Consider the following 56923-nt stretch of genomic DNA (forward strand, 5'->3'; position numbering starts at 1 on the left):
ATGCCTGCCTAAATAAGTCACCCTCGCTTTGCTCTTACTTTTTACCGCTCATTTAATCATGGCTAGTGGCGGAAAAATTATAAAATGGAAGGAGGATGGCTTTACCAAAACAATTATTGATGGCGAATCGATTATTTATAAAGCTTGAATTGGTGATCTGTTTTTCTGTGTTAACCTCATATTTTTCATACTTCTTCTCAAACTAAGGTGGTGCGTGGGTAAAATGAATCGGGATGCGCTGATCAATGTAACCTGCTTGTAATGCAAAGTGTGATTAAATGCATTATTTTTTAACGTGTTATGGAGCACATGCATTGAAGCTTCTCAGCTGTGCTTGTGCTAAGAAAAGGAAAAATTTTAAAAATAACGTAACACGATTGTCAATGTGACCTTTTGTAAGTAGTGCCTGGAGGATTCAGTGTGTAGAAACTGTAGAGACAGCGTGTGTATTAACTTGTGGATTTTTCTGTGAGTATTTGGTGGCAGTCTGACAAAGTTGCTTCGGAAGACGGCGTTAGCCGCGGAGCTCAGCTCAGAGCGAAATTAGATGAATGGGAGGGGATATGATGACGTGACTCCCCCACCCGCCTTAACTGTCAATCCCCCACAAACACAGTCTCTCGGAATTTGCATAAGCACACTTTAGTTACAAAGTGATCAAAACTCGTTTATATCCTGCGTCCTCTCATTAAACTTGTATCCCGCATTACCTGTGGGCATGTGAAACGCCAGCGGTAGCCTGTCTATGAACTTAATTTAAAGTTTAGGTTTACACCTTGCTTTCTTTTCGAGGTAGCATCACTCATGAATATGGTAGTATATGTCACTCGCTCACTTCTTATTGTTTCGCTGCCTTCTCAATTATATAATGCGTGTTTTCTTAAGCGCTTTTTGGAGGTCTTCCTGGTTTTCTACGCACTGCGTTGACAGTCAGTTCACGTGATTACGTGGGAGGCGTGATGATGTCACACGAAACTCCGCCCCCCCACGTCATTACAGATAATGGAGAAAAATACCTTCCAGTTATGACCATTAGGCATAGAATATCTAAATGAAACCTGTCCAACTTTTGTAAGTAAGCTGTAAGGAATGAGCCTGCCAAATTTCAGCCTTCTACCTACATGGGAAGTTGGAGAATTAGTGATGAGTGAGTGAGTGAGGGCTTTGCCTTTCATTAGTATAGATTCAGTTTTGTTCTCTCAGTCACGTTCACACTCCCCCCAATCGGACACTGCTGTTTTCAAATAAAGATGTGCTCTTAACAGAGGTGAACTCCTGTACTTTGGAGGGCTTCTGTTCTCTTTCTCCGTTCTAGAACCCTCATTCTGATCTGAGTTCACCTCGTTTATAGCACCTTTACATGTACTATAAATTTACACCGGCTGTTACAGACTCAAATCAAATGTATGTTTTTATTCTATAATAGTAACAATAAAAGCGGCTCACTACTCAAACCGGTAATTCTAGGAAGTGCCCAGAATCAAACCGGCGACCACTTGATTGAGTCAGCAGTTCCTACCTCTGCAACTCCCAAGCTGTCATCTCAGTGTCGTACCATAGCCCAATTTCTTTTTCTTTGGTTATATTCTTGAATAAAAGCACACTTGTTTTGTTATGTGTGTACCTTTTATGAAAGTGTTTATTTGATATTTGAACTTCTGTTTTCACACATTATATATATACACTTCATGTCAAAATTTTGTCATTAGTACTATAACATGAAAAATGTTTCTGTTTTAGGAATGTGTTCAACATTTCTTGCCTTGCATTTCCTGTCATCCTACATTTTCACAGATCATTGTAGACACAGAACACACGAAGTGCATGTGTTCCAAATAACGATATATTACTTATCCTCTACAACTCCAGGCACCTCACACCCAGATAAACAGACTTGAGTGGGGAAAACTTTTAGCCCGAGTTAAGCTTCATCGTTGGAGCAGAGATGGAAGTGGGGGTGGGATATCAGGCTGCTTGTGCTGATCGACACGTTTACAAAACAAAAGACATTAATGGAGAGGTGCAAAGGAATTTAAGGTGGCCCGAGATTACAAGTTTTTATTTAGGCATCAGGGATTCTAGTGTTAAGCTGTCACATTCTGCCATTTGGATCAATTCATTTTTTGTGTAGTGTCGTTACCAGCATTTACCATTACAACATTACACACTATTAAAATTCAACATCGGGTTTTAAATTATGAAAAGATCCACAACCAGCAAGAGAATCAGTTATGGCCTCCCTCCGCTTGCATGCATGATCCATTATTCCAGAACCATCACAGTAACTCCTTCAAAGGGACTCCACTTAATAACATCCATGAATATGTCCGCCATTGACAGGGTATTATGAGGGATTACATCTTGGCCTACTTCATTCATGAGGCTGATAATCCTATGATTGGTACATGAAGATTATTTGAAAACCACTATCTTCTGAAAACAATTATATTGTAAATGGTATACCACCAGTAAAATGGGTGAGGTGATGTGAGGTGCCATTGCATAAAATAGCCAGCCACCTTTGATACTGTTTGAATTAAATGTTGTTATTTAGTAATAGTAATCCTGTGACCCATTGTATAATACAAACATTTCATGGGCAGACCTTCCAACAGGCATACATGAATTCAATGTCCTGGGTCTGTTCAGCCATCCTTCACTTACCACATTGCAAATGTCTGTCGTTCATGCAGATTCATTCTGTAGAAGATCCACGCGATCAGACCATATCTGATGGAGTGTACAGCACAATGTCTGGTTCAGGCAGCGGTCTTGTCACCTCAGGACTAATGCAAATCTCTGCTGGCAGAAATACCTGCTTGTGCTACCAAGCTGCTGCAGATGATAGAAAAGGCAGTGGCACGTCTTGTGGTCATCCAGCCAAGATGGGCACATGCCACTCCTTTCTGTTCGTGTAGCTCCCTGTGGCAGCACATATTAAGATCAAATCCTTGATGCGTGCCTGCAGAGTAGTCATTGGGTCAGCACCTCTATACACTATGTGGACCCCCCTAGATTACTGAGTTCAGACGTTTCATTGTTGATAAACACACAGCCATATGCAGTCTCCATTGGCAGTAGAATGGGTGAAGCTGAAGTGCTCAGTGACTTAAACATGGTGGCATTGTCATAGGATGCCATCTTTCCCACAAGTCAGTTTGTGAAATTTCTGCTCTGTCAGATCCACCCCAGTCAACTACAAATGCCATTATTGTAACGTGTTGAGGAGCGCGGAAGCAAAGTGGGGCCACTCGGTGCTCAGCTGAAAATCACGTAAAATTGCCTTCTATCTGTTGCGTCACTGCCAGCAAAGTTCCAACCTACATCCAGAATGCAACATCAGCCCAAAAACTGCGGTGGGAGCTTCTTGAATTGAGTTTCTGTGACCGAGCCGTTGCACGTAGGCCTAAAGAAACTAAGCACAATGCCAAGTGTCAGCTGGAATGGTGGAATGCAGGATGCCATTGGGCACTGGAGCTGTGGAAATGTATCCTCTGGAGTGGAGAACCATCTGGCAGTCTGATGGCCGAATCATCTGGCTTTGGAGGATGACAGGAGAATGCCACTGTCCAGATTGCATACCTGTTGTAAAGTTTGGTGGAGAAGAGATAATGGTCTGAGGCTATTTTACAAGGTTTGGGCTTAAAGGTACTGTTAATGCAGACAAAGACATTTTAGTCAATTGTGATCTTCTAGGTTTGGGGCAACAGATTGAAAAAGGTCCCTTTTCCATTCCAGCATGTCTGTGCCCCTGTACACAAAGCCAGGTCCTTAAAAAAAGATGGAGGAACTTGAGGGGCCTGCACATTGGTCTTACCTTAACTCTGTTGAACACCCTTGGGATTTATTTGAATCTCTTCCAAAATCCATACCTGACCACACAAATGCTCTTTTGGCTTCCCACAAACATTCTCCGAAATCTTGTGGAAAACCTTTTAGGCCCTCAATCAGTGAGAACAACTCCATAGTAATGTCTATAGTTTTGGAATTAGATATCCATTAGAATCACAGAGGTGTGATAGTCAGGTGTCCACAAACTATGGGATAGCAGTAAGACATGCAGAGACTCTAGCTGCTACTGTAGTGTCCTCCAGAGGGAATGGAGGCAAGTTTATCCATTTAAAATTAAATCTAGCAGGAACTGTGTACAGTCGTGGCCCAAAGTTTTGAGAATGACACAAATATTGGTTATCACAAAGTTTGCTGCTTCAGTGTTTATGGATCTTTTTGTCAGTTGCCCCTCCAAGAGCAACATCTCCCAGCCATCCAAGAACAGTTTGGTGACCAGCATGGTGGAGCACCGTGCTATAAGGCAAAAGCGATAACTAACTAAGAACAAAACGTCAAAAATTTGGGTCCATGGCCAGTAAACTCCCCAAGACCTTTATCCCATTAAAAACTTGCGGTTAATCCTCAAGAGGCAGGTGCACAAACTCCAAGCATTGATGATGCAAGAATGGACTGCCATCAGTCAGGATTGTTGATGGACAGCATGCCAGGGCGAATTGCAGAGGTCTTGAAAAAGAAAGAAGGGCCAACACTGCAAATGTTGACTTTGCACATAAACCTAATGTAATTGTCAATAAAAAGCCTTTAAAACTTAAATGTTTGTAATTCTACTTCAGTGTACCATAGAAACATCTGACAAAAAGATCTACAAACTCTGAAGCAGCAAACGTTGTGACTTGTGTCATTCTCAAAACTTTGGCCATGACTGTATTTTAGATCACAGCATATTAAATGCCAAATATTATTTAGGCATGGAAGACGTAAAGCTGTTGGCCTTTTACTTTCAAAGCGGCTAACGTGCCTTGTGATAATGTGCGCAGTGAATGGCGCTATATAAATTGTTCTAACATGAGCAAGGCATTTCACTCGCATGTGCTGCAATTGGAAAAACAAAAGAAATGTAACCAATTTTATCTCGAATAGTGTTAGTCGTTTTGGATAAAGGCGTTAGCCAAATCAGTAAATAATAAATAAAATAGTGTTTTTATCCTGTCGACCAAACCTGTTCCTGCTCGTGCAGTGCATCTGATATCCACAAGGAGGCGCAAGAGTCCACAGCGCCTTTAAAAGCGCTGGATTTCTTTTCTGCATTTAAATAGCTCTGCAAGAAAAACTGACTGCAAGGACAGCACGGGCTCACCAGTACCCTACGTGACCCCCTCGTCCCCGGGGGTCCTGCTGAGCCGCACAGTACGCTCCCGCTCCTCGGTGTATACTTAGCCTTTGTGCCGGCCGCTGCGGCTGGTGACCGTTTCTTTCGCAGCGCTGCAGAGGCACATAAATCAAAAGGCATCTGGCGGATGGTGGCCCTGATGCCACACAGCGAGAATCCCGTTCGCACACGCAGTGTCTCCGACGCAGTTTCTTCCCATCCGCACGAGCAATCGGTGGCTGTCTAAAGGTGGCAGAGCTTTTCATCACCGGCAAACATCTCCGGGGGGGATAAACGGCACGTGTGATGAACGAGCGGCTGTCTGTTCAGCTGAAGACCCCCTACTGATGAGATAAAGATACGCGCGACACAGAGTGGCAGCGCCGTTACTCTCTCATATGAATCGGCATCAGAGCCCCGACAGCCATTCCGGTGTACTCCGACTGAAATGTTTTTATCCCCAAAACCATACACGGTTCGCACCGTGGGGGTCTTTAAACCGAAATGCTCAATAGTGCAGTGCCAGGGCGCACAAGAGTGTCAATAAAGAACATGCGGTCGAACCCGTATTATTGCCCAACATGAGCAGGCTCACCAGTCCCTACAGGGTATTCCCCTTGGTATCCCACCCGCAGGGTGAATTACAGAAACACTCTCGCTGATATGATTTTGAGCCCAAATAAAAGTGATATTCGCAGCGCCGATAATGCCAAGGGGTAAACTACAGAAGGATTGTTTAGTTAATGTGATGATTTTATAAGCTCCCAGACCCCCCCAGTCACCTCCCCGCCAAAACGCCGTGTCACCCGCTTGGTGACCAGTTTATTCTATGGCTTTTTTCACATTCATCTCGCCAAACCCTGCGGCCCCCGCAGAGAGGTCATCAATCTGAGGCACCGATCGACCAGCCGTAGCAAAATTAATGACTACATGGCAGCCGAGGCGATGAAGGGGAGAGGGAGAGGGAGAGGGAGAGGGAGATCGGCTCCCTGCTTAAGTCATCTTTCCTGAGTTGTAGGTGAAGTGGCTTCTGGAATCTTCTTCCCAGAGCGGGTTCAGGGAGACACACGGGAGAAGAGAGGGACGGTGGCTGCCACCAGACTGCTCACCGTTTGGCGCTTTAATGTTAGCTGGCCTGCAGGTAAGAACGTGAGATTAACCTCTGCCTGAAGATGCGGTGGAGATGACTTCATCCTGAGCTGAATATCCAAGGTGGTAACGGTGGGCGAGTTATGGGGGCGATTGGTGTCATCAGTCATAGTCAGGACCGGCTAAACTGAGGAGGGGAGAGCTGAAAGCGCTGCTCAGAAGGCAATGGTTCAGTCACCAGAGAGCAACTGTGTGATTAGGGAGGCTCAGTTAGTTTAGTGCTGATAGCAGTCGATAGATGACACATCAGATATGATGCGATCCATAAAAACAGTGTGAGGACCTCATCAGCAAGTCAACAGTGCTGACCACCTTACCACTGCTATCAAGTCAATTCGATCAGTGGATTCTGTTGTAATGCCCACCTGTCAGCTGGAGATAATTCGGGCATTATAAAATCGTGTCTGACAAAGCAGAACATCCTACCCTGTTACGTTGGAGTGGGGCGCTATATAGTCAGACATTATGGCTTTGGACAGTTTTGGTCTTTTTTGGGTGGTTGGGGGGGATAAAATAAAAAATGAAAAAGTGCGATATAGTTGTCGCTGGTTGGGGTACTGCATAATCAGGCTGTGTGTTTCTGGGCTGTATCGTGAATTTAGTCAATGATTACTATATTACTATTTTTTTTTCTTTTGAGTCCCTCCGTGATTACCTTTCTAATTACTGACATCCCTGATGCTCGACTCTCCTGTAACTAAGTTAAGGTTACCTCTTGTCACCAATGTCACCATATGAAAAAGACAGATAACACATAGGCAATTAAATGCAAACAGGTAAGACGGATAGGAATGACACTATATTAGATAGATAGGGCACTATATAACAGATAGTTAATGAAAGACATAGGTAACAGTTAGTAATGGTATTATATAAAACAGACAGATAATGCACTATATAACTGATAGCCAAAGAAAAATTCCAAGTAATAAATATGAATTGCACTTTACAATACAGTATAGATAGATAACGCACACTATAACAGGGAATTAAAGCCACCAGATGACGGATAGGAATGACACTATTTAAGACAGATAGATGTGAAAGTCATTATAAAATAGATTGACAGATCACGTCGTCCGTTCGTCTGCCCCTTGTCTGTGCGGTCTGTGTCGAGGCGCTGTATAGTCATCGATCCATCCATGCCTGTTCACATCTCGCGTTCTCCGTATCTGACCAATCAGATCGTCTTGCCCGATTGCTCCACAATAAGCTTTGTTCACTTTGACAGTGAGCTGTGACGACAGTCGCGCTAAAAGTGGACAGGGCACGCTACCGTGCCACGCAGCCTGAATTGCAAGGCGCAACAGAGAGGGCGGTGCTCTACCGTGTTCTTTCATCTTTGATTTTGGGGCGGTACTTTAGTAGACCTTGACGCTGGTTGGCCGAGTCACAAGACGTTAGCCAATTATTTACAACAGCTGCGCAGATCTGCGGTGTGTTTTCGCGCTTTCATTGTACTACGTAAGTTGTAAACGACAAGAGTTTATAAAAACTGCGCAGACGGCGATACTAGCAGAGGAAATCGAGCGCAGCAGACTGCTCGCTCTCTCTCCAACTCACTCGCTCGCGTTTTACCAGTAATCTGTAATGGGGAGGAGCTTTTATTATATGGGTTACGGCTGCTGTACAGGAGAGCCGTGAGCGAAGAGGACAAAAGCTGGGCCGACTGCGAACGAGAAGCCGCGGGCAAGAAACACCGGGACAGGAGACGCGACGTCCGCCCCCTACAGCCAAACGCACGGATTCTCACGTTTGTAAGGAGCGCCGCTTGTGTCTGGAGGAGCCTACCGTAAAATACGTGCTTTGCTAAAAAAATCACCGCCCCCTCCTCTTCTTCTACTAGTCTCGAATCAACAGTGAAGAGGAAGAAGATCATTCGCAGGAGAGCCTCGCACCCCGTCCCACTGCGCCTCGGACTCAGGGGTAATGGGAGGCGGTGTAGGCACCAACCAGTCTTGAAGCGACTTCTCCACACCGATCTGTTTAAGGGACGGAGAGAGAGAGAGAGAGAGCCGGGAGGACACACGCATCTCCTCCGCCAGTCCTCGAAAACCAACTTGCGCCGCCGTCTGCGTTTTTGCTGAGAGTGCCGCTTGACAGGTCTGGCGAGCTAAGCGACGTGGAGATCCGTGCTCTCCCTGAACAGGCTGTTTTCAGGTGTGGTCTTCCTCCTCCTCCTCCTCCTCAGCACTTAACTTTGGTGCAAACTTGGCGAAGGTGGAGCTGCACTGATTGATCCCTGCGCCTCGTCGCTGTGCTTCCTGTTTCCCTGGAGGAGCCGCTTTCGCTTTTCACACGGCTTGGCTTTCCCTGCCCGCCTGAACTGCCCGCTCGGATCTGCAGCGGCTGGGGCCAACAATCTGCCGCACGGGGAAAATCCACGGGGACTCGTTTGAGGTATCTAACCTAATCATTTATTTATTTACTTGTTTATGAATTAAAGAGGTAGAGAGAATGGGAAATTGAGAGAAAGAGAGCGAGTGTGTTAGGGGCGGGGGTGCGCTGCCAAAGTGATCTTCGGTATTAGCAGACGAGTCTGTTGATACCTGACGGTGCGACCTCGCATTAAAGTACGAAATCAGGGGGGACCCTGCCTTTCAGAGCTGACACGGGGGGCGCGTGGTTTCTGAAAGTCCGTAATAAAGGGGGCTTCGGTGAGTTTCGCGATCAACAAAAAGGAGGACTGATCAGACTCCAGTGGGAGCTTCGGGAGAGTGGGGTTTGCAGTTTTAAAAATATGGTAGTAGAGGTGGTGCTGTCGGAAAAGCCTTTTAATAAAACCCGACATTGTTCGAAGCTGTCAGTTGGACGTGGCTTCCTAAAGGGTCAGGGCTGTCGGAATATAGCAAAAGAGGCCCGACCACCTTAGCTTGGACTTTGACGGAGGGCGCTTAGAAAGCCAGGCGTACATTATGTGATCAAAAGGTGACTCTCATTTGAATATAAACGGATCTAAACCTGAGCTGTTTGGGGGCGAGTCTGGTGGCAAAAATGTGGGGGGGAAAAAGGTTATCTAGTAGTGTAAAGTGGAATTTAATTTCAAAAGTACTACAAGAGATTGTCACCGCGAACATACCTGAGATTTGGTTTTATTTTAATTTTTTTTATTGGGGGGGGCGCTAGAATGATTAAAGGTGTGAAACCAAACTTTAATTGTCAGTCAGTCAATAACTAGCCTGCTTAGGCCTGAACAGGGTCTTTGGGTCTGGTCTGTTGGGGCCTATCCCAGCTAGCATAAGGGCGCAAGAAAGGAACAAACCCTGTACGGGGCGCCAGGCCATCGCAGGTGAACTTCATTTACAGTATAAAGCGATCAGGAAGTGAAGCTTACTTAATAGAATAGGTGGGCTTCAAGGGGACTCGCTGCCGTTTGCATGTATGCTGGTGTGGGTTTGCCTCCGGCACTCCAAAACCCCACAGCTTAGGTTTAACTGCCACTTTTTTTAACATGATGACTGCCAACTACGAGTTAACTCAAATTCTGGAGAAAATCCAATTTTATTGTGAGTTTTGCTCAACAACAAAACCCACTGAATTAGTGTGTTAAAATATCCCCCTGATTTTGACAATGGGGTTGGGGGCAAATGTACCTGTTGTTCACCATGGCAGGCAGCACGTTTTTAATGATGGCACTTTACTGGGTTGTTTGGGGTCCCCGTTGCTTGATAAAGTGCAGTTTCATTCTGCGGATGGTCCTTTGCATTTGAAGTGGGGGGGGGGTGCTTTGGTCTTTGCCATGACTCCCAATGCGAGGACAAAACAAACATTTTTAATGTCTAGCAGGATACATACGGATCAAGAAAACCTGAACTTAGCTGTGTTGTTGTATGCGGCAGCAGTCCTTTAAAAACGAGGCGCCCACAGGAGTCTCACCAACCTGGCATCAGCTGTATGGAGCTGAAGAAATGGAGAGGCGATCTCTGGAACCTTCACCTGGAAGGCTCTTTTGGGAGCCAAAAATGCTTCCCCTTATGGCATCCCACCTTGGCACCTTTATTTATGAGTATAAAAGCTGGGCTTAGAATAAGTGATCAAACGGTGACTCTTGTTTCAGTATAAAGGGATTTGAACCCAAGTGTGCGTGAGGAGTCAATGCCAGTCAACAAAACCAATTGAGAAAGAAAGAAAATTTTATCTCGTAATCTAAAGTGGAATTTAATCTCAAATGTGCTGCATGACTGGCAGAACGAGAGTGTGGGTACAAGTGGCCGAAATGATCCTCGCTGGGCAGGGTGGCAGGGCTATCCCTTAGAGATCGGGTGAGACGTGCGGACGTCGAGGAGGGGTCTGGAATTGGAGCCGCTGACCCTCCACATCGAGAGGTGGTCCGGGTGTCTGATTTGCATTTGTCACCCTGTGAAGGTTTTATGGGCACAACCAGCTGGGAGGAGACCCCAGGGCTCACTGGGAGAGTTATATCTCTCAGATGGCCTGGGAACACATTGGGGGCCCTTAGTATGAGTTGGCAAGTGTGACTGGGGGGTTAGGACACACGTGGGTCTTCCCACTAAGCATGTTGCCCTAACAGCACCCAGACCCCCACCATGTCCTGGAATTGGATAAACAGTGAAGAATGAACGGAGGAGTGAATGAGTCCATTTTGGATTAACAAAGGTCATCTAGCATTATTAAAATAAATGAAACTGGCAATAATGTTAGAAAGGTGGTCTTTATGGGAATCTCCGTCCCTGTGGGGTTTACACGTTCTCCTCGTGTCCACCCCACAGACATATGGCTTTGATCAGCTGTCCCATTCCTAACACTTCTGGCTCTTTTTTGGGTCGTGTGGTTCCTTGCAGACCCCTTGCTTGACAAAGCCAAAATATTTTTTTTTGAATATGAAACCGATTTTTGAAAAAGTTTCTCATTATGTGGATTAAGCAGAAATCTTTAATGTTGAGTGGGCTACCCAGCAGGATACGAACAGATCAGGAAAACCTGAACTGTGTTTGCATGAATGAATGAATAGAGAAAGAGTCCTAAAATCAGGAAGTCAGCGACATTTCACAGATCTGTCATCTACCAGTCAGGGCTGTTAATGAAGCCTGTCACAGATCTGAAGATATGGAGGTGAACTCTGGAAACGTCACCTGGGTGGTTCTTTTAGGAACCAAAAATGGTCCCCCTTATGGCGTCAACCTGAAGAAACTGTCTTGGCACCTTCAGTTTTAAGAATGTAGAAAGCCAGGCTTACAATACGTGATAAAAGGTGACTCTTATTTCAGTACAAAGGGATTTGAACCCTTGGTGATTGTAGCCTGCAAAACAATTGGGGGGAAGAAAAGGAATATCTTGTAATGTAAAATGGAATTTAATTTCAAATGTAAAGCAAAGGGCCATCACCGCATAAGAAGTCAGTCTTGGCTTGGCACAAAGGGATCCTTGCTTTATAAAAAAAAAAAATAACGAGGGAAGTGTTAATTGTAAAGGGTGGCAGCCCCACAAATGTGAACTTTAACTGCTAGATTATAAAGCAAGGGGGGGCTCAGTGTGAGTTGGAGAAAAGAATGTTTGGATATGCAGCTCTGCTATCTGAAGGGAAAGTCACTGTGTCAAAAAATGGGGGTCTTTAAAAGTAAATTATTATGTAATTACATGCATTGAGTTCTACATTAGGACCAGTGGGAGATCGGGAGGTTCCTGGTTTGACAGAAGGACGGGGGCGTAGGGTGCATCCAAAAGTGGGGGACAATTAGTGGGGATTCCAATCTAAAGGTGAATTCGGGTCCATAAGTGAGGTCTCATGAATTGGAATGCTGTGTTGTGTTACGTTATATTACATTGTTACATTGTGTTACGTTATATTACATTGTTACGCTGTGTTACGTTATATTACATTGTTACATTATATTACATTGTTACGCTGTGTTACGTTATATTACATTGTTACGTTATATTACATTGTTACATTGTGTTACGTTATATTACATTGTTACGTTATATTACATTGTTACGCTGTGTTACGTTATATTACATTGTTACGTTATATTACATTGTTACGTTATATTACGTGTTACGTTGTGTTGTGTTATCGTGTTCTGTTGTGTTACGTTATATTACATGTTGCGTTGTGTGTGTTCTGTTGTGTTATGTTATATTATGTGTTACGTTATATTACGTGTTATATCGTGTTCTGTTGTGTTAATTTATATTATGTTATGTTGTATTGTGTTATATTGCATTACGTTGCATTACATTGTTATATTTTGCTATGTTATGCTGCATTATGCTGTTATAGTATTGTGTTGCTTTGCGCTATGTTTTATTATGTTACGTTTTATTACGTCATGTTAGGTTGCATTGCAATGTATTGCATTACGTTACGTTATTACATATTGCATTACATTGTGTTATGTTTTATGTTGCGTTGCATTATGTTAAGTTGTTATATTACATGTTGCATAATATTGAGCTATATTATATTATGTTGTGTTATGTCATATTGTATGTTGCATCATGTTAAATTATGTTATGTTCTATTACATGTTACATTACATTGAGTTGCATTATGTTATGCTACATTCTATTATACCAGTAATGGTGCAATTCATGATAACGTGCAGTGAATTCACTTGATCTGAGCATTCCTAGTTTTCATCCTCTTTCTCTGTACGTTTATCATTAGTCTTCTCAGAGGTTGATGCGCTTGCTGCTTCCTGAGCAGCTCTTCTTTTCTCCACCCTAGCGGCCTGCTTCTTCTCTTCTTTCGCCGGCAACATTTCACGTTAAAACTGATTAAGTCGGTGTTTGTGTTGTGTTGTGTTGTGTTGTGTTTTCCTTCATTTTTCAGTTAAGCTGGCACTTAAGTGTTCAATCTGCCTCAAGAATGATTTAAGATATGAAGAGGTAGGGGAAGTGATGGCGAAGGTGGTAGGGATGAGAACGGCGCCCATACGCATGGTTTACATGGCTGCCCTGCTGGCCACTGCCACGAGTTGATTCTACAATAAAATAAAAATGAATAGAGGAATAACCTTGGAGGTCAATCATCACCCCGAAAGCGGACAGTAGACGTCACGTAGTGTGTGTGTGTGTGTGTGTATGAGTGTGTATGAGTACCAAATTTCACATCAATAGGTCAAATGGTTTTAGAGCTACAGGTGATTTAAAATCCTGGACAGACAAACGGACAGCCATGGTAGTGTATTATAGAAGAAGATCACCTGTTGCATTATGTTGTATTACGTTCTATTACATGTTGCATTATTTTACATTTAATTACGTTATGTTATACATGTTGAGTTACATTGAGTTGCATTATGTTGTGTTATATTAGGTTATGTTTTCTTCTCCGTGTGGCACATGTGTACGGGTGCCGTTCTCATTCCCTACCACCTTCGCCATCACTTCCCCTACCTCTTCATATCTTAAATCATTCTTGAGGCAGATTGAAGACTTAAGTGCCAGCTTAAGTGAAAAATTAAGAAAAAAGTACTAAGTAATGGCAACACAAACGCCAACTTAATCAGTTTTAACAAGGGGCGTAAGGCTTGGTAGAACAGGGGAAGTTATGGATGGTTAAATAAGAAGGTGACACGCGGACAGCAGGTTCAAATCCTGTTCGAGTGGACATACTTCTAAAGCGCCCAACGCTAAAGTCCCATTTAATTCAACTAAATGGGCATTTTTTTGTCTCCATTACGGGTTGTGCTTTGCCACCTGAGGGTTGCAAAGTGAGGACACCCATTGCTTTGGTCAGTGCCGCTTCACAGTCCTGGGATCAAATACCAGCCTGGTTGCCATCCATGTGGAGTTTGTGTGACTATACCCCCGTGTGCCCGCATGGGTAGTTGCATTCCAAAGTCTGGCAGGTCAGGTTGGCCCCCCTGTGAGTGGGCATGTGTGTGAGCAGATCGGTGTGCCATCTGTTTTTGTTCCTTGCACTGCAAAGCTTACAAAGAAGGCTTGGAGGGGTCCGGCTACCCTCGACCCTGACCCGGGCAAGCAGATTAGAAAATGGATGGGTGGAGGGCATTCAGCTTTAGACACTGAAAGGCAGTGTTAGAAAATGGCTGGACAGGTTCGGGTCCAGTTCTGATCTGAGGAGTTTGCTTGTGGGTCCTAAGGAGCAGTCGCCGATGTGCCCAGAAGTGAACTTTAATATATGTGAATTAAGTGAGAGGATGATGAAAGTGAAAATGAGATGGAGCTTCTTGCAGTCTGCATTTCACAAGTGCAAGACAAATTGGATGGCATCCAACAGTTGTACCCATTTAAAGAGTGGCGGCCCTTCATTTGCTCATGTCATCAGGAAATGTGGGGCTGGTGAGGACCCCAGTATCTCTGTGAAGTCTTCACGGTGTCTCGGTGGGTTTTTCTAATGGTGGTCTACCTTTCTACCCAGTATCACCAACTATATCCATTGCCAATTCTAAACTGGCACTAAATGGGTGTGTGCATCAGTGAGCCTAGCGCTCGACCCGAATTCTAATTCCCTAACCCTAATTCTGTGCCCATTGCTGCTGAATAAGCTCTGCAGGTGCCCGATTTCCAATAAGCTGGTTTGAGCCGATAACGTTTTACTAGAATATAATTGACAGGGACGGGCCAGCACCCCATCCAACGTTGGGTCCTGCTTTGTACCCAGTGCTGCCAGGATGGGCTCCCCACCCTCCCGGCTCCCCACCCTCCCCACCTCCCTGACTTGAGAGGGCACAGGGTGGCGGCATGAAACGACTGTAAATGCACTTCATTGCACTGCTGGGCTCTGAACAGACCACTAAACACAAAGACTATGCACCCCGCCCCAACCCGTCCATCCTCCTTCCATTATAACATAGTGGGGGTCTGCACAAGTCCTGGCAGTGGCAGCCCATCTGAGGGCACAAACTCCCATCATTACTCTTAACACTCCTGGAGATGGACATTAATCTCCACACAGAGTGTGGCACAGCTGGTACTTGAACATTGGTCGTGAGCAACAGCAACTGGTGTGCCACCATCCAAAAACTGGCAGTCGCAAAAAAAATAAAAGAAATGAAGAAAGAACCCACCAAGATACAAAGAGAACAAAGATGTCTAGCAGGGTTCAATTGTGTCACCTGACAGGGTCCAGCGGCAAGTCTGACGTACCCGATGGCTAGAAGACGCAGAATGTGACATCGGCTTGAGTTGTAACAGAAAAAGAGGAAAACGAGACGCATGAGATTTATAGCGCCTTTCAGCACTGGCTTGAGTGACTTCACATCCATCCGTCCAGCCAGCCATCTATCAGTTCATTTTTAAAACCCACTTATCCAGAGGAGGGTCACATATAACTGAAACCAATTCAAACGGCATTGGGCACAAAGCCAGAACCAGTTCTAGGCAGGATGCCAGTCTGCCACAGGGCACACACAACCATCAGGGCAAAAACCCAGTTTGACTGCAAACTCTTTTAGAGAGTTGCTGAAATGAGATGTGTGACCTTAGGTGGCTCAGCAGTCACACGTCTTGGGACAGGAGTATGTGTCGAATGGAACTTGGGTCCTGCACCACCGTGCCACCCTGTAAAAAACAACAAAAAAAAAAAAACCACCAACTGGTATATACAGTGTATATATTGTAAGAGCAAAGCAACAGGTTTCACGAATGATTGGGGCACAGAAGTATAACTGCAAGACCTTAAAGCAAATCAAAAAATAGAAAATAAACGTAAGTAGTCCGATTCAAATGCAAGTCAGAGTTGGACGGGAAGTGGAAGAGGCGGGTTCAGGTGGCCAGAAACCAGAAGCATCCTCATTGGTGATGGATCTGTCAATCATCCTATCTGCAGAGGGAGGTATTAAGTGACAGTGCCACCCCGTGGCTTGGAGTGCAATTGCAATCATCCAAGCCCTGAAGTTGTCCCCCCTAAACCTGCAGGTCTGGCACTATGCACACTTCTAGGAAGGAGAGATTTGAAATTTGCAGATCTTTGAACTTTTGGTGGGCTAAAATGGCAAATTTATCCATTTAAAATTGTCAAGTGTGCAGAAGGTGAAGTATCATAACTTGTACTGCTATGTTTGACACCAAGGGCTCCCTTGACTTTTATTATTCATCCATTCTTATCTGGCTCATCTGGTAAAGCACAGTAAAGATCTGCTGTTCATCCCAGGAGCATCGGGCACAAGACTGGCACCAACACTAGACAGGACCTCAGCCCATCACTCAGTGCAGACTCTCAGCAGGTGTCCATGCATGTCTTTCAGATGTGGTGGAAATCCAAACTGGACTGAAAACCCTATCATGTGTTAACCATACAGACGAATGTGCATATGCTTAGGGCCACCGAATGGGTCCAAGGCAGGATCCAACTGCAGACCAAGCGCCAGCTCATTACAGTGCACATGCTAGGGACAGTTTTTAGACGTGACAATCCACCTGCCACTTGCAGTGTTCGGAGCTACAGAAAAGAAAGCTGTAATATCAGAAGAAAATCCTGTAGAGGCACAGGGAGAACATGCAGAGTCCACATGTGTGAGTTCACTTTTAAGTCATTGTGCCGGAGTGTAGGAATGACAGGTCACTAACAAAAATGTGGGGCACCAACTGGATCATCCCACTTAATTCACAGAAAGTTCCAAAACAAAAGAAAACACCCCTGAGGCGTTAGAGCTCTCCTGCCTTTTGGGTTTTAAATGACAAAGTAAAGATTCTGGCTGTAGCCGTGGATTAGGGGCAGTCTGCTCAGGAGCTCCACCTGGTGGGTCACTCTTGCCAAAGTAACCCTCCTTCTGGAAGGCCAGGATTTCTAATGGCCGGGGAACCGGAAGGGGCGGGGTCAGGTGCAGTAACTGGGCGGTTTCTCGGTGCTGTGGAGAGAGGAGAAGAGGACAATGTTACCGATAGCGCCCCCTCTCGACCTGGTGGGTTATAGCATACCTTGACAGAGCACAAAAGGTGATCCTCTGACATATATGCGTGACAATATACAATCGATTCTGTTGCCTTTGTTTATCTAATTGGGTCACATGGTGTCAGTAGTGGGATTTGAAGTCCAAAGTCTTAACCACTATGTTACACTGCTATCTATCTATCATATAGCACCTTTCACATCTATCTGTCTATCTATCTCCATCTCTCTTTCTATCACATAGATAGATAGATAGTGCCTATCTATCTATCTATCATATAATGCCTTTAACTCTATCTATCTAGCTAGACAGTGATGGTCTAGTGAGGCATTTCCTTAGAGGGTTGCACAAACAGCTGTACCCTGACTGCAGTTGGGTACTGGAATGAAATCCTTGGATCCATTGTCAGACTTAACGCTGGTGCAGTTGGCCCTTGCCTCGTCCTGGTGCAGGACAATGCCCAGCCTCATGTGGTCCAGAGTGTGTAAGCACTTCCTGAATGACAAAGACATTGATGCCATTAACTGGCCCACACATCTCCTGGTATTTCCTCCATGCTCTTGAGACACTGCTGGGAGACACAGCAAACCTTCTTGTACTGGCATGTGTGGATGTGTCATCCTGGAGGAGCTGGACTACCAGTGCCATTTGAATCAGCTGCAGGTATGTTACCAGCAGTGACAAGGACACTAGCGAAACACAAAACTAGAGACGAAACAGTCAGAAAGGATAAGGAGAGAGCAACTATCTGTGCCCACCGTCTTCAAAACCATTCCCTGTTTGAGGGCTGTCTTGCTGTTGCCCCTCCAGGTCACCTGTTGTCACTTTTCATTTGCATCAAAGCAGGTAAAGTTGATTCACAATCACTTGAGCTTCCTAACTGGACAGACAATATCTATCTATCTATTAATTATATAGTACCTTTCTCCATCTATCTATCTATCTATCTATCTATCTATCTATCTATCTATCTATCTATCTATCTATCTATTAATTATATAGTACCTTTATCTATCTATCTATCTATTAATTATATAGTACCTTTCATTATCTATCTATCTCTATCTATCTATTAATTATATAGTACCTTTCATATCTATTAATTACAGTATATAGTGCCTTTCATTTCTATCGAGCGATCTATTAATTATATAGTGCCTTTCATTTCTATCGAGCTATCTGTCTAATCATTTTTATTATGCATCCAGTTCCCCTTTTCAAACAATCTGCCCATTTGGTCATATAGGGTCTGATTATTTATATAAATATAACTTGTACAATATCAGGCTCTATATGACAATATCCGGCCCTATATGACCAAATGGGCAGATTGTTTGAAAAGGGGAACTGGATGCATAATATAAGTGGTACTTTATCGTGTGTGTGAGGGGGTCTCCTAATGTCCTAATGTATAAAGGAGGCTGGCTGGATGGATGGAGGCTGCTGGAATGTGCCTTTTATTGTAGGAGAGCCGCACGCTGGAATAATGTATTAATCGCACTTACTAACGCCCTGGAAGGAGGGATTAGGCCTACATGAATGATTCGGGAGCTTTGGTGTCAGTTTGCATCACATCAGCGGCTCCAGCTTCTGCGGGTTCACATGTTGCCTTTGTGTGATTTCATTTTTTTTTTTTTTTGTCATTTTTTTTCCCTCCCCTCCCCCTTCTTCTTCTCCTCAAGCCCAGCTGGCGATTCCAGACCTGCACAGTCATCTGCACAGCACCCAGCGCCTGCCACCCCATCCTCAACTGGGATCAGCTTTCTTCTGGAGTTTAAATTTTCCACCGCTTTATCCCGCTCCTTCCCCGACCCCCCTCCCCCCCCTTTTCCTGGTGGGATTTCCAGAGCTGATCCAGGTGGCCCCACAACTCCGGAGTTTGACATTCCAGCTCTTCCTACTCCTATGCCGTAGCCCCACTGTAAATCATACAGTTTGTATCTAACGCTTGGGGGGCCATGGCCAAGTGGCTCAGAGACTACCTGAACTTCGGTAGCCGCCGGGTGCCCCCCCAACCCCCCAAGCCGGATTACACCGAGAGTGAAATCCTAAAGGCTTACCGAGCCCAGAAGAACCTGGACTTTGAAGATCCATATGAGGATGCTGAGAACAAGCCCCGGTTGGATGGCGGACAGTCAGATATCCCACCACTTGGCTCTCCGGTCAAGGCCGGCTCCCTGGACACAAAGTTCTTCTCCCCAAAGCATCGTCTCATCAAGGTGGACTCCCAGGAGCTGAACCGCTGCAAGAACTTGGCCACAGTGCCGCCAGCAGACCAGCCCAAAGTCGAACTGGTAAGTCCATGTTTGGGGTTGGGAGAACTCGAAACTTTTGGGCAAGGGGTGCCCCGCCTTGACTGGGGGATCTTGACAGCTCTGCTTGAATGGTCTGAGGGCATCACTTATTCAGTTAGATTTTGGGGCGTCCTCAGAGGTGAACAAGTCAAGTTTTCCTTTATGGCCTCTGGCCAAATGGCCTGCACTTTACATGAGTCCTGAACAGGTTGTGGTGCTGCCCTTGAGTTCCTATTTAGGATGGAGGGGTTATTCTGTCATGGGAATCTTCCTCTAGGGTGCCACCCTTGTGCCCAGTCTGCTGTCCTCTTGTTTCATCACCCCTCTTAGAATGTACATCCCATCCTAAAGATTATCCCAGAGGGCACAACTACATTCAGATGAAAGTTCTGAGGGCACCATTTTCAGTTTTGTCATGTCTAGAATTTTTTGTATTCTGTCAGCCTTTTTAAAGATTGTCTGGTCAGTTTTTTGCTTAGGTTGCTCTGTCCTGAAGGTGGTGCTAAAAGGGCATCTCTCCTGAGCTCAACTTAATATGAAGAGCTCTCTTGAACTTCCTCAGATCCCATCTAAGACAATTCCAGCCTTGGAGGGCACCTTTTTGGGGTAGAGTGGCTGTTCTTTTTTAAGGATGATGCCACTCTCATACCTCTTTTAGAAGCTCTCCCTTTGTTTTGCACCACAGTCTTTGTGCCGACAGTACTCTGTCCTGAAGATGGTGCTGGGAGGGCACCACTAATGTCTTCCGTCTCAGACAGGAGCCTGGAGGGCACCATTTTTCAGCTCTGACATGTGCTGAATTGGAATCTGATGTTTCCTACTTTCTGTCCTGAAGAAGGCCAACTTTTTATGTTTGGTGATGCTAAATGGTGTCCTAATGGTGGCATTCAAGAGCACCTTCATCTGAGGGATTCTCTGGTCTTGGATTGGAGGCACAGGTTCCACGTTGGAGGGACATTGGAGGAACGTTTGCTTTTGGCCCAGCCATATCTGGAATGGTTGGCTGGGAGCCCCTTGTCCTCATCCTGGACAAATTCAGCCTTCGATTATTATTATTATTATTATTATTATTATTATTATTATTATTATTATTTATATAGAACCTTCTCCATGCTCAAGGTGACACATTTTTTGCTCCTGGGTTGGAGCCCAAGACTCCAGGTTGAATGGACTTTGAAGGAACATTTTGTTATTTTGGTGCTGCCATATCTGGAATTGAATGATGGGAATTACTTGTCCCCACCCTGGAGATATCCAGCCTAAGATATAATAATAGTAATAATAATATTAATAATAGCAACAATTAGTAATAATAATAAATGTTATTTATATAGTGCCTTTTCCATGCAAGGACATTTTTTGGTTTTGGTTTGGGACCTCAGTCTCCAGATTGGATAGACATCATCTTTTTTTGGTTTTGTCTTATCTGGAATTGAAGGCTGAAGGTTCCTTGGACCATCCTGGACAAATCCAGCCTTAGATATAATAATACTAATACATTTTATTTATATAGCGCCTTTTCCATGCTCATGTCGTTAAAACGGTGCTAGACGAGCTGCTTGAGAAGGGCGGTCATTCAGTCTAGTAGATGGTGCTGGATGGCGTCACTCTTATGATTTTCTTGTAGGACGTCACCTTTTCTTCTTCTTCTTGGGGGGTGCAGTCCCTGATGGCTGAAGGGCACCACTCAATTCTCCTGTCTCAGATGTGATAAACTCCCCTTTTTTGTGGACCTCACCGGTCACAGGTTAGAGGACAGATCTCTTTAGGCTTCTTTGTCCCCATCCTGGTTAAATCTGGCCTTGCACTTGTTTGTGGAGGTGACCCCTCTGAGGGATAGGGGGGTTGCCATTTTTCTGAGGACAGTGCTTAGAGGGGTCCATTCCCATAGCCTTTCCTATTATTATTTGAACATTAGAACAGTTTTGATGAGAGCAGGCCATCCAGTGCAACACGCTTGCCAGTCCTATTCTCCAGGTTCTCCAAAGTAACATCAAGTCACGTTTTAAGCGTCTTTAAAGTCCTGCTGTATACGAGGTGACTTGGTAATTTATGGCACGTGTCTGGGATTCATTGGGTGTTGGTTCCATTTTTCTTTACGAGGACATTGTTTTTATTAGTTTGGAGCAGGGAGGTATAACAGGTGTCCTGAAGATGGCGCTAAAGCGTACACTCCGATATCCTGCCTCTGACTACATGGACATCAGAGGACTCCTGTTTTCTGGACCTGCCATATCACAGACTGGCGATTGTAGGTCAACTGCAACACCACAAAGTCACCCAGTGCCAGCTCTGTAGGGTTCAATGACAAAGAATACATCCAGCACCATGTCAAACGGGGGAAAAAGGAGCACAAAGGTGTCCATTATTAATTCCGTCAGGAGCGATGATCAGATAAGGGCTTGCCGTTGGAGGGCGTATCGCTCGACACCCTTTTTCGTCAAAATCAGTCCAGTTCCAGGAAGTCACTTATCCGGCTTAAGACCCCGACCCCCTAGCTGTTTGTTAATTGTTAGATTTTTGGGAACTTTATCACATATTTCAGATGCCACCTGTACAGTTTTGGTCTGAAGCTGGTGCAGGAGGTAAAGAAAACCATTTTGGAAGAAGACCTTGGAGAAAGTCGAGAGAAAGGCCTATTTGGAGAAAGCCTTGGTGAAGGGTTGTTCATCTCCCGAGGGCAGTCTGAGATTGGATAGACATTGGAGCGCACTATTTTTTTTTATTGTGCTATATCTGGGATCAGACACTCCTAGGATCATCTGCAGGGCAGAGAGTGGTGTCCATCTTGACCAACGAAAGAGAGGAACCCTCTGGCCTCCTGCATATCTCTGGACTCCTTCGGCCCTATGCTGGTCAAACTGTGCCTTGGTCTGTGTGGCAGTGGATGCCTATTTGGAGATGGGCACTGGGGCTGCTCCTTCCTCAGGATGGTACTAGAGGGTGCCACTCTTATTTTCTTTCTTCAGCTAATTCTTTGAAGAACCATCACAGAGCGGGCACTGAAGGACACATCTCTCGTGTCCCACCACAGTCTGGGAGTTCATTAAAGGACACTTCTCTGGTGTATTCTGTCCTAAGGGTGACTCTGGAGGGCCTCATTAATATGGTCTTTCTTTTTGTTGCAGTTTTGCCACTTCTTGGACTGAACCCTGAGGGTCCTTGTATCCTGTGCTGGTCAGGGCACCTGTTTTTTGGGGTAGTTAGTGGGGCAAATTGGTGCCAGTCACGTGTCCCACCTTGGATGACACTTTTTGATTTGATTATTTTTTTGTATTCTTTCTGTCTGTGGGGTTGGAGGCTGAAGGACCAAATTTGTTGAGTGTTCCTCTTAGATACCTGCTTGCCCCTAAAGATGAGGTAGCAGGCCAGCGCTCAGTGAGCTCTGTCTGATGAGATGGGTGGCTGGAGGACATTTCTTTGAAGGCCTGTCTTAGAGCTGGCACAGAGGGGACGTGTCTTTCATGGCCTCTTACTTTCACCCTGTCCTAGGAGGGCATCTCAAACACCTCCTGGATAATCTATCTTGGAGGTCTGCGCTGCCCTAAGGCTTGAGGGCACTGATCTTCTATCCTGCCTCGTATGCTTTTCTGGAGGGTTACCTTCTTTGGTCCTGCCATACTTTGGATTTGTGGTTGGAAGACTTGCTGGGCAAACCCCCTTCTTTGAAGAAGCTGTCCCATCCTGAACATAGTGATGCATGGCACCATGCTTATGTCCTGCCTCATATCTGTGGACTTCTTTTCCTGTCCATCCATGCTCGACGTAGGAGGCTGGAGCGTTTTGTCTCTTTAAGTCTCGGAAAGTCCCTGGGCAGTAGTGATGATCCTGGGAGTGCCTCACTGGCATCTCAAGGTTCTGTTCTGTTGGGCATCATACTGTAGCTGCTCCCTTTTTTTAGGTGATCTCTGACAGGAGCTTGAGAGCCTGAAAGACCACCAGTCACAAGTCCCATCTCTTTAAACATTGGTGTTCATTCACATGTCCTGAAACCCATATGCCAGCTCCCCCGCGTGGTGTTCTCTGCCATTCCCTGCGCGCTCCTCCGGCTGTGAATAATTCAGAGCCTCTCCATGTACGTCTTCTGTGAAATGATATCATCTTTTAGTCAGTGAGGCGTAAATGCACCACTCTGACCCCTGATTGCCCACCATCTGTCACCTGTCACCTCTCGGAAGCCTCCAGCCATGCTGCGGTCAGAAGCTGTCAGTCTGGAGTGAATGAACGCGGCGGTGATGGCGCTCGAGGCAGCAGATGCTTCTCGGCGGGTTCCTCCGCTCCCTCCCTGTAGTGCTGGCCATCCCCCAGTAGCAAACCGTGGCCCCCGTCACTCTGCCTGCCCGCTTTTCATCGCCAGCTATTGTTCTGTCTCTTGATTAAAATGTTCAGGAAAGCGCGGAGTTAATTGCAGATTGAATGGTTTGGAAGCTCCCTCCACTTTTTTTTGGGAGGTTTGCAGCCACCTGATGCCCTTAATTAGTGTCCCATCTTTCAGCATTGAGGCAGAAGGGCTGATCTCGCCTCTCTTTTGCTAGACTCCGCTGGCACAGGTGCCACTAGACTGCTTGGCTCCTGGCACAGCTGATGCTGGATGCGTTCGTGGTCACTGCCCCAGTCAGACCTAATGCCGGACGCCTTTGTGGCCATTGCTCACCTCACAGCAGACCTGGTGCTGAATGACATTTTGACTTAGTGCTGTATGACTTCCATGACAATCCTGGTGCTGGACACTTTCTTGGTCATCGTGCCCAACAGACCTGATGCTTCTTGATTTTTGTGGTCATCTCCCCCCAGACAGACCCGGCTTTGGATGTTTCTTTAAATGTTTGGCTGAATTCATTCTTTTGTGGTTGGTACTCAGTGGGGCCTGATACTGGACGCCTTTGTGGTCCTGGCCTTATCTTTGACCTGGTGCTGGATGACATTATCGTCTGACACGGGACCCCTTGAAGTAGTGATAACCACCGAGACTTTACCCTGGACACCTTTGTGGTCAATGTAGCCAGCATGTCCATCTCTCCTAACAGATTTATTTAACGGCAGATGACTTTGTGGTCCCCGAGCTAACCTGGTTCTTAACATGTTTGTGGTCTTCTCTCCCAGCAGACTTGGTGCTTGATGTCTTTGTGGTCATTGCTTTTGATAGAAATAATCCTGGATGCTCCTGACGGACTTAACGCTGGATGATTTTGTGGTCATCCATACCCCAGGCGTCGTGGTGCTGGATGGGCTCTTCCTCCAGACAGACCTGGCACTCTATGACTTTCTAGCCATCTTCCTCTGCAGATCAGGCACTGGGTGTGTTCTTGGTCATTGGCCTACCAGAAGATGGGGAATTCATTTCTGGTTTTGACTCGGTGGGGATACCTTTTGTGGTCATGGGCTTCTGCCAGCTTGGAAAAGCAAAAATCCTAAGCTGACAATAATGGAGTGCGTAGAGGGCAACGCTCTGGTAGACCGTGTCCCGTATGCTTTTGTGGTGATCTCCTCTGCCAGGTCTGGTGTTGATCCCTTTGTGGTCTTTGCTCCTGAGAGAATGAATACTTAGACACATTTGTGACCCTCTTTACAAGTCAACATGGTGTTAGACGCCTTCTTGGTTGTTGCTCTCTGACAGCTGGTGTACCATCTGGATCTGATCTGGTGCCTGATCTCTTTGTGGTCTTTGCTCCTGACAGAATTAACGATGGACACATTTGTGGTCCTCTTTCCAAGCCACCATGCTGTTGGATGCCTTTTTGATCGTTGCACTCTGAAAGTCCTGCTACTGGATGACTTTGTGGTCTTCTAGTCTGCCGTCTGGATCTGAGTTGGTGCTTGATGCCTTTGTGGTCATTGCTCCTGACAGAATTAATGATGGACACATTTGTGGTTCTGGTTGTCTTTTGACGTGGTACTGGACGCCTTCTTGGTCATTAACACTGACGGGCCTGGCACTGGGTGACTTTGAGGTCATCTACTCCACCATCTGGATCTGATCTGGCTCCTGACAGAATTAATACTAGGCACCGCTTTACAAGTCAGCATGGTGTTAGACGCATTCTTGGTCATTGCCCTCTGACAACCCTGGTATTGGATGACTTTGTGGTCTTCTGCTCTGTCATCGGGATCTGATTGGCTGCTTGTCACCTTTTTGGTCAATTCCCCTGACTAAGTTAATGCTGGCCTCTTTGTGGCCATTGCACCTGACAGAATTAATGACAGACTTGTTTGTGGTCCTCTTTCTCATTTGACATGCTGCTTGGTCGTCATCTGGGGGCAATGCCCCTGACAAACCTGGCACAGGATGACTTTTTGTTCATGGCCTCTGACAGATCTGGCACTGGGTGACTTTGAGGTCATCTACTCCACCGTCTGGATCTGATCTGGCGCTTGATGCCTCTTGTAGTCTTTGCCCCTGACAGAATTAAGGATGGATACATTTGTGGTCCTCTTTCCAAGTCAACATGGTGTTGGATGCCGTTTTAGTCATTAACACTGACAGGCCTGGCACTGGGTGACTTTCTGGTCATCCATTTCACCATCTGGATCTGATCTGGCACCTGATGCCTCTTGTGGTCACTGCTCTTGAAAGAATTAATACTAGACGCCTTTGCGGTCCTCTTTACAAGTCAACATGGTTTTGGATGCCCTCTTGGTCATTGCTCTCTGACCGCTGGGGCACTGGGTGACTTTGTGGTCTTCTGTTCCACCATCTGGATCTGATCTGGCACTCGATGCCTTTGAGGTCTTTGATTCTGACAGAATTAATGATGGACACGTTTGTGGTTTTTCCTTCTCTTTTGACGTGGTGCTGGACGCCTTCTCGGTCATTAACACTGACAGGCCAGGCACTGGGTGACTTTGTGTTCATCCACTTCGCCATCTGAAACTGATCTGGCACTTGATGCGTCTTGTGGTCATTGATCCTGACAGAACGAAACCTTAGACGCCTCTGTGGTTTTCTTTCCAGGTCAACATGGTGTTGGATGCCTTCTTGGTCATTGCCCCCTGACAGTCCTGGCACAGGATGCCTTTGTGCTCCTCTCCCCGCCAGATCTGGCGCTCAGTGTTTTCCCGGTCGTTGCCCTGTCCCTGGTCACTAACACTAATGCTCACTAGTGTGATGTGAAACAGGCCAGGTGGTTAAGTGACCTCATATTTTCAGGAGTGTTTATTTAATTTTCCGTTTTGTTTGCCTTTGTCTGACATTTTGTCTTTTTGTTTTTTCAAGTTGGTTGACGGGTGTCTGTTTCTATATAGCCCCTTTCTCTGCCAGTCATGGCCTAGCCATGTTTACACAGCTGCTGCTCGTTCCTAATCCCCACCCCAGACTCCTAGACCCCCCCACCCTCCTTCCATGTGATGAAGACCTGCAGGCCTGCAAATCAATGAGTGGCTATGACTCCCACAATGCACTGCTCCAGCCTGAAGTCTGCTTCTCTTTTTTCTGTCTTATTGATCTGTGAGTCTCATTTACAAAGAATTGACCAATCTGGACCAGGCAGGAGAGAGACAGAGAGCATACTGGGGGGGGGGTGTTGAGGGGTGTTGGTGGGCGCCATTCTCCATCGATGCACCATCACTCATTTAATGTGTTTACTTTTGACTTGTATCTTCTCCCTCTGTCCATCCCAGACAGCAGTGACGTCTGTGCCGCCAGCCTCAGGGGACTTGGACTACTCGGACCCCTTTGACGCCTGCCCTGAAGTGCGGCCCCGGCCCCCAGAGGAAGACCCTGAATCTCAAACTGAGAACAACGGATATATGGAGCCATATGAGGCCCAGAGGGTCATCACAGGTACAAATCCCTTGTGTCACGGGGAGAAGGGCAAAGAGATTATTGTCATTCTACCAGAATCCTTTGCTTTGTCACCATCACCTACCTGGGGAGAAGGGGGGAGTTGGGGGGGGGGTTTGGGGTTGCTTTCTGGTCATGCAGACTGAAGGTCAATCTGTGATTTCAGGAGTGATTGCCTCACAGCTCCATTATCCTGGTTTTTGATCCTCGGAGTGGCCACTATCTGTGGGGAGTCTGTATGCTCACCCCGTGCCTCCGAAATACCAGTGACAAAGGTGTGGTACATGCATGTGTGTGTGTGAGGGAGTGTGGATGCACAGCTAGTGCCTGAAGTGGTAACTAAAGAGCTGGTAGTCTGACATTGTCAGCTTCTTGGGTCTCTACCCGATGCCTTGCTAAATTTACCTGATTTCTCAACCAATCAGAGGGTTCCCTTTGGGTCCTCTGCTTCTCTTGGGTGGCTCATTGAGGGGATTGGGGGTCTCCTATCCCAGTAACCCTCGGGTGTTTCAAGTGGGATGCTGATATTCATGCATTTGATTGGAGAGTGGAGGGGTGGTCCCCCTTCAGAGTTGATGAGAACATGCATTTGACTGGCAAGCGAGGGGTTGGAGGCAGTACCCTCCATGGATTTTCAGCTGGTATGATATTCATACATTAGATCAGAGAGTTGATATTCGAACATAATATATGACTACGGGGGGCTACCATGAAGGTCAGGGTGGGTGGTGCCAGTATGCTGTGGGGAGAAATGGGCAAACTGCTGGTACACCCCGCTTGAGACCCTGTGCCCATTGATAGACTGCTCTCTGCATGGGCTTTGTCTGCACCACAACATTTTGTTTAAATTTGTTTGAAAAATTAATGCCCACTAAGAAGGTTTGGCCGTAGCTTTTCGTTAAGGGCTCATGCAGGTCAGTTGCTTGCCTCATCATGGCTTGCAAGATCCTTGTGGACGTTAAGGTCAGGTGGAGCATGATGGGGAGCTGGAGGGCACTTGAGGTGGGCAGGGTGGTGGAGATCATCTGATTAGTAAATTAGGCCCTGACCCCCCAAGGAAAGACATGGCTCTGAGGCTAGGGGGTCTGTGCTGCCAATCAGAAGGTTGCCCATTCATATCCCATAAACGCCAGAAGTGTTTCCACTCCGTTGAGCCCTCGAGCAAGACCCTCAACCTGCAACTGCTCCATCCTGGGTATGACCAATAACCAATTTGGTTGGTGGCAGGATTGGCACCCCCGGCACAGTAAGAAAGACCTCCTACTGTTCCACTAGTGTGGTGCTGAGGTGTCACCCGCTGCACGACTTCACTAATCTGGGGTCCTAAGGTGGTTCTTCGTTTGGTTGGTGCTGCCACATGATGTATCAGTGTAGGCGCCCAACCTCCTAGTCCCAAGAGGTGTGTATGCATTGGAGGCAGCGATGGTGGTTATCCCCGCCATATGACATATCAGATGTCATTTTTGGGCACTGCACCGGTCTGCAAGATGGCGATGTGGGCAGGCCAACAATTTGCACCATCAATGGAACAGAGTGCACTCGGGGAGGCAGAGGATGAGCTGTTGGCCCACCCTGGATTTGCTGCTGCTTTGCAACCAGTGCTTCTGGAATATTCTTTAGCTCACTACACTCCTCAATTGGACAAAGTGGTCTTGAGAATGGATGGAAGAATTTGCTGGAAGTGTGGCTTGTTTTTAAGACGTTGGCCTTCAGGTCACTTGCATAACACCCCACGATGGTGGCATGGGGGGCTGTGACTGGGATTGGTTGCTCTTGACTGGTGTTTGTGTTATGGTGGGACAAGTCTTGTACCCCCACACCATGACATGCTGGATGGGGACACACCATAATGATAGTCTGGGCATGGAGGCCGTGTCGGATTCCCTTGCCCAGTATGTGTCTGAGTGGGTATGCAAGTGTATTTTAGACCCCCGCGTTCATTTCCCAGCCCAGCAATGCTGTTGTCTTTGCAGTCGCAACACTTCATGGAGGACGGAGAGGTCCCAATGATCTCCTCTGCAGAGAGTGATGCAGCTGGTCAGAAGACCCTAAATGGTGCCCCTGTAGAATGTGGTGAGAATTTGGGGTGGCCTTCTTGAGCAATCGAAGGAAGTTGAGGTGCTGCTGTGCCATCCTGGCTATGGAGGTGGTGTTTGTTGGCCAACTCGGGTCCACTGTAGAGCCCTCGATGTGTGGGCAGCACTGGCCTTATCCACAATAAGAGAGAGAAATTGTTGCACTTGCACGAGACCACCAATCGTCATATCTGCATTCTGTTCGCTGACTCATCCCCACTGCTGATGTGACCCCCCACTGTGGTGTCATCCTCAAACGTAATGATGGTGTTAGAGCTGTACGCAGCCATCCAGTCAGCAGTGGGCTGAGTACACAGCCCTGACGGGGTGTGGGGTAGGGGGACACACCAGTGCTCAGCGTGGTGGTACTGAAGATGGCACTTCCAAGGCGTACTGTCTGTTAACTGGAGTAAGGCGCTATACTCTAGGTAGCCACCTGCTCTCTCAGGTGCTGGTCTTGTTGTCGTTTGTCAGATGCTTGCATGTGAGGGTGGTGGGTGGGATTTTGTAGTCTGTACTATGGTGTGATGGAATGCTGGGTGTATGGGGTCCTTCTGGTAACTTCAATGGAGTTGAGTGTTGGACTGAAAATCATTTGGACGTTACACTGTGACCAGCTAGATCAGGTGGGGGCCGGGTGGGCATTGGAGTTGGTTGTCTGCTGGACTGTGACGGGGGTGGGAAGCTCCTGCCCACCACATGCTGGACTGTTGGTACCAGGAAGGACTACGTGATAGGTGGACAAGTGTCAGACACTGAAGTCCAGGTCGTTTGCCCACTTCTATGCTGGGCAGAGTGTTGTGGAGTTCAAGCGTTGGTTGTCTGCTCAGCTGTGTGCGCGGTGGTAGGAGGCTTTTATCCATCCCATAGTGGCATGTTATGGAGGGATAGGGAGTTTCCTTCTAAGTTGACCGGAATTGAGGGCTACACTGCAGGTAACTGGCATAACAACACGCTGATTGTGGTGTTTGGAGTGTGGAATGTGGAATGTAGGAGTCGGTCATATGTGAGTCTATGAGGGTGGTAGGAGGATCTTGCCAACTATGCCATTTTATGCTGATCTTTGAGATATGTGGAGGCTTGCTGGTTGGGTACTGGACTGGACAGATATCATTCAGGCACCAGCTGATCAGCTGCTGGATTCAGATGGCTGGTAGGACCTCCTGTGGGACTTTTAAGGATTTCCTGGTAAGGAGAACAGAGTCAGGTGGTCAAGTCCAGGTCATTTGCCCACTGCCATGCCAGACAGGGTATTGTGGAGTGTGAAGCTGTCCCTGGCTGTCTGTTGGATTGTGATGTGATGGCAGGTCTTTTGTTCTTTAACACTGTGGTGTGTTTGGTGGTGGGTTTTTATGGTTGAAGAGTGTTTTTAACTAGGATCAGGTGCCAGGGTGTAGGTCCAACATGGTGGAGGAGTGCTGTTGGCGTTGGTCGTCCGCCAGACTGCGAGGGCGGTGAGAGGCTGTTGGCTCACTACGCTGTTTTAATTCTGGACTGTGAGACACGTGAGGACCTGCTCGTGAATGAAGCAGGATGGGGTTAGGACAGGTATGGTGCCCATTCCCAAGGGTCCGACAAGCTGGATGTATTGCTGGAGGTTGGTATGTTGGACTGCTGGAGGTGCAATTTTGGACTGTAAGTCAGTCACACATGAAATGATGACTTACAAGATGGAGGGTGGTCAACTCTGGAAGGGGTGGCGCATCAGCCGCTGAACGGCCGTGGTGCTGGACCCCTGCCATCCCTGTGCTCAGGTACTGACCTGCCTGTCAGTTCCCATTAGCTCACATACACACTCACAGAGCACCGCAACCCACTGCTGTCTCCTGGGGGCTCGGTTGCCTTGGAGATCCTGCTTTGTCCAATCCCGCCGAGTGTTATTTCAAGGTGAAGGTGATTCACTCAGCTGTCGCTCAGATTGATGCTGACAGGAGGAGAAACCCAGGCTGACTGCCAATGAGGGAGAGAGAGGGAGGTGGTGGGTTGGGTGAGCAACCAGGGGTGGAATTTGGCCCTGGATGGTATAACTGTGCCCTTCTGTTTCCCTGTGGCTTTCAGAGTTGCAGAAGAAGAGTGGCTCTGACCGTCGAAAGGGCAGCCGAAGCAAGCGTGGAGTTCAGCTCTATGATGTGCCATATGAGGAGAACAAAGGGGGCTCGGACTCCGATGGCGGAGGTCCGCAGCACGTCCGGGAGAGCCGGCTGCCCCAGGACGATGAGCGGCCCGCAGACGAGTATGATCAGCCCTGGGAGTGGAAGAAAGACAACATCTCTAAGGCCTTTGCTGGTAAGGCACTGCGTCACTACACAATTGGGGGTCCACCTGATTTGGCCACCAGGCATGGGTAAGTGGCAGGTGACTCAAGTGTGGGTCATGTGACATCATGGTATGGCCTTGTTGTGGTTTGTGTGGCAATAACTGACTAACCCAGATGGGCGGTGGGGTGTCTTCCTGGGAAGAAGCTTAGATATGACAAAATCAAGTGGATGGCAGCCTTCGTAATGTCTTCAGACATAGAAACCTGAGCACCATGGTGGGCTGCTAGAGGCTAGTTGCTGTGGGGTCTGTTTGCTCAGGTTGGAAGGCATTATCCAAATATGATGTCTGGGAGGAGCTTTGGCAATGTTTGCTCTGCCTGGGAAGACCCCTGGATATGGAGACCTCCATAGAATGGAGTAGCATAGCCGCATTGGCACTGCCCACAGGCCTGGGTGTGGATGGATGCTGCAGCTTCCCTGCAGGCTAAGAGGCCCGGTTTACTCAGACAGACCTGAATACTGTCCCAATTGCTGAAGAGCCCTTCAGGCTTTCTCTGCCATGCTTGGAGGTCTCTGTCTGTAATATTAATAGCCCTGCCAGCACATCCTCAAGTCGTCTGGCAATTTATTACCGAGTGAGCGGCTCCCTCAGATTGCTTTAATGAAATCGCCTCTCAGCGTCGCATCCCCTTTCATCTACTTAAGGCTCTCTGGGGCTTCCGCTGTTGTTGGCGGCGAATAAACCGGGTGGGACAGGACTGGGATGGGATGGGATGCGGGGTGCCCGGCATAGTGGCTCATTCCTCAATGCTCTCCTCTTTCAGTCCAGTTCGATGGAGCCGACTGGGACCGCTCTTCGCCCCCCAAGGAACGGCTGCGCCACGCAAAGCAGAGCCCGCAGAAGGGCAGCTCCAAGTTCCGCAAAGCTTCAGGACTGGAAGCCCCCACAATGTTAGGAGAGCGAGTGGACCCCACGCTGCCACTTGAGCAACAGGTGTAAGTCTTGTATTTGGGGAGCTTAGGGACAAGAAGGGCCCCAAGGAAAGGACATAGTGGGATTGATGATGATGATGATGATGGGAGGGCGGGGGCAAGAGGTGAGGTTAAAATTGAGATGGGGCATCTAAAGAATAAGTAGGGGATGATAAGGGCAAGAGGCGTGAGATGGTGAGTGGGCATCTGGAGAGGGAGGCGGAGACAATTGGGTTGAATGGGGCAATGGGCACTGGGAGAGGAAGGTCGACAGGGCAGAAAGACATTCAAGGTAAATGGAGTGGGAAGTCAAGAGATGGGCATAAACAAGGTGGCACCTGGAGAGCAAAGGGTTAGGGGGGTATCTGCTGAACAACCAAGAGTCAGTTAAGGGGTATGGGGGAACATTTAGTGTGATAGCAGGGCATGATGGGTCCTAAAGGGCATATGGGGAGCAAGAAGAAGTAAATTAGGGTGCCAATGGTAATTCTGGGGAGCCATCAGGAGGTGACTGGAGTGAGGGGACGTCAAAGGGGAAATGCAGTGTGGTGTGTACAGTATGGAGGGCAACACGAGACAGGCATTTGATTGGTGGGCATCTAAAGGGCAGCCTGGAGACCTGTAGAGGGACGGGGGCATTTATTGGGCAAGTAGAAGTGCGCTAGTGATAGAGAAAAGCTGAACGCAATTGGAAGTTAGGAAGTGCAATAGAGGGCAGCCAGGAGACAGTTTGCAGGTGAGGGGGGCATCTGAAGGGTCCTCGGAACAGGATTTGAGCTTAAAGAGCAACAAAAAAAAAACACTAAGGGGGATTTTAGAGGGCAAATGAGTGAGGGTGAGGGGTATGGAAGCATCTGCAGAGAAGGCAAATGGGGTTGAATAGCTAAGGGACATCTTTTGGGCAAGCAAGTGATGAAAGTAGTGAGGTGGAGGCGACTAGAGTAATGGGTGCAGTAGACCTCTGGAGAGCAAGCAAACATGGGTAGGGGCTTAGTGGGCACAAAAAGGGGGTGACAGTGAATCACAAAAGCAAACAGGAGAGTATTATGGGTAAAGGGGGCATCTTCTTCTGCTTTCCAATCAACCACAGCCACCTCTTGTTGACCTCTGCCTTGGCCAGACACATGATGTCATCAGGTGGTACGCAGCTTTCCTACGGGTGTTAGGACCCTCAACTGCTACACCCTCTAGTTAGTGGTCTGGAAGTGGTGGCTGTCTTGCAGCCTGAAGGGGTGTGCACCATAGTGGGCTAGAAGGAGGCACGTGCTGTTCTGGAGACAGTAATTGGTAAAGCGGGCATCTAGTGGGCAAGTGGAAAATAATTAGTGTTGCAAAAAAAGAAAAAGTGGCAGGGAAATAAAGGTGCAAGAGCAGGAAGAGAGGACATCAAGAGGGCACAGTGCAAACTTGAGGGGGGGATACCAGATTGGCACATTTATAAGGTGGGCAGGAGCAGAGAAGAAGAGAGAGTTAAAGGCAATGTTGGCACACAGACCTCTCTGCAGTAAATCTGGGATGGGATTGCAGGATCCAGAATGGAGGGAAGCGGGTCCTGACTTGTCTTTGTTCTCCTCGTTCCTACAGCTGGTACCATGGCGCAATCAGTCGCTCCGAGGCCGAGTCTCTCCTGACGTTGTGCAAAGAGTGCAGCTATCTGGTGAGGAACAGCGAGACGAGCCGTAGTGACTTCTCGCTGTCGCTCAGGTAACGCATCTTGGCGTGAAAGCTGGGTGGGTGGGAGTGTGCAAAATGTGTGCCTTGCCCCCCCCCCCCTTGTTGCCTTGCAGTCCCAGATGCAGGGGCGAGCGAGTCTTCCTAATTGCCGCTCCCGGCTGTGCTGTCCCCTATAATTATCCCAGCAATTTCACTTTCGTTCTGCCATGCCAGCTGCATGTAAGCCCCTCATTGCAATAATGAGATCCCCCAATTAATGACTCCCATTAACCCCCCCCCACCACCTCCATCGCCACCTCCAGCTCAGTGCAGATTCAGCTACCCACTGTGTAGAGTCGCTAATCCTGTTCCTTTGTGCTCTGCGGCTGCAATGGGGTTCTTGCTGCTGCTGCCGCCAGTGGGCTACGGATCACAGATCTCCTGTTGCTTCACTGATATTCATGCTTTGGGCAGCTCCCTCGTGCTGGCACCGCATGTAGCAGTGCGACCCCAATTTGCACGTGCTCTCTGTATCAAAGAGCCGACAGCTTGTTCCTCTGCTGCGGGACTCGGCTCATGAATAAATAACGTCGATGGCTGCCAGATCTGATCACGCAGTCAGCCCAGGCATCTGGGAGGAAATGCAGGGCAGAGGTTTGGGCAAGCAGGGTGGCACAGACAGGGACCTCTGGTCATGTTTGGCTTTGAGACTTGGACCAACAAAGTAAAAGCATTTGTGGAAGAAATGATGATGGGTATCTTACTGAAAGATGAACAGCGTGACCATGGGCAACGTGGGACGGGCATAACTCTGGGTAAATGTTTAAGCCAGGCAGACATTTCTGATTTAATACCTAACCTGTGCACTTGCCAGTCTGAAAAGTGAAGTTTTTGTTTTAGGTGGGTGTGGTGTAAATGTGGTGGGCGGGGCTGTGTCAAAGGTAGAAGGGTCTTGAGGATAGAACTGAAATGCATTATGGGGAAGGAGTGGCACAGTGGTCTACTCTAGCTCAACCCAGTCTTGACTTTGGTGGGGGGGATTCCTCCCACATCCCAAAGAGACACCCTTAGGTAAAATGAACATTTTAAGTTGGCAGTGTGTATGCCCTCGCTCAAACATTTAGTGGGCAATGATTAGACCTAAGGGGAAGAAGACAGGTTAAAGGGCATAAGAACTGAGTATGCCCACACTCAAACATTTAGTGGGCAATGATTAGGCCTAAGTGGCAGGAGACTGATTGATTAAAGGGCATATAGGGAGCAAGAAAATAACTGAGTTTGAGGTGGAGATGATTAGACCTAAGGGGCAAAAAGATGAGTGAGTATGCCCTGCAGTGGACTGGCACCCTATCCATGCCTGTGCCAAGTAATATTGGGTGAGGTGCTGTCCACTGGTTGACCCTAAACTGGTTAAAGCAGGTTAGAAAATGGAGGATGAATGGATAGGTGCATTGCAAGTGTGGTAGCTGGTGGACTGGTTCACATACAGTATGGTGCCAGACCTCTAGGGTTGGCCACTTAGGGTAAATCACCCAGCTTTTGTACAGTGCCATGTTGGAACGAAGGCATGAGAACAGGGTGCTAGTGGGTGACAAGCAGGTACAACGGGCATGTTGAGGGTCACACAGTCATCGGAGGACACAGAAGTGGCAAACTCAATGCTTGACTTAGTTGTTACCCGTTCACCTGGAGAGAGCAATCCACTCTTCTACGAGAGAGAACCATCACCTCGGACCACTGGGTAGTCATTATACTCATTGTAGGAATTTGTCAAATTTGTGTTTACCTGTGAACTATACAAAAATAAATCAAACTAAACTTGTGGGTGTGCCCAGTCCCACCACATTCCTTGATCATTCTGCCCAGTTTACTGGTAGCAGGTGAGGCATCTTAATGACTGTAACCTTCTGGTGCTGTCTCTACCAGTGCGTTGTGTGCCCGCTCTGATGCTTTGTTTGTGCCCCTCTTGTGTCCTGACAGGAGCAGTCAAGGCTTCATGCACATGAAGTTCTCGAGGTCCAAGGAAGGCAAGTACATCCTGGGTCAAAACAGCCCGCCGTTTGAAAGCGTCCCCGAGGTCATCCATTACTACACCACACACAAGCTTCCCATCAAGGGGGCGGAGCATCTTTCCTTGCTGTTTCCTGTGCTGGTACAGACTCTTTGATTGGACAGCGAGAGCTGCTGCGGCCTGTGATTGGACAGTGGTACCCTAAGCAGCTGTAAGGGTAAAGGGGGGGTGGCCGTGTTAGCATCCTTTTGTTCTGACTACCCCAAACCCCACCAGCTCCCGAATCATGTGTAGAGAAGACATCTGTTCAAAAACGCTGTCGTCTTTAGCCGTGGTGTTACTAATGTTCACTTAGTAGAAAAGCAGGCTGCTGCTTGCAGCAAATCCTGGGTTTTACCTGCTCGCTTTGTGAAACTTTCTAGCTTTTATAATAGAGTGTTTATAAGTTATGGGGAATAAAAGTCAATAAATGTAAAAAAAAAAAAAAAAAGTTGTGTGGCCAGATATGAGTGTTCTGCAATTGAAAGGTGGATGCCTTCAACACAGGACCACCAGCTTCACAATGCATTAGTGAACTTCCTGACCTGTCCCATCCACTTCGGACCTCCATTTGATCCCCACCTTCTTCGGAGCTGACCCACAGTCTGATTCTGTTAGACCTCCAATGGCCACCACCTAATCATTCTGCCTTCAGGAATCCAAGATGTCTGCACTGATCCAGAAATTCACGCAGTTCTGCATTTACGGACCAACCCTGTCAGGTTCTGCTGTCGCCCGTTTGCATTGGAGTTCATCTTGTCAGCTTCAACAACATTCACAGCTGGGTCTCTACACCACTGGAGGTCTGTAGTCCTGTACAGGGAAGAACCCGCCAGCCTCTCTGAGATACAGCGCCATTCCTGCTATAGCCGGTTTGTGAAGGCTGAACCTGTCGGACCCCACTGTCCACCCATAGTGTGTTTAAAAACTCCTACACGACTCGAAGAACTTCAAAAATTCACACTACTGCTTTATCCGACCACCGAAAAATCAGTACATTTGTTTCTTGATGAACTGCCAGGCCTTTAGTGTGTTCTGAAAAGCACTTTGCTGCTCACCATGAGCTTTTTTTTAAAGCAAAGCCTTGTGGCCTCCGCCTTTGAGATTTGCCTTCATTATTTGGTCCTTAGTAACACCTGCCATTACTCAGTGACACAAACTGTCTGCACCAAATCGAGTACATTTTGATATAAACGGATTAACATCGTTCCTTCACAGAAAGGAGTCGGAGCCCTGCTCTTTATTGTGTTGGAGGTGGCACATTTGCCATTTGTGCCCATCAGTCTACACTCAGTAACCCATAATGACTAAAATGTTTTCCAAAAGGCTTGCACGTTTATTAAAAAATCAAAATGGAAATCTTTCCTTCAGAGATGTGTTCAGGTGCCTAATTCAGAAATTTGTTGGACAAACCCAACCTTTTGATAGTAATTACAGCTTTGAGTCGTCTTGTCTAAGTCTCTGCAAGCTTCGCACACCTGGATTTTGGCCGTTTTATCTCATTCTCATCTTCTCAGGCTCCGTTAGATTGGATGGGACGCGTCTGGGAAGTGCCGTCTTCAGGGGTCTCCATGGATGGTCTATGGGGGTTTAAGGCTGGGCCACTCCAGTATCATCGTGGCTGCACGCAGGTCATTGTTGCACTGAAAGGTGAACCATCATCCCAGTCTGTGGTGGGCTGCGCTCTGATCCATTGTCCCAGGCTGAGGTGGGCCACATTCTGAACCATCATTCCAGTCTGTGGTGGGCTGCATTCTGAACCATTGTCCCAGGCTGAGGTGGGCCACATTCTGAACCATCGTCCCAGGCTGAGGTGGGCTGCATTCTAAACCATCTTCCCAGTCTGTGGTGGGCTGCATTCTGAACCATCGTCCCAGTCTGTGGTGGTCTGCGCTCTGATCCGTCGTCCCAGGCTGAGGTGGGCTACACTCTGGGGCAGGTATTCTTCATGGACCCCTCTGCACTTGGCTGCACCCATTCTGCCCTCAATTCTGACCAGTCTCCCAGTCCCAGGGTTGGTATTAGGTGGGTGATGAGCAGTGCCAGACCTTCACCAGTCCCAGTGCTTGCAGTTCTGCTTAAAGAGTTCAGTTTCTGTCTCCTCAGACCTCTTGGAGACCCATCAACTGCTGGAGTCGAGAGTGGTTTCCATCTGGCCATTCTGTCATGAATGCCTGATTGATGAAATTCTGCTGTGATGGTTGTTCTTCCAAAGGTTTCTCCCATCTCAGCAGCAGACTTCTAAAGCTCCACTAAAGTGGCCGCTGGGTTCTTGATCATCTCTCTGACGGAGACTCTTCTGGCCCAGTAATTGAGTTTCATTGGATGGTTAACTCCAAGAAGAAGATGGTTCCAAACTTCTCCCATTTCACAATCCCTTGAGGTCACTGAGCTCCTGGGAACACTCAGAGCTTTACCCCCTTGACCTCATTGATGCCTCACCACAATTTGATCAAAGAGAGTTTCCTGGACTTCATGGTTTTTGTCCTGACCTGCAGTGACGGTTGGACCTTCTATACACAGATACCCGCGTGTGTCTTTCTTAACCACGTCCACTTAACTCAGTTGGCCACAGGTGGACTCCAGTCAACTTCTAGAGGAGGAGGTGACACCTGAGCACAATGTGGAGGGCCACCTGAGAGATTTCATAAACCTGCAAACCTTAATGAGAACGTGCATTATGGGTAACTGAGTGTACTGATGGTCTACATCTAATTATGCAATTTTCATTACACTATAACTTATTAAGTTTGTTACATAGAGAATTCACAACTGAATGGAGGACAAGTGGGACATTACATGGAAAATCAGTGAATTAATTCAATGTAAGTCCATTTTCGTTTATTACAAGATATTTCGAACAATTCTTTTGTCTTGCATTGTTTTCCTGCATTGCATTAAAGGTTGCATAATTAGATCTGAACCACCCTATAGATTGATGGTCAAAAATGGCAAATGTATCCACTTCAAATTCAATCTACAAAATGACAAAGTATGCAGAAAGCGAGAGAAGTGTCCAGCTTAGGCCTCGGACAGATCCGAGCACTTGAGACACAAGGAGGTCCCTCCCCTGTTTTGCTGGTGAACTGAAGCCCCTCATGACGATTTGAATTCTAACCCTAATTTGAATTCTCATTAGTTCCACCCCTTTCCATCCATTATCCAACCCACTATCTCCTAACTACAGGGTCACGGTCTGCTGGAGCCAATCCCAGCCAACACAGGGTGCAAGGCAGGAAACAAACCTCGGGCAGGGTGCCGGCCCACTGCAGGGCACACACACGCCCTAGGGACAATTTAGGATAGCCAATGCACCTAACCTGCATGTCTTTGGACTGTGGGGGGAAACCCACGCGGACACGGGGAGAACCCGGGAAGCGAACTCCGGTCTCCTTACTGCGAGGCAGCAGTGCTACCCACTGCGCCACCGTGCCACCCTTCCCTTTAGTTCCTGCGCTCAAATGTGGATTCAGCATTTACTAAACTTCTAAACTATCGAGGTCTGTCAGTTCCGCATCTGAAGCAGTTGCTTTGGTGTCATATATTAGAATCAAACTGAACCAAAAATCTTAACATTTTGTATTTTATAGTACAGCATACATTATATATCTGCGTCTGCCCTGTCTAATTCATGAGACTGCACTTTTTAATACGTTCGTTATATGCGGCACTCAACGGAGTAGCGGCTCTGTGGCTAAGGATCTGCACTGGTAATCGGAAGGCTGACCCCATACAAAAATGGGAAATGCTAAGGAAGACGATGAAGAAGAATTAAATTATATGCTGCACTCAGCTGCGATTAACACTACGTGTTCTTATAGACTCATATAATTTGTGTAAAGTCCGCGCCGGACGTTTAGGAGCTCTTTAGATTAACTGTCTTTGTGGTCCTTTCTGTGTTATATCATTAGTACTGTATTATTACAGGTGTACAAAATGTTAATATTTATATTAACAATGCATGAATTGTGGCAAAGTTTATGCTCCACGGGGATGACACCCTCACCCTCAGAAGCACGAAGAGGTATAAAGTAATTGCTTGAGCCGCCCAGCTAAGACCTTCTCTGTTAGCCGAACGGCTTTGCGTACCCATTGCGGATGATAATTTGCGACGTCGCAGCAAATACGAAGAGACGTTTATTACATTAGCACGACAGTTTATCCTGGTGAAGCTTTTTTTTTTTTAATTTCTCTCTATTATAAAAAAACATCCTGAAAAGGAAAAGCAGGGTGACAAGACGTGATCTTCTCGGAAGAAACTTAAAAGACCCGCGAGACGCAAACAATATCAAATAAGAGAGCAGCCAGCAAAAGACTCAGTCGTGTAAAGGCACGTAGCACACACAGATCCTGTGCTCTCAGCACATACAGGGTGGTCCAGATCCAGATCGTCTGGATGACTTTATGTGGGGACGATTCCAGTTCGGCGTGAAGATGATTCTTCATGTCATCAGTTCGCACACTTCTCGATGGTCCGGGATTTTTCGGGTGATTTTCTATGTAATAAATTTAATAAGTTATAGCGTAATGAAAATTGCATAATTAGATCTGGACCACCCTGTATAAAGCACATAAGGACAATACGTTAGATGAAACGTCAACGGCTAAGCAAAGAAGAAAGAGCAGCACGGAGAAAAGAGACCCAAAAGCAGCGGATAGAAAAAAAGGCAGAAAAGAGATTATGAAAGCAGTGGAATTCGAAAGGCTCAAACAAACAATGGCGCGATACAGAGAAAGGTAAAGAGTATGAAAGCAGTAACATTCAAAAGTATTGTAGCCTTTTTTGTTTTAAGTGACTGTTAGGTCCAATTGAGGGAGGGAGGAGTACAGCATGGAAGACTGATAGTGGGGTATTGATTGATGCGGTAAGGGGGACAAGGGGCTGGAGAAGGTGCTAGAAAGTTGTGTTTGGGGTTGCGAAGTCGGCGATTGTTCAAGTAAAACTTCTGTGACACTTTATTACATCAGTCACTACAATATCAAAAAAAAAAAGATGGTTAAGATCACATTAGCGCAAACAAAAGGTGATTAATCATCAGGACCAGGTGTAACTGAAAAAAGAGCAGGACAAAGCGAGGTGAGAAATAAAAGGAAAAGAGCAGACAACAATGACTTTTCGCCTTAGCATAATTCAATGCACTGTGGAGCCGACCCGGACACAGACAGGCGGACATGTTGTTTGTCACCACCACACGTTTATTATATATACAATATTTACAAATATTAAAGTCACTCAGACTTAGTCACGTGCACAAACCCCAACACACACAGTCCTGGCCACAAAATGCCTTTCTTTGGGCCGCCTGCACACTCTCTTCTGCCTCGTCCTGCTTCCACCCGACTCCAGCCCTGAATGAAGGGAGACGGCCCCTTTTATATTCTCCCGGATGAGCTCCAGGTGATTCCCGACACTCCTTTATTGGCCACGCCTATGTGTGGCGGAAGTGTCGGCTGCTCTCCCAGCAGCTCACTGGGTGTCCTCTTAATTCTTCCCCCCAGCACTTCCTGGTGTGGCGGAAGTGCTGTGGTAACAGGTCCCCAAGGCATTGGGGTGCCTCCTGGCGGTGACCACGGGCCCCTACAGGGTGGGGCTTCCATGCCCTCAACCCGTGGCCCCCATGTGATCCAGGGTGGGCGCAGACCCACATCCGGTCCCTCACGGCGTCCCGGCCGGGTCGTTGCCCCTGGCATCCCTGACAGCACAAAACGTAGATTTACACAATAATAGACCATACGCTATGAGAATCTGTGGTCCCGCAACAGTTAAAGCCACGACAAGTTTAATTTCAAAGAAAACACAATTCAGTCAGGTGTATATTTATGATCATGGAGAAGCGATGCAAATTTGAACAGGCGACAAGAAAAGTACTGTATATATTCTGTGAATAACATTAGACACCAAAGGAGATCTTGATATGCCATTCGTATTAAAACGTTTACAGTTTCCTGTTAGAATAGCTTTTGCAATGACAATTAATAAATCACAGGGACAGACATTAGAAAAAGTTGGATTATTTATTAGAGAAACAGAAGCAATATTCACTCACAGGCAGTTATACGTTGTGCTGTCACAATGTGTCTCCAAAAACGGAATCAAAATTCAATGCGATCTTGAAGAAAAGGTAATTCCAAATATTGTTGTTAATGAAGCTTTAAAGTCAAAGTGCAAATAATGAAATTGAAACAATTCCAAAGAAAAAAAGCTTTTAAAATTGTGTATCCAATTAACCAAACACAGGGGTTGCCGAGCGCAGCGAGCAGGGTCCAGAGCCCCCTAGTCTAACAAAGATTTCTATGCACACACGTTCAGTTGGCCACCATTCCTATAACTGAACATTCAGCACAAAAGTGTACCGATAACACGGGGGTGGGGGCGTGGAAAGTGGGCGGAGCCCAAAGAAATGCAGCTAAACAGAGACGTCATCTTATGGGCCTCGAAATGTCTCAGGTCGCTGCATCTATCCGAGGCCTAAAACTGTCCTGACTGCAGCCGGACTCTACTGGTTTCGCTGGTGAACTGACGCCTATGTTACACACCCCTCATGATGATTTCAATTCCCTTTAGTTCCTGCACTCAAACGTGTATTCAGCATTTATTAAACTTCTAGATAGATAGATAGATTGATAGTAGACAGTGTGGTGTAGTGGAGAAGGCTCTGGACTTCCAGCCCTAAAGCTGTCAGTTCACATTCCACCACTGACGCTGTGTGACCCTGAGGAAGTCACTTGCCCTGTCTGCACTCCAGACTGAATGTTGTATTTGTACCCATCTTCCTTTTCCTTACTTGTACTCCTTGGTACCAATGGGGCTTTATAGTTTACTCCCACCCTCCATTATGTGCATGTATTGTGCATTTGCACCAATCCTGGCCGGACATGGCCTGTGTTCTCGGGATCTTCTACCAATTAGTGCCGTATTTGTGCCCGTGGGCTGAGGCAAAGTTTGCTTTTTCTGTGTTTTAGATAGATAGATAGATAGATACTTTATTAATCCCAAGGGGAAATTCACATACTCCAGCAGCAGCATACTGATAAAGAACAATATTAAATTAAAGAGTGATAACAATGCAGGTATAACAGACAATAACTTTGTTTAATGTTAACGCTATCTCGGTGGAACTGAAGAGTCGCATAGTGTGGGGTCTCCTCAGTCTGTCAGTGGAGCAGGACGGTGACAGCCGTCTGTCGCTGAAGCTGCTCCTCTGATTGGAGATGATCCTGTTCAGTGGATTCTCCATGATTGACAGGAGTCTGCTCAGTGCCCATTGCTCTGCCACGGATGTCAAACTGTCCAGCTCCATGCCTGCAATAGAGCCTGCCATCCTCACCAGTTTGTCCAGGTGTGAGATGTCCCTCTTCTTTATGCTGCCTCCCCAGCACACCACCGTGCAGAAGAGGGCATTCATCACAACCGTCTGATAGAACATCTGCAGCATCTTATTGCAGATGTTGAAGGACACCAGCCTTCTAAGGAAGTATAGTCGGCTCTGCCCTTTCTTGCACAGAGCATCAGTATTGGCAGTCCAGTCCAATTTATCATCCAGCTAAATTTAGGCCCCTCAACCTGTGGTAAAGCATGTGATTAGATGACCCCCAAGCTCCTCCTTTAACTGGTTCTAATAGGTTGTGCAGAAACCTGAGCAAACAAGCAGGTTTGGACTAAAATGTTACAGTACCAAATCTTCTTTTAAACCTTAAAAGTTTTTCTCTCATATGTTCTACATCACTATAAGGACGCCAGTAAAATAACCAAGCCCAGCATTAAAGCAGATACACCAAACAATTCTTCCAATGCCATCCCACAAGTGGCCAACTCGTTTTCCTGCTGGCAAGTAAGAACCTTTGCTCTGCGGGCTGATCCTGTCATCTTCAGCATTAACTGCTGCCTCCCGATCCTCCCGGCGCTTGCCTCACACCATTGACTCGTCCTGTCATCTTCAGCCATGCACTTCATTTCCTGCTCTAATTTGGCGGCGCTCGCTCCGGACTTCTTCTGCTATTTGCTTTTCAAGGTCAGCAGTCTGCCCTGTTAATGCTGAAACCTCCTCCTCCTAAACTGTGGCGGCGTGTAGCATGACTGTAACCGTCCCGCCGTGCCAGCTTCAGACACCCACGTGAGCTTCGGCATCCTTCAGAATCTGATCTGGTCACCCCTTGGGGGTCTGCTGTCTCCCATATTACCTCACAAATCTTCCAGTCTTGGGTACCAGTGATGCTTCAGTTACTGAATAATTGGGTCCAGTTTGGGGATCGCATAACGTCCTGCTAGCGCCTGAGCCTGTCTGCTTTAAATAAACGTCAGCATTCATCTTGAGGACTGACCCCGTCAGCTCAAATGTTATTTGCTTTGCTTTATATGATTACCACTGTATATCGTATAAGTCGGTTTTTGAAACCGAAAAAATCGATTGTGAAATCAGACCCCGACTTATACGCCCGTTCAAAAATACACTTATTTTTTTTTAACATCTTGCTTCCTCCAATCTCTCAGTTTCTCAGACACATCGAGTTTTGTTGCAGCAGCACAGTTACCAATTTCTTTCACTACTTCAACGACTTTTAATATAAAACCAGCTTCATATTTTCTTCTGATCGAACGCTCCATCGTAGATAAGGGATGCTCTTACGATAAAGGTGTATGAGGGTGTGAGATACAAAAAACACAAAACAGTGCAAACGTCAATTCAGAATAGTTCAGGTATTACAGTGTGGGCACAATACATAGAAATAAAAAGGCCGTGTGCTCCGCTGTTACTCTCTCAGGTGGGCGTTAGCAGATCATAATCTCTTGGACCAATAGAGGGAGTTTTCCGCATTCGATGTATACGACCGACATTATAAATTACCGGAAATTATACGGGAGAATCAAACACCGACTTATCCGCTGGAGAACTTTAACGCGAGTATGTACGGTACTTGGCGTACGCTTTTATCCAAGGCGACTTCCAACATCCAAGCTACAATCGGTTGCGTTTCCTTTTTGTTTTTGCAGCTGGAGTGCAGGCAGGTGAAGCGACTTGCTCAGGGTCACACAGTTTTTGATCGATCCTTCCACCTTTCCGACAGGCAGAATCTACCGACAGCCTGTTAAGATCGCTTAATCTCGGCAGACGTCCGGAGGATTGAATTCTTTTATAGAGGGCCTACAGAAAGTATTCACCTCCTTGGAAATGTTCACATTTTGTTATTAGACAGCACTGAACCTCAACTGATTTAATTTTCCTTTTTTTTTGACGCTGGTCAGCAGAAAAAGAGTCTTGAATGTCAAAGTGAAAAGGGATCCCTTGAAAGTGGTCTAAATTTATTACAAATAAAACACAACGCAATAACTGATGGCTTACAGTGCATCCAGAAAGTATTCCCAGCGCATCACTTCTTCCACATTTTGTTATGTTACAGCCTTATTCCTAAATCGATTAAATTCATTTTTTTCCTCAGAATTCTACACACAACACCCCATAAGGACAACGTGAAAAAAGATTACTTGAGATTTTTGCAAATTTATTAAAAATACAAAAACTGAGAAAGCACATGTACATAAGTATTGACAGCCTTTGCCATGAAGCTCAGATTGAGCTCAGGTGCATCCGGTTTCCCCTGATCATCCTTGAGATGTTTCTGCAGCTTCATTGGAGTCCACCTGTGGTAAATTCAGTTGATCAGACATGATTTGGAAAGGCACACACCTGTCTATAGAAGGTCCCACAGTTGACAGTTCATGTCAGAGTACAAACCAAGCATGAAGTCAAAGGAATTGTCTGTAGACCTCCGAGACAGGATTGTCTTGAGGCACAAATCTGGGGAAGGTTACAGAAAAATTTCTGCTGCTTTGAAGGTCCCAATGAGCACAGTGGCCCCCATCATCCGTAAGTGGAAGAAGTTCAAACCACCAGGACTCTTCCTAGAGCTGGCCGCCATCTAAACTGAGCGATCGGAGGAGAAGGGCCTTAGTCAGGGAGGTGACCAAGAACCCAATGGTCACTCTGTCAGAGCTCCAGAGGTCCTCTGTGGAGAGAGGAGAACCTTCTAGAAGGACAACCATCTCTGCAGCAATCCACCAATCAGGCCTTATGGTAGAGTGGCCAGATGGAAGCCACTCCTTAGTAAAAGGCACATGGCAGCCTGCCTGGAGTTTGCCAAAAGGCACCTGAAGGACTCTCAGACCATGAGAAACAAAATTCTCTGGTCTGATGAGACAAAGATTGAACTCTTTGGTGTGAATGCCAGGCGCCACGCTTGGAGGAAACCAGGCACCGCCATCACCAGGCCAATACCATCCCTACAGTGAAGCATGGTGGTGGCAGCATCATGCTGTGGGGATGTTTTTCAGCCGCAGGAACTGGGAGACAAGTCAGGATAAAGGGAAAGATGACTGCAGTAATGGACAGAGACATCCTGGATTAAAACCTGCTCCAGAGTGCTCTTAATCTCAGACTGGGGCGACGGTTATCTTTCAGCAGGACAACGACCCTAAGCACACAGCCAAGATATCAAAGGAGTGGCTTCAGGACAACTCTGTGAATGTCCTTGAGTGGCCCAGCCAGAGCCCAGACTTGAATCCGATTGAACATCTCTGGAGAGATCTTAAATGGCTGTGCACCGACGCTTCCCATCCAACCTGATGGAGCTTGAGAGGTGCTGCAAAGAGGAATGGGCCAAACTGGCCAAGGATAGGTGTGCCAAGCTTGTGGCATCAGATTCAAAAAGACTTGAGGCTGGAATTGCTGCCAAAGGTGCATCGACAAAGTATTGAGCAAAGGCTGTGAATACTTATGTACATGGGATTTCTCAGTTTTTGTATTTTTAATAAATTTGCAAAAACCTCAAGTAAACTTTTTTCACGTTGTCATTATGGGGTGTTGTGTGTAGAATTCTGAGGAAAAAAATGAATTTAATCCATTTTGGAATAAGGCTGTAACATAACAAAATGTGGAAAAAGTGATGCGCTGTGAATACTTTCCGGATGCACTGTAAGTATCCAGCCCTTTCAAGTCAGTATTTAGTAGGTGGCAGCCATGAGTCCGTGTGCACAGGTCTCTCTTTCGCTATCAGCTTTGCACATCTCCACAGGTGTCATGGTGGTCCAGCCACAAATTCTCATTTGGACTGAGGACTGACGCCAGACGTGTGGAGACAACCATCAGTGAAACGACCTCAAAGTGGGCGGGAGCGATTAGACGGCTCACTGATTGACACACTTCTAAACCAATCTAACGCCTCTTGTAGGCAGGGCTCATGGTAGGGGCGGGGATTCAGAACTGCAAAGATCAGAGGTGCTCTCACAGACACGGCCATCGCTCTTCTGCGTGTCGTCCCATTGGGGAGGATGTCAAAAGAGTGCTGAAGTCTCACAGTATGCAACGCGTTAAAACGCTGCGGCTATTCTCTCAGGCCGGGCTGTGTGTGCTCTCTGTTGTTCAGTTATGACGATAGTGTAGGAGTCGATGGATGCTTGAAGGAAATGACAGCCATATGTGTGAAAATATGAACTGTAAACGGAGTGTCACACTGCGTCAAAAGGACTGCCGTTAAGAGAGCGGATAACGAAGAGCCACAAGGAGACACAGATTTCGGTACTCGAAACAACCACATGAATAAATCTGCCTAACAACACCAGCAGAAGCGGAGATGAGGCTGCACGACATCCGCCTTCTGACTGCACATCTAAACGAATAACTCAAGGAAGTAAACGCGACTGTCTAATTGGAAAGGCAAATATGGCCTGAGAGAATAGCCGCAGCGTTTTAACGCGTTGCATACTGTGAGACTTCAGCACTCTTTTGAGATCCTCCCCAATGGGACGACACGCAGAAGAGCGATGGCCGTGTCTGTTCAGGGTTGTTTGTCTGTCGCCAAGGCAACCGCAGTTTCGAAGAACCACGGAAACAACTACAAGCTGACGGCTGCCACGCGCACGCGCACGCGCAAAGCGCCGGCCACCCGATGGGTGATGCAGGGCACATTATAACTTGGCCACACTTGGCCCCGACCCTGCCAGTTTGCTGTGTTTGTGTATACAGGTAGTAGAATGGTAGATCCTGCTACAGTAAATAACCGTGCTGTTCCTTTTTCAAGTGGAATACAACTGGTTTTGCTAAATTGGGGTGCAGGACAACAACTCACGAGTCAATGTCCTTAGACCACAACGCTTATCTAAACTCTGTTTGCTGTCGTTATGTCATATAGTGATGCAAACGTTTATCCCTTTCTGCCCTGAATTTTCTGTTTTTATGGGAAAAATTATTTTGTGACATATTCCACCTTTGGCGTGTCTAGGAAGCTCAAAAATGAAAAAACAAAATAATTATCACTATTATTATACAATAGCCGCCAAATACTTCAATCTTCTTGAGGAAATAAAATTTAAAGTGGTACACACAGTCTGGACGTGTCCATTTTCACTTCCACGTTTTGTGGACTGCATGCCAGTCTCTCCAGTCTGCTCTGATAGTAGCACGGCCGGTTCCAACAGCTAGAAATTGTCTAAAAAAGGCAGGATTAGATCCTGGAGTTTTAGCCAATTTTCACCCGATTTCCCAATTGCCATTTCTGGCTAAAATATTAGAAAGAATTATTTATAATCAATTGGTCGATCACCTTAACTCCAATAATTTATTTACGATCTACCAATCTGGCTTTAGGCGTTATCATGGTGTTGAGACGGCCGTCCTGAAAATATTCAATGACATCTCTATTATTACTGACTCGGGTGGCGTTGCAGTCCTTGTCCTCCTTGACCTGTCCGCTGCCTTTGACACTACTGAGCACGAGATCTTCTTGTTGGGCTGAAAGGGGCCGCTCTTAACTGGTTCAGGTCACATCTAACTGGTAGACACTTTTCAGTGACTTTAAATTCCTCTTTTTCGTCTACTGCTCCTCTTAAATGTGGTGTTCCTCAGAGATCCATTTTGGGTCCTATTATATACTCTATAAACCTTCACCCTATTGGAGCTATTCTTAGGAAATTTAACATTTCTTTTCACTGCCATGCTGATGATACTCAGGTTTATATTCCCGTCTGCAACTCTGCAATAGATCAACTGCACAACCGTTTTTTTGATCTAAGATCCTGGATGGCTAAGAATTTTCTTGATCTGAATCAACATAAAACGGAGGTGCTTATCGTGGGTCCAACAGGTAAAACCCAAATTGGTTTTGGACTTCCCCGCTCTTTCTCTGTCTTTTGCAAACCTGAAGTCCGCAGTCTTGGTGTTACCTTTGACAGTAACCTCTCTTTTGAGAAACAAGTTAATTCTGTAGCCAAGAGTTGCTTTTACCAGCTTCGTCTATTAGGTAAGATCAAGCCTTTCTGATCTTCTAGGGATCTTGAGAAAGCTACTCCTGCTTTTGTCTTTTCTCACCTTCATTACTGCAACTCGCTGTATTCTGGAATTAGCAAATCGCTGATACGCAGGTTACAGTTGGTCCAGAATGCTGCCGCTCGCTTTCTGGTTGGGGCAAGAGAGTCTGATTCTGTTTCTCCTATTTTAGCTTCTTTACACTGGCTGCCTGTCAGTTTTCAAATTGATTTTAAACTCTTGTTGCTAGTTTTTAAAGGGTGGCACGGTGGCGCAGTGGGTAGCGCTGATGCCTCACAGTTAGGAGACCCAGGTACGCTTCCCAGGTCCTCACTGTGTGGAGTTTGCATGTTCTCCCCGTGTCTGTGTGGGTTTCCTTCCACAGCCCAAAGACATGCAGGTTAGGTACATTGGTGATCCTGGATTGTCCCTAATGTGTGCTTGGTGTGTGGGGGTGTGTGCCCTGCAGTGCGCCCTATCCGGGGTTTGTTCCTGTCCTGTGATGGTTGGGATTGGCTCCAGCAGACCTCCATGACCCTGTAGATAGGATATAGTGGGTTGGATGATGGATGGATGATATCACATAATATGGTTTGGATTCATTTAGAGTCTGGGGACTCATGTATAAACGGTGCGTACGCACAGAAATGTTGCATAAGAACTTTTCTACGTTCAAATCGCGATGTATAAAACCTACACTTGGCGTAAAGCCACACACTTTTCCACGGTACCTCATACCTTGTCGTACGCTCGGTTTTGCAGACTGGCGGCACCCAGCGTCAAAGCAATGGTACTGTTCTTGTGTGATTACTCCTTATTTTCATGACGCGGCTTTATAAATACACAGAAACTAACCGCATATTGTTTATTAGTGTAACGCATCTGATTGTAATTAACGTGTAACAATATAATGGTCCGGGGAACAGCCATAGTATTCCAAATACCATAACTGCTTTAGCGTTGTTACTCTCACTGCACCTTCTTCTTCTTCTTCTTTCAGCTCCTCCCGTTAGGAGTTGCCACAGCGGATCATCTTTTTCCATATTACTCTCACTGCACGACTCGGAGTATTTATATCACTGTATCTGAGTGTGAATCACAGCAGCAGCTGATCGGAAAGAGAATTATCGGTATACGGCATTAAGCACACGCTGTCTCAGCCACAGCAAAACGTTTTAAAGCCTTTCCTGTACAGACCTCGCGGTTCACAAACAGTTTCATCCCAAGAACTTTAAATGCACTCAATCAATTGCTCCTTGTAGAACTGTTAGTACTTATAAGTACAATCACCTCACTGTAAACTTGCACTACAGTTATAATATCTCACAACCTGAGCCACTTTATAAGGCGCGTATTTACATATGATGACGATATAATTTTTAAGGTGAAATGCAGCAAAATATGTTTATTAAATTATACAGATAAAACTTTAACTTCATTTAAATAATCTATATTCTTCACTGGGACTGGCGTGAAGGATAGAATAATTAAACATGTACTACGAAGATATTTCAATGCTCCTTAAACGTTTCGAAGAATCGGCGCTAAGCTTACAGATGGCTTAACTTCTATTACAGAGCTGATTGCGTATTACTTGGAGAAAGAAAAGCACTGACTGCAGTGGCGGCTACGCCAATATATATTGAATATAAAACAGAAAGAGAAAATAACAACACAGCTAAAAACGCAGCGACAAATTTCGGCAAAAGTTAAACGCTTGTGTCATGAGCACAAGACGGCTATGCATTATCCGCAACGGACGTGGCCATCCACCGTGCATAAGATGCCATACTGACATTGGCTGGCTTAAGGCCACCACAAGACTAGAGCCGACATTGAGTACTGCTGCAATAAATTATTTAATCGAAGGTCGCACATAATCACTGCGCGTAAAACCCACATTTAATAACGAGCTTTAACTCCTATCATCATGAAAATGACATCACGTATACATCTTAGTATTTTAGTTATTCAGAGAGCTGTAATATCACAAATGTAATGGACTCTGTGTCCAGTTGGAGGAAGAGAGCCAGTTTAAGAAGCAAGTAGTGATTCACACACATAGAGCACATATGAGTAGAAGATCAAATACAAAACAAAGCATTTAACGTGCTACTTTAATTACGATGTGATTTGAGAAACTGGTTAATTAAACGATTTTAAGATGAAGTTTATGATGTTCTACTTTAATGACAAAATAAACAACGTGATTAAAGTGGAAATGTCGAGATTGAAGTTGAACTTTCGTGCTTTTTCCCCACCGTGTGCCTTTTTTCTCTGTACCCTAATAAGCTTTCATATGACACTCAGACAGTGGGCTTACAACTCTTCTTTTCACGGCGACTTTGATATGTGACTTCTTTTTTTATTTCCGGCACTGTGCGATTTTGTGAACGTGAGCTTTCAAGTTTCTCCAACACGCTATGTCACTCGATCAACTTCATTTTGTTGATTATACCACGCTTTATTTGAACAAATAGTATGTTTTTCCTTTGCCTCCACTTGGTATTCGCTGAAATTCTTATATTTCCCCCGTGCTTTTCCCATTGTCTTTTCACAGAAGGCTGCGCTTAAGGGCGATTTATATTGATTTGCATATTCAAATAGGCGTAATTCTGGGAGGAGTTGGGGCGTTACATAATGCGCGTGCACGAGCGTTAGTTTTCACTCTGATCAGGATTTATGTAGCGGAAGAACGTGGAAGTTGGAGTACGCAGAAATTCCTGCCTCTGGATTTTTCTGTGCGTAAGCACATTTCAGCTTTTGTGCTTACGCCATGTTATAGTGCGAGTTCTACGCACGGCGTTATACATGAGGCCCCTGGAGACCTCGGCCATCAAGCTGCCATTCCACGGCTGAGTCAGCGCTGGGCCAGCCAATTCAATGAAAGAACCCGTCTTTATCCCATGATTCCTGCGATCCTCCCTCAGGGATGACTTTACCTTAGGCAGGCAAAACAACTTGGCAGTAGAGCAGTGGCACCAAGTGCCATATTTGAGTACCGAGAAGAGAAACAGAATAGGTGAGGGTTAGTATCAAATTCTAACTATCATGTTACTTGTGTTTTAGTGCTAATGACTGACAACAGAAATGCAGCCTGTACAGTTAATCAGCAGCTCTAGTCAGGGTGTGCTAAACTGAAGTCATGAGTCTTCAGCCGGGATTTGAAAGCTGAGACTGAAGGGGCATCTCTTATAGTAGCAGGCAGACCACTCCACAGTTCAGGGGTCCTGTAACTAAAAGCTCGACCTCCCACTGTTATTTTATTAATCCTTGGAATCATAAGCAGACCGGCATCTTGAGATCTTAATGTGCGCTCAGGTTTGTAAGTCATGATTACCCCCTAACTTTAACCATTTATCGTACCTGCTGACCCTGCTAACCCCTAACCATAACCATTTCTCGTACCTGCTGACCCTGCTAACCCCTAACCTTAACCATTTATCGTACCTGCTGACCCTGCTTACCCCTAACCTTAACCATTTCTCGTACCTGCTCACCCTGCTAACCCCTAACCTTAACCATTTCTCGTACATGCTGACCCTGCTAACCCCTAACCTTAACCATTTCTCGTACCTGCTGACCCTGCTAACCTCTAACCTTAACCATTTCTCGTACCTGCTAACCGTGCTAACCCCTAACCTTAACCATTTCTTGTACATGCTGACCCTGCTAACCCCTAACCTTAACCATTTCTCGTACCTGCTCACCCTGCTAACCCCTAACCTTAACCATTTCTCGTACCTGCTGACCCTGCTAACCCCTAACCTTAACCATTTATCGTACCTGCTGACCCTGCTAACCCCTAACCTTAACCATTTATCGTACCTGCTCACCCTGCTAACCCCTAACCTTAACCATTTCTCGTACATGCTGACCCTGCTAACCCCTAACCTTAACCATTTCTCGTACATGCTGACCCTGCTAACCCCTAACCTTAACTATTTCTCGTACATGCTGACCCTGCTAACCCCTAACCTTAACCATTTATCGTACATGCTGACCCTGCTAACCCCTAACCTTAACCATTTATCGTACATGCTGACCCTGCTAACCCCTAACCTTAACCATTTCTCGTACCTGCTGACCCTGCTAACCCCTAACCTTAACCATTTCTCGTACCTGCTAACCCTGCTAACCCCTAACCTTAACCATTTCTCGTACCTGCTGACCCTGCTAACCCCTAACCCTAACTTCTGTCCTATAACTGCTGTGACGTGTGGTGCTCTGGCTCTGCAGTTGGATTTTATCGCACTCCGGTGTAGATGGTCCCTGTCCCTCTCCAGCTTGTCTTGCCTATGCACACTTACTTCAAGCAGACATAGAAGTCATTGCAGTTTACTTCCCAAAGTAATCTGATTGGCTGACTCCATTCTCCCTTTTAAAAGTAGCTTACATCTCATCTGTTCACCTTACACCCATTTATTCTCCCGATGCTCCAGGACGTTCACATTGTTGTTCTGAAGCCACTCCTGGGTAGCTTTAGCTTTATACTTGGGGTTGTTGTCATCCATCTTTTTCCATCTTCCACACCAGAAGAAAATTTACCATGCCTTTTTTTTTTTTTTTTTTGCGCACACGTAGAGACGAAAATATATGTGGCAATGGTGTGAATTTTGCTGGTTGCAAAGCACCAGTAATCTTGCGAAATGTTTCTGCCATGGGGTTTTGCTGCTAATTCCATCTCACACGCGCTATGCTGCTTGTCAGGAAATCTCACAGACCTTTCAGCGCCGTACACGTCCTTGCCAGCTCCAGACAAATGTTAAGATTCGTGTTCTTGCCAGTGCACATACGTTATGCTCCTCACGCTCGCCTGATCGTGGCAGACCCCATCTTCAAGCAAGCTCTGCCTTGGATTGGGGATTATTTTTTTTTTATGTCAGAGGTTCTCCATTTCATTGTATTGAGTGTTGCCCTTGCACTCCATGCTGTCGTTTAATTCTTGTTTCAGTTTTCCCTTCAGCAGGATGAGCCACCTGTGTCTTCCACTAATGGCTGACTCACACTCAGTTGTTCCTGCCACAGCCTGATCCTCTTTGCTTCAGGCATTCTCCCCAGAGCCCGGTTACTCCGGGTTTAGTAATTCTGACTTGTTTTACTACATAATGTCATGAAAATGTCAGGCTGCTCCTGCAGCTACAAACATTTTCCTTTAACATTTACATTTATTTTTTTTTTTTTGATTATGGGTCATCCAGTCGTTTTCGACTCCCAGCGAGTACATCGATGGTTTTTTTCTCCTAGACGGCCGATAATGAACCTTTCCTTTTTAAATCTCCCAACGGTGCACTCATCGCCTCCATAACTGAACCTGTTGTGAAAGACAGGGGGCACCACTGAGCCCCAAAACCCCAGACATGACCCCACCAAGGCAGTCCCGGGTGCCAAGAAATGTTTTTTTTTTTTTAATTCCATTAATACCTTTTTTACAGATCACACCCCTGCAGCTGAGCTCCATCTTCTGCGTCCCGACCCCAACTCAACTGGAGGAGGCTGGACCATAGAAATAGAGTTACTAGACGGCTCATGACCAGCAATGTCAACGTCGCCGCCATATTGCGAGTGGCACTGCTGTGGAGTGAAGTAATGAATAACGTGCTGCTTGAGATTGTACACACCGCTGTACGCTCCAAACCTGATCCCGGGGGATTACATTTCATAGGTATGGCTGAGCAATTGTTTAGGTTATATTTGGCCATTAGAAAATCCCGTTTTATAATCTTAGCACTCAAGGTCATCTTACAATAAAATTAAACAACATTAGTAAATTTAAAACAAGAGAATGATAAATCAAAAAGCAATAATTAGCAAACAAACAAAGATAACTGGCAGTAACAGTGCAAAATTCACAATTGGTATGCCAGTTTGAAAAGATAAGTTTTGAGGGCAGTTTTAAAATGTGTTATTGAATCGAGCTGACGAATATGAAAATGAAGAGAATTCCCGAGTCGAGGAGCACCAGGAGAGACGCTCGAGCTCCCATAGCACAGAGTCTGACGTGCGGTACAGAAAGTCGAGCTGCAGAGGAGGATCTGAGTGAGTGAGAGGAGTGCCAGTCTGGAGGAGATCAGTGAGGTGTGGAGAGCTTTAAATGTTCAGAGCGGGATTTAGTATTGTATTCAGTAGTTAACAGGGAGCCAATGACGTTGAGAGAGAATCGGTGTGATATGTTCAGTGGATTTAGAACAGCAGCTTATTATCCTGGCAGCAGAATTTTGAAGAAGTTGTAAGCGATGGATACGTTTTGTGGTGACTTGGGCATTAACCGATACTTCAGTACTGTGTTGTGTAAGAACAAGATGTCTAGAAATGTTTCGGAGATGGAGGAAGGTAGCCCGAGAAATGTTACTTATGTGGGAGGAATTATTTAATAATAATAATTATTATTTAATAATTGCCATTATTAGTGTATAAATGGATATAAATAATTACATTTAAACGATTCACCAAAATCTGTTGTATGTAAACGATACTGTTTTAAACGTTATTGTTTTTTCATCAGTTTCCACGTCTACCTGTATTAGTTTAAATGGCACTTTTGCCACTCGCAATACGGCGGACGTATCGTGTCGACTGGGCAACACCGCAAATGCGGCGTCTATCTATATATGCCTATGGGCTGGACGGTTTCCTTTTATGTTGGACCCGGGATTACTATAAATGCAAGGGCATAGGCCGAAGGAAGCACTGCAGGGTTAAATGGAAGTCCCCCTGAAACAGCGAGTCCTTGTCCCTACAGCACCCTCTGGTGGTACCCAAGAAGAACCTCAATAGGGTTGTCTCTCAGAACTACAAATCCCATGGATCCTTGAGAGTGTCCATACTGGGTCCACGACAGCTGAGCACCGCCATCTATCGTACTGGAGGAGGAACTGCTCTTGATACACAACCTCTCCCAGTGCATCCACTAATCTTTCCCCTTGACTGGGATAATAATCCAGCCCCATCCCAGCTAAGGGTTATCCTTTCTTCTCATTTTGCTCTCCATTATGGCTTCTCGGCCAGGCAAGGATCCTCCATAGCACTTACACTGTCCACTTTGTTGCTGGTCGTCATCTTCTTCCTCTTTCCTTCCCGCCATCAGAACCTTTTTCAGAGTCCTGGGTCTTCACATAACATGTCTGAAGTAGATGGGCGAGTTTTGAGTCTGGTCATTTGTCCCCTGGACTGATTTTGTTTTCGATGATCCATTGGTTTATTTTCTCAGCTGTCTATGGTATTCTCCACAATCTTCTCCAGTACCAAAGTTGAAAAGCATCAATGCTTTTTCCAATCCTGCTTCTTTATCGTCCAACTTTCATTTCCATACAGTGTCACATGGAAATCTGTGGCTTGCACGATTCAGATCTTTAAGATCATTGTGGGGTCCATTTAGGATCAAGTGTGACAAGGCCAAGGGGTACAAGATTG

At 46.3% G+C, this 56923-nt stretch overlaps 1 protein-coding gene across 3 annotated transcripts; it reads left to right on the plus strand.

The window, feature by feature from the left end:
- Positions 1 to 6214: 6214 nt before the first annotated feature.
- LOC120537777 (SH2 domain-containing adapter protein F-like) lies at positions 6215 to 36653 on the plus strand. 3 transcript variants are annotated; one of them, XM_039766969.1, is made up of 7 exons: positions 6215 to 6302; positions 18818 to 19424; positions 27042 to 27204; positions 31338 to 31565; positions 32362 to 32533; positions 34094 to 34213; positions 36143 to 36653. In XM_039766969.1, exons 2-7 carry the CDS (start codon positions 19089 to 19091, stop codon positions 36327 to 36329), a joined length of 1206 nt encoding a protein of 401 aa, XP_039622903.1. In that variant the 5' UTR covers positions 6215 to 6302; positions 18818 to 19088; the 3' UTR covers positions 36330 to 36653. The 3 variants fall into 3 exon arrangements, with proteins under 3 accessions (XP_039622903.1, XP_039622901.1, XP_039622902.1); XM_039766967.1 differs by lacking the exon at positions 6215 to 6302 and adding an exon at positions 7807 to 8710 and having other exon boundaries at positions 18813 to 19424; XM_039766968.1 differs by lacking the exon at positions 6215 to 6302 and adding an exon at positions 7807 to 8710.
- Positions 36654 to 56923: the final 20270 nt, after the last annotated feature.

Source organism: Polypterus senegalus, chromosome 10, assembly GCF_016835505.1.
Source record: "Polypterus senegalus isolate Bchr_013 chromosome 10, ASM1683550v1, whole genome shotgun sequence".
In the NCBI taxonomy this organism is placed as follows: Eukaryota; Metazoa; Chordata; class Cladistia; order Polypteriformes; family Polypteridae; genus Polypterus; species Polypterus senegalus.

Bases quoted from the DNA above. Each gene is read 5' to 3' on its own strand.
- LOC120537777 (XM_039766969.1), top strand. From the start codon at position 19,089: ATGGCCAAGTGGCTCAGAGACTACCTGAACTTCGGTAGCCGCCGGGTG. The intron at 19,425-27,041 runs GTAAGTCCATGT...TGTCCATCCCAG, and splicing joins ACCAGCCCAAAGTCGAACTG to ACAGCAGTGACGTCTGTGCC. The intron at 31,566-32,361 runs GTAAGGCACTGC...CTCCTCTTTCAG, and splicing joins CATCTCTAAGGCCTTTGCTG to TCCAGTTCGATGGAGCCGAC.